We start from the raw sequence: 72,089 nt of genomic DNA, 5'->3' as shown, positions 1-72,089 counted from the left end.
ATAGAGTTGATTAGGCTGTTGATTGTGGCCTGTGGAATGCTGTCCCACTCCTCTTTAATGGCTGTGCGAAGTTGCTGGATTTTGGCGGGTCCTGGAACATGCTGTCGCATCGATCCAGAGCATCCCAAACATGCTCAATGGGTGACATGTCTGGTGAGCATGCTGGCCAATCCATTTTCAGCTTCCAGGAATTGTGTACAGATCCTTGCGACATGGGGCATTATCATGCGGCGAATGAATGGCACGACAATGGGCCTCATGATCTCCTCACGGTATCTCTGTGCATTCAAATTGCCATTGATAAAATGCATTTCAGTTTGTTGTCCGTAACTTATGCCTGTCCATACCATAACCCCACCACCATCATGGGGCACTCTGTTCACAATGTTGACATTAGCAAACCTCTCACCCACATGATGCCATCTGCCCGGTACAGTTTAAACTCTTCATCCATGAAGAGTACACTTCTCCAGCATGCCAGTGGCCATCCAAGGTGAGCATTTGCCCACTGAATTTGGTTACTGCAGTCAGGTCAAGACCCTGGTGAGGATGACAAGCATGCAGGTGAGCTTCCCTGACATGGTTTGTGCAGTTTGTGCAGAAATCCTTCGGTTGTGAAAACCCACAGTTTCATCAGCTGTCCGGGTGGCTGGTCTCAGATGATCCTGCAAGTGAAGAAGCCGAGTGTGGAGGTCCTGGGCTGGCATGGTCACACGTGGTCTGCGGTTGTGAGGCCAGTTGAATATACTGCCAAATTCTCTAAAATCTACACAATATATTTGATGAAATATTAAGTTTGGCCTTTACTACTATACCCCATTAAAAACACAATAAATAACACATTCATAAATGGAAGAAAAAAAACTGTCAAATAATAAATAATAAGAAATAAGGTTTTGAAGTGTCTGTCATATATCTTCGAGATATAAGAAAGCTCAGGACATTTTTTTGGACACATATTTAACCTCTTATTTTTGTTGGCACAAAACTACTTCCATGCTTCTATTCGTTTGTATGGGTTACCTTCAGACAAGTCAAAACGGAGAACTCCTTCGTGTTCGTGAGAGTCTCCCCTTTCTGTAAATAATAGATTTTTTGGGATGTCTCATGGTCTGACAAACACCTCTGGAGCTTGGCCACCTTCCACCGTAGATGCGAAAGGCTGACATAGGCGGCTGCGGTGGATTGAGATCCAGTCCATGCAAAGTCCCTGATATCTCCAGCTTAAATTTACGGATATTGATTTGGATTTTTTTATATTGTGTTACTTCTATTAACGCACCCTTGAGTGTAATAAGTTATATTCTTCAAGAATCAAGGGGTACATATCATTCATTTATAGGTTGGAAAAATGGATGCATCAACAGCAGATTGCCCCTTTTTAATGTCATCCCTATCGTTATTTGATTGACTTCTAAGAGTTCAACTTGGCATGTCAAATGTTAATGTTCCCAGTTGCAAAAGTTTAAAAGGAATAATGTCAGGCACAAAATTAATAACGGAGGCTATCCTCTTATATTTATTGATAAGGTTAAAGGATTCATTTCAGTTTTGTTGGCTTTTTGTGTAAAATATGCAATTGCATGTTATTTACTGATTGTAATGCAATCTCATTGTCTGAAATTACATCAACAAATTAGAATTTTGTTATAGTTTCCACTCAGATAAGGCATTTGTGTTTTTTTCTCACAGAAAAAGAACCCCTCACAACTGCCAACGTCAGTAGTCCTTTAACTGCCTGACCCATTTTACATCTAAATAGGATCTGGGTACTTTTTTCTCTCCAAATCCTTTAAAACACAAATGTTGCACTTTGTAAACATGGCTAAGTTTAGGTCCTGATTCTGTTTAATGTAAAAAAAATATATATATATATTAAATCAAATTAGAGTGGTGCCCTGCTGCTTCCATTCTGCTTCCAAAGCTCATAATTACCCCAAACAGTCAGCAATAAGAGGGATTCTGCTTCTCTCTCCTCTCCTCTGTACTAATGAGAGATGGAGAGCTTCTCTAAAACTCTATTTATAATCCCAATGAGCTCTCCAATGATTCATGTGCTAACAGAGACATCATTCTACAGGAGTCAGGGGGGGTAGCCTTTGATCGCCGTGGGTGGGGTGCTGGTTGGGGAGGGGCTGAGGATTTCTGAGGGCTTTTCAAGTGGAATGACCCTCTCTTTAACTCCCCTTGCTAGGACACTAATTTAGAGAACAGTCTGAGTCTCTTGACCATGGCAGGTTAAGAGTCACACTCGACTCGTACCACCATACCTAGCCAGGAAAGCCGAACAGGACATTTTTCCGTCTTTGAAACCAAGCGATAGGTTGAGCTTGCTTACTGTCACGACTTCCGTCGAAGTCAGTTCCTCTCCTTGTTCAGCGGTCGACGTCACCGGTCGTCTAGCCATCGCCGATCCACCTTTCATTTTCCATTTGTTTTGTCTTGTTTTCCCACATACCTGGTTTACATTCCCTCATTACCTGACATGTGTATATAACCCTCTGTTCCCCCCATGTCTGTGTGTGGAATTGTTTGTTGTAAAGTGTATGTGAACTTCAGACTGCTTTGCGACGGGTTATTTCAACCCATATTTTGTTGTTCTGGGTGCCGTTGGTTTTGCCTCATTAAACCACTCCGGTTATTACCCAGTTCTGCTCTCCTGCGCCTGACTTCCCTGCAGACAGTTACACACCTCTTACAACTACATTTGGTCAAGGTGCATGTCTTGTACAAAGGTGTCGGAAAATATACTGCACAATGACTGTATGGTGATATAATCTTCATAAAAAGAAACTGTGGCTCACATAAAGGACCACTAAGGTCAAGGCCCTGAGAGCTTGACAGTTTTCTACTTCTTATTTAGTTCCAAGCAGAGCTCAAGTACAGCAGGGGTCAAGTAGAGGTCCAGTATACACGACTGTCTTGACCTCCTGACCTTCTTTAGATCTCTCAACGACAGCATTCCGTCTGAGCTACTGGCCGTTGCCCGGAAATGGTTGTCGAGGGTAACGTGTCTGTGGTCCAGCCTCTCTTTGAGCATCCTGAACATAATGTTCTCCACCGTGCGAACCCTTGGACCCCCCCACAGTGGTGCTGGGGGAACGCACTGGCCTGTTGTTCACCAAGGCATTCTGGGATTGGGAGTTCAGTCTGTTGGTGGCAGAAATGTAGTACATTTTGTGTTGGAACAAAAAACACTTCCTCTCTAACGCCTCTATTACTTAACTTTACCCTTTGTCTCTGTCTGATCACCTTTCTCTCCCTCTCTTTCTCTCCATCTGTCACTTTCTCCCTTCTATCTCTCTCTCTGCCTCTGTTCTCCGTAACTGTCAGAGCCCTTGTGGGGGTAGTGTATAGTTCCTGTCTGTGTCTCTCCTGTAGGCAGGCCCAGGGCCCTGAGGAACTGGCTGTACCTGACCCTGCATGACCCTGGGTCTAAACCGGCCTCACACAGCCAGGAGTACACAGGACACCAACACAACATATCACCTCTAGAGCCGCCTCTGAAAGAATAACAAGGTAATGAATTGTGTTAACATTTTAAAAGGATGTTTAGATTTTTAATATGTAATCTTCAAAATGTATGGAATTTCAGTTTTATATATATATATTTAAATAAACCGATAGAGTTGTCGATCCATCAGTTCAAATGGTAATTTTCAGTAGTTTTTATGTTTTTATCATTTTTGGAGGACGTAAAGTCCTGTTGAAGTGTGTGTGTGTGTGTGAGAGGGGCAGGCCATAAGATTGTATGATCCTTCTCAGGTCTCCATGGCGAACAGAGCCTGTCTGTCGAGGGTCACAGTCCCCTAAAACCTCCAGCATGGGACCTATCTGATCACTCAGCTTACCAGGCAGCAAGCCCTTCACCTGCAGACACACACCTCAATACACACCCCAATACACACCACAATAGACACCTCAATACACACAACACAACAGAGAGGAACTGTATATGTCTATGTTTCATTACTCAATATACTAAAATGGGAGAAAACAGAAGAAAAAACATTCTGTGCTATGTGTTTTGCAGTTTTCTTTTACAGTAGTCCATGTGTCTGCTGCCGTGGGTGCCTTTTCAATCCACTGTGGATACTGAGTCTCATTCAACTCCCTCTGCTCCTCCTCCTTAGTCAACAGACACACACAAGAACATGTGCCAACACATCAACAAACACACACACACTGAACGTCGTGTACCTGAGCCACATCCTCCATGATCTCCTCCTTCCATCCTCCAGTAGGGGTGTGTAGTGTCTCCCTCTCCGGGGCATAGTGCACCTTCCTGGGGTTGAGCAGCTTCAGGCTGGGCTGGGTGATGACCCCAGTGTGCTCTGGGTCCAGCAGGATCAGGAGCTCTCTGACCTGGGCTGGGCTCAGACGGGGCCTGGGGGTGTGGGGCTCCCTGCGGCTGGACCAGGAGTCCTGGGGACCCCTCAGGTTATACTGGGGTACTTCCAAAGCATGACGAAGGTCTGCCGTGGTGATCCTCCCTATCCTACACGGTAGAGACATGAGCCCTCTTTCAGCTCTCTTCCTCATTTAGGATATAGGTGTAGGAGTAGCCTTTACATTTGTGCTTGAAGCCACAGTTTTGAATAGTGAAGTGTTTTTGTGTAAAATAGTTAGGTAACATTAGATGCTATTCGTTGGTGTTGAAACGTGATCTTCATACATTAGCAGCCAGAGGCTTGTGTAAAACTGTTGTTTTACCATTAGCCAGCCGTCTGTTGCCCTTGTGTCGTTTTAAACAGTTAGCAGCTTTATATTGGTTGGTGAATCGCACAGACACACTGTGCATCAGCGTACGTCCTCCCAGCCTAACACAACTTCTCCCCAGAGTCTGTCTAAAACACATGCAGGCTGGCTTCGAACCTGCCTGTCTGGAAAAGCAAATTATTGGCGGGCGGTGTGTGTTTGATCTAGTACCCACAGAATTGATTATTAAAACAGTTGATGTGGGGGGGGGGATTTTGTTCTTTCTTTAGTGCCATAAAAGGAGGAGTTTCTGACGGATATGTTTTGATTTCATATCTGGGATAGGCTTCACACACGCTCAAACTTGGACACCAAGGATTGTTTCCTGTATAGCTGTAGCCCATCAACATCAAACATCGCTGTGAATTAATCTAAGATATATTCTCCACTAAAGTTTAGTGTCACTATCACGTTTCATACGGCTGATGTGGACTGATTTGAACATCTTGAGATGGAACTTGAGGCATGATGATGTTGATGTCGGACATGGTTGTCAAGGGAACATATGGTGACTGAGTGAGTAACTAGTGGCCATATGTAACTCCGTTTCTGGACATCAATAGCGGCTGCTAATGGTCTGCCTATCTGTAATCTGCTGAAGTAATGTGTTTATCCAAATATTTTACGCTGTGCTCCTGTCCCTTGTTTCCACTCCTTAGTGAGGACTTGTCTCTTACCCTGTCCGACTGTTTTGAAGGCTCTCTTCAGTATAGGGTAGAACTATACTGAAAGCAGTGAAGGATTGGAACAAAGGAAGTGGAAGTGCATCCCTGCTAGACTCAGGCACCTCTCCTGGGGGATGGGGAGTGGAGTGGGAATTTCAAATACTCTCTCGTGGACAGACCACGTAAACACAATCGAGCATCTGACCAAATAATGTTCTGGGTTAACCGAGATTCAAATGTGAAAGTCACCAGCAGGGAATTGGTAACAGGCTCTGGAAGGTGCTGAGGCTCATGGGAAACAGGAAGCTGCTGAGCATGGCTCTCGGGTCTTCCTGTGACACCAGTCCAGAGTGGGTGCAGTGCTCGTCACACTACGGTACAGCTCACACACAACTAACACACACACACACTTTACGTTGGGGAGTAAACACACAACACTAATGACAGGAAGTGACTCAACGCTGTGGTTGCCGTGGGGATCACCCCCATATGATGTGCAGTACTACACTGCTGCTGCCTTCCCACAAATTAGGCATGATTAACACACTAACTCAGGAGCAGATTTTTCTGGGCAAACATTTTAATGAGAAGTGTTCCCTCTGTAGCGACGCATACTAGCGCGCCACTTAGAGCCAATTTCCCCTCTCTGTCTCATCTAAGAGGATAACGCACGGAACAGGGCCAGATGGTGACATACAAACAGAATCAATAAAACACACACAACTGCGCACACATACACAAGCAGGAGCGTACAAAGACATGCATACATGCACGCACACAAACGCACACACTGTCTAAGCTTAAACCAATCAGGATAGATGGTATCCTCCCAAACATATCATGTGATGCTTTCACTTTTCAACAGTGACCTTGATAAGATCTTTTAGCAGTTGGCCAAATGTTTAGCTAATGGATAATCTCTGTTTGTTGGACAATTGTCTCCACTGAGTTGGCCACAATACATTATCATGGCGCCATCAAAGTTGACTATTCTACATTTTTTTTCAGGAAGAGCGTCTGCAGCTTGTCTTGGGTCAGGCCTTTGATCTCCTGTGTATCTCCTGTTGCATTCTGGGACGCTGCTCTGTTCCTTTGTTTTGTCATGTCTGGAGGACTCATTCCTTGCCAGCCCAACGCTGTAAAACACACAATGTTGTCAGTCATGTCCAAGACATATTGAAGTGTTCGGCTGTAGCTTAATGGTTGAAACTCTGTGTATATTTGTCTGTGTGTCTTAACGGCTATTTAAGTGCCTTATGAACTGATTGTAGTCATTTGAGTTATTATGCCCTCTTATCATACAATAAGACTCCTACATTACTCCTACAAGAGGCTCCGGGACAAACTTCCTGTACTTGATAGATTCCAGGCCCAGCTTCTCCAGGAACACTTTGTAGGACATTGTTGCCATGTCGTTAGGGCTTTAGTGGGTCCACAGTCTGCAGTGGAGAGGAGATGAAATCACAGTCCGTTTTATTGGGAAAGTAAACCGAAGATCAGAATAGGAAATGAGAGATAGAGGGGCAACACTCACGTGAGATAAAGAGCTGAAAAACCTGGACCCGTACAAATCAGCTGGGCTTGACAATCTGGACCCTCTATTTCTGAAACTATCCGCCGCCATTGTCGCAACCCCTATTACCAGCCTGTTCAACCTCTCTTTCATATCGTCTGAGATCCCCAAGGATTGGAAAGCTGCCGCAGTCATCCCCCTCTTCAAAGGGGGAGACACCCTGGACCCAAACTGTTACAGACCTATATCCATCCTGCCCTGCCTATCTAAGGTCTTCGAAAGCCAAGCCAACAAACAGGTCACTGACCATCTCGAATCCCACCGTGCCTTCTCTGCTGTGCAGTCTGGTTTCCAAGCCGGTCACGGGTGCACCTCAGCTACACTCAAGGTACTAAACGATATCATAACCGCCATCGATAAAAGACAGTAACTGTGCAGCCGTCTTCATCAACCTTGCCAAGGCTTTCGACTCTGTCAATCACCGTATTCTCATCGGCAGACTCAGTAGCCTCGGTTTTTCGGATGACTGCCTTGCCTGGTTCACCAATTACTTTGCAGACAGAGTTGTGTGTCAAATCGGAGGGCATGCTGTCCGGTCCTCTGGCAGTCTCTATGGGGGTGCCACAGGGCTCAATTCTCGGGCCGACTCTTTTCTCTGTATATATCAATGATGTTGCTCTTGCTGTGGGCGATTCCCTGATCCACCTCTACGCAGACGACACCATTCTATATACTTTCGGCCCGTCATTGGACACTGTGCTATATAACCTCCAAACGAGCTTCAATGCCATACAACACTCCTTCCGTGGCCTCCAACTGCTCTTAAACGCTAGTAAAACCAAATGCATGCTTTTCAACCGATCGCTGCCTGCACCCGCATGCCCGACTAGCATCACCACCCTGGATGGTTCCGACCTTGAATATGTGGACATCTATAAGTACCTAGGTGTCTGGCTAGACTGCAAACTCTCCTTCCATACTCATATCAAACATCTCCAATCGAAAATCAAATCAAGAGTCGGCTTTCTATTCCGCAACAAAGCCTCCTTCACTCACGCCGCCAAGCTTACCCTAGTAAAACTGACTATCCTACCGATACTCGACTTCGGCGATGTCATCTACAAAATGGCTTCCAACACTATACTCAGCAAACTGGATGTAGTTTATCACAGTGCAATCCGTTTTGTCACTAAAGCACCTTATACCGCCCACCACTGCGACTTGTATGCTCTAGTCAGCTGGCCCTCACTACATATTCGTCGCCAGACCCACTGGCTCCAGGTCATCTACAACTCCATGCTAGGTAAAGCTCCGCCTTATCTCAGTTCACTGGTCACGATGGCAACACCCATCCATAGCACGCGCTCCAGCAGGTGTATCTCACTGATCATCCCTAAAGCCAACACCTCATTTTGCCGCCTTTCGTTCCAGTACTCTGCTGCCTGTGACTGGAACGAATTGCAAAAATCGCTGAAGTTGGAGACTTTTATCTCCCTCATCAACTTCAAACATCAGCTATCTGAGCAGCTAACAGATCGCTGCAGCTGTACATAGTCTATTGGTAAATAGCCCACCCATTTTCACCTACCTCGTCCCCATACTGTTTTTATTTATTTACTTTTCTGCTCTTTTGCACACCAATATCTCTACCTGTACATGACCATCTGAACATTTATCACTCCAGTGTTAATCTGCAAAATTGTAATTATTCGCCTACCTCCTCATGCCTTTTGCACACATTGTATATAGACTCCCCTTTTTTCTACTGTGTTATTGACTTGTTAATTGTTTACTCCATGTGTAACTCTGTGTTGTCTGTTCACACTGCTATGCTTTATCTTGGCCAGGTCGCAGTTGCAAATGAGAACTTGTTCTCAACTAGCCTACCTGGTTAAATAAAGGTGAAATTAAAAAAATGTAGAGAGAGAGAGAGAGAGAGAGAGAGAGAGAGAGAGAGAGAGATTTTATTTTTTTAAAGGAGAGAGGGTGAGACAAAGTGAGAGAGAGCTTCCCGAGTACTGAAACCAATTAAAGCCATGTTAAATGAACCTGTCACACAGAATCCTCTAGAGCCACATCACTAAAAGCTGGGTGACGTTTCTGGAGTGGATTTGACTGCAGGGCCCAAAGTTTTAAAAGTCAATTAGCTCTCTCTCAATGAGAAGACAAAGGACTGACCACAAAGTTAGCATTAGTTATCATGTCCTATCCAAAAGATTACTTCTGACCGTAGGGAGTACAGGAAATAGTTGGATCCATCATCCATGATGGGTGTGTGTGCATGCTTGTATGTACTGGACCCTCTCTCCCACCTCTGGTAGTCTCTCTGTGATAAGGGGAAGCAGGAGTTCTCAAGTATCCTGCACAGCTCGTGTTGTAGTCGAACAGACGAAAGGACCGGATTACATTCTTCAGGTTGCTCCCAATCTGTAGAGTTTCAAAACCATAAAAACAACTCAGAAGTGTCTGTGTGAACTCCTAAACTCTGTCAGCGGCTCTCTGACTTTCATCAGCACAAGCAGTGGTATTGACCCCTCTTATTCGGAAGCCTTGATCTGCTGATGCAGAGCGGAGCAGAGTGTGCTCTGTTCCCCAAAGCACTGTGTTGGGGTGAGAGGGGAGGGTGTAAACACAAGTACTGCAGACTTCTGAGAGACAGTGAGGGAGCAGAGGGGAAGGGGAGGGATGTTAGAGGGATGAGGGCTGAGTCAGAGAGATTACAGAAGGTTTGGGTTTGGAGGCTAGATACAAACTGATTTAAGTCTGACTTATTTTGTGAGGGGGTAGTTGGAGTGCTATTTTTGGGTAAATGGTTTCATGAGGGGTTATGGCAGATAGCTGGGTTTGACGTACTTCTAGAGGGGTTGAGGGGGTACACATCTGTTTGTAGGTAGCTGTTACAGGTGGTAAGTGGTAACATTTGTGGGTTGTTATGCAGGTGATATATATATACATTTTTTTTCTTCTTTAAATTTAACCTTAACTAGGCAAGACAGTTGGGAACAAATTATTATTTACAATAACGGCCTAGGAACAGTCGGTTAACTGCCTTGGTCAGGGGCAGAACGACAGATTTTTAATAAGTACAGTATGCTGTACATACATATATAGGATGACTAGCCATAAAGTATATGGTGTCGGGTTAGCTATGGGGGGTGTTCTTTAGAGCCATTCCTTCCTCGTTCTCCTCCACACCTCAGCTCGTAGCTCGGGGGCACCACGGCAACCATGAAGGAACAGGAACAGATAGATCCTAAATATACCCCCTTGACTCTTGGGTAATCAGAGTTTTTTTCTGTCGCCCAAAGAGTTCTCTGTCTAATTGCACTCTGATTAGCAGCACTGCCAAACGTGTCCCTGAAAGACAAGCAGGGGAGCCTCCCTCTCCCCACTGGGCTATCACACTGACATTGTCTATACGGCAGTGTGTCGCACATAATACTGTCCCTCCAAATGGAGAAGGTTAGACTGACAGAACAAGCTGATAGGACAACCTCAGGGGTCGTATTCATTAGGCACCAAATGGAAGAAAATGGACTGAAATAAGGAGGGACTATGTGAGCTTGTCCAATAAAAAACACTTATTCGGTTTTCGTTACGAAACATTTTTAAATGTTTTCTGTTGGATTCCCTAACAAACCCCAACCACCTTAACTGACCTATAATGATAGAATCATACAGTACTTTAGTGTCTCATCATTTTGTGGATCATAATGAACAATACTGATTCAAGACTCGATTCCAAAGTCGTTTGAGTCCGCCTTTTGATTCTCTATCCTCTGGTGTTAACTTCCGAAACAATCTCCCACTGTTTGTAGAATCGAATCACTTCGACAACTATGAAAGCTTTCAGACAAGCATACCAATTACCCCTTGCATTAGGACCAGCTTTCATTCTCTTCTGCTGGAGTCAGGGGAAAGGAAACGCTAGCTATACCGTCGTGTTTAAAAAAAGATCAAATGAAACTGAATTTAATAAAGACAGATATATATATATGATTCCCCCCTCCATCTATCCATCCCTTCCCCCAAACAAAGTGGATTCTGTGCTAATTAGAAATGTGTTAAAATCACAAAGGAGAAAGAGAGAGGAGAGCTCACACTATTAATGAGCAGGGACACGGGGATATCATCATCCAATCTCCAGCGCTATCTCTCTATCGCTATCTCTCTATCTCCTCTCTCTGCACACATGGGCTACGGCTACTCCCCCTCTCCTCTCTCCTTTTATCTGTCTTTGTTTCTTCCGTTTCTATTCCCTCTCTCGCTTGCCCGCTCTCGCTAACTTTTTGCTTTCTCTTTCTCTGCTCTTCTCGGTCTCTCCTTCTCTTGCTCCGCCTCTGTGTCCCTTCCTCTCTCTTGTCTTTCTCGCCTCCCTCGCTTCCAATCCTTTTTCTTGCCCTCTCTCTCCCATCCCTCTACCTCCATATCTCTCCTCTGTCTAACTCTCCCTCCATCCCTTCACCCTCTTCCATCCAAACCTCTCCCTCTCTCCCATCCCTTCCTCCCTCTCTTCCTTGTCTCCCATCCCTGTCCCAGCCAGTGCCAGTTCTCCATTAGGCAGCTGTGTTCAGGTTGGCATGGCTCGGGGCCTGGCATGGTGCCACAACGAGAGTGTCTTAGCGCCCCTCGCCACCCGCCCGCCCGGCCGGCCCTGAGCTCGTTAATTAATGAAAGCTCTGTTGTTTTTGTTTACCAGCCTGTTATATGTTAATCCACCAGGATATCTGTGTGTGTGTCCTTGTGAGCTGGTTAGAATGAGGTGGATAACACAGCCACAGATCTAGTCACTGAAAGGGGCGTTTGGGGTTGGGCTACTGACTGTGACTGGCTACATATCATCTCTGTCTGTCGGTCTCTCTCTCTCTTTCCTTGTCTCTGTTTCTCCCTCTCTTTCTCATTTTCTCACTCTTTTTTTCTCAATTCCCCGTTTCTTACTTTGTCTCACCTCTGGTTATAGTCTATATTTTATACATAAAGAGTGTGAACAAATATTCACACACTACTATTGTGAGTCACTCTGGACAAGAGCATCTGCTAAATGACTAAAGTAGATGTATATTTCTCTATCTCAAACTGACAAAGCCAGTGGAGCCACTGTAACTTGTCAATATTTACAGTGTCATAGGGTCAATTGTGTGGAGATGTGTGAGTCGAGGTCGGACTCTGAAGATGTCTTGTAAACAGTGTGTAGTGACAGGCCTAAATAGTGTTCCCTCTCCTCTTTCTGTCAACCAGAACTCCTCCACACGCAATCTAACCTTTCCTGTCACTATGAATTATGGGTAGGAGACAAGCAGAGGGATGCGGGTGGCTCTCTGAAGAGAGGGATGAAAGAGGAGACGGAGGGAGAGAGTCAGAAAGAAATGAAGGGAGATGGATCACAAATAGAAGTTAAGAGGAGAAATCACAGTGACACAGAGGGAGAGAGAGAGAGAGGGAGAGAAAGGGGGGGATAAATAGAAGAAAAGAGAGAGAGTAGATCAGAGAGAAGAGTGCTGCTACCTTTATGTGTGTCTGTCAGTTAAGGGGGTAATTCTTCTCTGGTTAGAGCATGTCAGTAGAGGTGGGGGATAGAGGGGGATTTGGGAAGGTAGAGAAACTAAGACTCAAAGCATACACCTCTGCTCAAGGTGACATAGCTAAACCTCTTTTCGATGCATTTGAAGTTAAGCACTAGGAAAGTTGGACATACAAAATATTATTGATTGAATTAGAGGAAGGGAATGTGTGAGAAGTTCTGGAACAGCGAAGGACAGAGAGAGCCCACTCAGATCGACAGTGAGAGAACCCGATGACGCCCGAAATAGAGAGAGTGTTCCTCATTCAAAGGTCCTTGGATGGTTACTCCAGAGGTGAGCTAATGATTTCCCTCTGCACTTCTCCAAGGAGGTGGAGGTGGGAGATATCAGAGGAGGGAGGTAAGAGGGGGACTGCGGTCTACATGGAATATTGATAAGTTAGGCGCGTGTGCAGGGTAAACAGCTGTGAATGGTACTTCATCATATGTGTGTGTGTATCACTCATTACCAGCCACAGCTGTTCCTCTGAGACTCACCACGCTCTGCAGAGACAACTCATCAGAGAGTGACCAGAGACACACACACACACACACACACACACACACACACACACACACACACACACACACACACACACACACACACACACACACACACACACACACACACACACACACACACACACACACACACACACACACACACACACGTGTGACTGACCTGAGCTGTGATGCACACTCTTAAAAACCTAAAAGGGTTCTTCGGCTGTCCCTTGACAAACCCTTGTTGGTTCCAGGTAGAACCCTTTTGATTCAGGTCTCTCCAGAAATCTTCGATCGGGTTCAAGTCCGGGCTCTGGCTGGGCCACTCAAGGACATTCAGAGACTTGTCCCGAAGCCACTCCTGCGTTGTCTTGGCTGTTTGCTTAGGGTCATTGTCCTGTTGGAAAGTGAACCTTCGCCCTAGTCTGAGGTCCTGAGTGCTCTAGAGCAGGTTTTCATCAAGAATCTGTCTGTACTTTGCTCCGTTCATCTTTACCTCGATCCTGACTAGTCTCCCTGTCCCTGCCGCTGAAAAACATCCACACCACCATGATTCACCAAAGTGATAGTGCCAGGTTTACTCCAGAAGTGACGCCTGGCAATCAGGCCAAAGAGTTCAATCTTGGTTTTCCGTCTGGAAGGTCCTACCATCTCCACAGAGGAACTTTAGAGCTCTGTCAGAGTGACCATCGGGTTCTTGGTCACCTCCCTGACCAAGGCCCTTCTGCCCCGATTGCTCGGTTTGGTTGGGCGGCCAGCTCTAGGAAGAGTCTTGGTGGTTCCAAACTTCTGTCATTTAATTGTGATGGAGGCCACTGTGTTCTTGGGGATCTTCAATGCTGCAGAAATGTTCTGGTACCCTTCCCCAGATCTGTGAATGGCACGACAATGGGCCTCAGGATCTCATCACGGTGCATTAAAATTGCCATCGATAAAATGTGTTTGTTCTTTGAAGCTTACGCCTGCTCATACCATAACCCCACCGCCATCATGGGACACTCTGTTCACAACATTGACATCAGCATGACACGATGCCATACACGTGGTCTGCGGTTGTGAGGCCAGTTGGACGTACTGTCAAAATTGCTAAAACGACGTCACCCTGACATTCAATTTTCTGGCAACAGCTCTGATGGACATTCCTGCAGTCAGCATGCCAATTGCATGCTCACTCAACAGTTGTTGCATTGTGTTGTGTGACAAGACTGCACGTTTTAGAGTGGCCTTTTATTGTCCCCAGCACAAGGTTCCCGTACAGATATGGGAACGTGTCCCCTCTCCATGAGCCATAAAACCCCTTTTTTAACAGTACATGATTAGTCAATAAGATTCTTGCTACGTAAGCTTAACTTTCTGAACATTCGAGATGTGTAGTCCACTTGTCATTCCAATCTCCTTTGCATTAGCGTAGCCTCTTCTGTAGCCTGTCAACTATGTGTCTGTCTATCCCTGTTCTCTCCTCTCTGCACAGACCATACATACGCTCCACACCGCGTGGCCACGGCCACCCTAATCTGGTGGTCCCAGCGCGCACGACCCACGTGGAGTTCCAGGTCTCCGGTAGCCTCTGGAACTGCCGATCTGCGGCCAACAAGGCAGAGTTCATCTCAGCCTATGCCTCCCTCCAGTCCCTCGACTTCTTGGCACTGACGGAAACATGGATCACCACAGATAACACTGCTACTCCCACTGCTCTCTCTTCGTCCGCCCACGTGTTCTCGCACACCCCGAGAGCTTCTGGTCAGCGGGGTGGTGGCACCGGGATCCTCATCTCTCCCAAGTGGTCATTCTCTCTTTCTCCCCTTACCCATCTGTCTATCGCCTCCTTTGAATTCCATGCTGTCACAGTTACCAGCCCTTTCAAGCTTAACATCCTTATCATTTATCGCCCTCCAGGTTCCCTCGGAGAGTTCATCAATGAGCTTGATGCCTTGATAAGCTCCTTTCCTGAGGACGGCTCACCTCTCACAGTTCTGGGCGACTTTAACCTCCCCACGTCTACCTTTGACTCATTCCTCTCTGCCTCCTTCTTTCCACTCCTCTCCTATTTTGACCTCACCCTCTCAACTTCCCCCCCTACTCACAAGGCAGGCAATACGCTCGACCTCATCTTTACTAGATGCTGTTCTTCCACTAACCTCATTGCAACTCCCCTCCAAGTCTCCGACCACTACCTTGTATCCTTTTCCCTCTCGCTCTCATCCAACACTTCCCACACTGCCCCTACTCGGATGGTATCGCGCCGTCCCAACCTTCGCTCTCTCTCCCCCGCTACTCTCTCCTCTTCCATCCTATCATCTCTTCCCTCTGCTCAAACCTTCTCCAACCTATCTCCTGATTCTGCCTCCTCAACCCTCCTCTCCTCCCTTTCTGCACCCTTTGACTCTCTATGCCCCCTATCCTCCAGGCCGGCTCGGTCCTCCCCTCCCGCTCCGTGGCTCGACGACTCATTGCGAGCTCACAGAACAGGGCTCCGGGCAGCCGAGCGGAAATGGAGGAAAACTCGCCTCCCTGCGGACCTGGCATCCTTTCGCTCCCTCCTCTCTACATTTTCTTCTTCTGTCTCTGCTGCTAAAGCCACTTTCTACCACTCTAAATTCCAAGCTTCTGCCTCTAACCCTAGGAAGCTCTTTGCCACCTTCTCCTCCCTCCTGAATCCTCCTCCCTCTCTGCAGATGACTTCGTCAACCATTTTGAAAAGAAGGTCGACGACATCCGATCCTCGTTTTCTAAGTCAAACGACACCGCTGGTTCTGCTCACACTGCCCTACCCTGTGCTCTGACCTCTTTCTCCCCTCTCTCTCCAGATGAAATCTCGCGTCTTGTGACGGCCGGCCGCCCAACAACCTGCCCGCTTGACCCTATCCCCTCCTCTCTTCTCCAGACCATTTCCCGAGACCTTCTCCCTTACCTCACCTCGCTCATCAACTCATCCCTGACCGCTGGCTACGTCCCTTCCGTCTTCAAGAGAGCGAGAGTTGCACCCCTTCTGAAAAAACCTACACTCGATCCCTCCGATGTCAACAACTACAGACCAGTATCCCTTCTTTCCTTTCTCTCCAAAACTCTTGAACGTGCCGTCCTTGGCCAGCTCTCCCGCTATCTCTCTCAGAATGACCTTCTTGATCCAAATCAGTCAGGTTTCAAGACTAGTCATTCAACTGAGACTGCTCTTCTCTGTATCACGGAGGCGCTCCGCACCGCTAAAGCTAACTCTCTCTCCTCTGCTCTCATCCTTCTAGACCTATCGGCTGCCTTCGATACTGTGAACCATCAGATCCTCCTCTCCACCCTCTCCGTTCCATGATCTCGCCATCACGGTTGACAACTCCATTGTGTCCTCCTCCCAGAGCGCTAAGAACCTTGGCGTGATCCTGGACAACACCCTGTCGTTCTCAACTAACATCAAGGCGGTGGCCCGTTCCTGTAGGTTCATGCTCTACAACATCCGCAGAGTACGACCCTGCCTCACACAGGAAGCGGCGCAGGTCCTAATCCAGGCACTTGTCTTCTCCCGTCTGGATTACTGCAACTCGCTGTTGGCTGGGCTCCCTGCCTGTGCCATTAAACCCCTACAACTCATCCAGAACGCCGCAGCCCGTCTGGTGTTCAACCTTCCCAAGTTCTCTCACGTCACCCCGCTCCTCCGCTCTCTCCACTGGCTTCCAGTTGAAGCTCGCATCCGCTACAAGACCATGGTGCTTGCCTACGGAGCTGTGAGGGGAACGGCACCTCAGTACCTCCAGGCTCTGTTCAGGCCCTACACCCAAACAAGGGCACTGCGTTCATCCACCTCTGGCCTGCTCGCCTCCCTACCACTGAGGAAGTACAGTTCCCGCTCAGCCCAGTCAAAACTGTTCGCTGCTCTGGCCCCCCAATGGTGGAACAAACTCCCTCACGACGCCAGGACAGCGGAGTCAATCACCACCTTCCGGAGACACCTGAAACCCCACCTCTTTAAGGAATACCTAGGATAGGATAAAGTAATCCTTCTCACCCCCCTTTAAGATTTAGATGCACTATTGTAAAGTGACTGTTCCACTGGATGTCATAAGGTGAATGCACCAATTTGTAAGTCGCTCTGGATAAGAGCGTCTGCTAAATGACTTAAATGTAAATTTGGTCACCTCCCTTTTATATGGAACAGACAGACAGACAGACAGACAGACAGACAGACAGACAGACAGACAGACAGACAGACAGACAGACAGACAGACAGACAGACAGACAGACAGACAGACAGACAGACAGACAGACAGACAGACAGACAGACAGACAGACAGACAGACAGACAGACAGACAGACAGACAGACAGACAGACAGACAGACAGACAGACAGACAGACAGACAGACAGACAGACAGACAGACAGACAGACAGACAGACAGACAGACAGACAGACAGACAGACAGACAGTGATCACATTCATCACATTCATCATAATCATGATAATAATGCTGACATTTTAAATACAAACAGAAAGAAAAAAGTATATATTTTTCTCTAAAACTTCGGAGCAATTCCAGACTTTAGCCCACAACAACCCAAGTGAAGAGTAATCAAGTCTCCATGGCATCAGACGGTAAGAGCAGGGTTCTGCCTGTGTAGCGTCAGGTGGGTTGAGCTGTAATTCTGGGGCTGGGTGGTCGGGGAATAGGTGGTGTTCAGAACGGGTCACACCTGGGGAATCAGCACACTGCGTTTCTCCTGACCCCAACAGTGGAACAGTATCTCTCTTAAGTAAGCCATAAAGCAGCACACACACACACACATACACACCCACACACACACACACATACACATAGATAGAAAGGGAGATACGCACGCAAGCACACACACTCACACACACATGGATAGGTAGAGATACACACACACACACACACACACACCTATTTTGGTGGCTCATAATCAAAGTCTAGTCTCTGACGCCCTGCCCTACATCCTACCACAGTGTAATCCAGTGCTTCTACTCCCTACAGAGCTCTATGGCATTGAGTCTTATTATAGATGCCACACTGTCTAATTATCACTGCTATCAGCAGGCACCGAGCGGAACGCCTAGCTAGAACCACAGGAGTACCGCTCTGCATGCTCTATATACCTGGGAATGGGGCTGGAAAGACTGCTGTGTGGGTAAAGTGTTCCAGTGTGAAGGTCAGACCCAGGTCGTTACGTGGTAGTGAATGTGCGGAGGAGTAGAGATCGGGCGTATAGAGTACTGGGTGGCACTTTCACCTTTCAGACATGACAGACTCACTCTGTTTCTTTCTTTTCTCTCTCTGTCCACCATCCGCCTCTTATCTTCCCCTCCACTCCCCCTCTGTCAATCTCTTGTTTGTCTTTCTGCCAGTCTGTCTTATTTCTCTTTCTCTCCCTCTCTAAATTCTCTCTAGGACTTCCCTGTAGTTATTGGAGTAAGTGTTCTCTAACATGTGAGGCAACCACCGCCTCCTAAATAATTGATCATGATAAAAAAAAAATATAAAAAAAAGAGAGAAGGAAAACGCACCAAGCTCTCAATCTCTTCTCTGAAAGTGTTTGGGAAACAGATGAATGAGACAAAAAGGAAAGGAAAGGGAAAGAGGAGGGAGAAAAAAAGGCCGCTTGTGGCATCTCCCTCCCTCAAGCACAAAGCGACTTCCACATCAAAATGTCACCAGCACAACAGCTGCTGCTGCTGCAATATAGTCCTTTAAAGTAAACTTTCAACAACTCCCCTCGAAAAACAACATCTTTTTAATGAATAAGGAACGGAAAGACTGAGAGAAGGGGGGGGGGACACAAAGTGCTGATATTATGGGTGGAAATCTGTGTGGGAAAGACAGGCAGTCAAACTGTCAGGCGTGAGCGCTGAGACGGAACAGTGGAGACAATTACATTGGCACTGTGGAGTGACGAGAGGCATCGCACAGCAACACACCACGGATGGAGGGAGAAGGGATACACCGTATACATGATAAACAACTCTGCTGTAGGTGTATATCACTTCCCATAACACCACCCTGGTACTGATCAATGATAAACAGGTGTGAATGAAGAACAAACAGTGGGAGGTATATGAACACAAAAGGTAAACGCGCGAACAGCTACACTACGTCACTAAATATTGATCAATGTCCCCACTGCTTTCATAAACAATGCAAGGGAATGATCAATTAGATCAATGAGTAATGTGACCATTGCCATTACTACTATCAGTGATGCATCAAGAGAGTCACATTTTCCTAAGTGGTCCTCATGTACTGGACAAAAATATAAACGCAACATGCAACAATTTCATTGATTTTACTGAGTTACAGTTTATATGAGGAAATCAGTCAATTCAAATGAATTCATTATGGATTTCACATGACTGGGAATACAGATATGCATCTGCTGGTCACAGATACCTTTAAAAAATGGGCCTCACAATAAAATGCAGTTGTGTCCATACCATAACCCCACCGTCACCATGGGGCGATCTGTTCACAACGTTGACATTATCAAACTGCTCGCCCACACAATCTCATACATGTCTGCGGTTCTGAGGCCGGTTGGACGTACTGCCAAATTCTCTAAAATTACGTTGAAGGCGGCTTATGGTAGAGAAATATACTTTACATTCTCTGGAAACAGCTCTGGTGGACATTCCTGCATTGTGTTGTGTGACAAAACTGCACATTTTAGAGTAGCCTTTTATTGTCCCCAGCACAAGGTTCCCGTACAGATATGGGAACGTGTCCCCTCTCCATGAGCCATAAAACCCCTTTTTTAACAGTACATGATAAGGGAGCACATCACCTGTCTTTATCAAGAGTAACCTCATGTCTTATACTGCTATCTAGTGGCCAATATAGTCAATGACAAGGCAGCGGTGGCGGTGTGGAGCCCGGAGCTAGACAATCAGCATTACTTTGGCAGACTATGCAAGAGCAGAACATAGGACACCTGTTGGGTGTACTACAAAGCAGGTTCAATGAGTTAGACTGCTAACTTTGATAAACAACCAGAAATCATTATGGATTTTCTGGTTCTTTAAAAAAGCTAAACTTAGATATGTTTTTTAGGTTGTTGAGTCAATTAGACCATGCCAATTTCAAGCATATTTATATTTTTTAATTACAAGTGTCTATTCTACCTTTATCCAGGGTCCTGACTCTATAGTCTACTAATCTACCTTTTCCCAGAATATTTAGGTAAGTTAGCTGGCTAACTCATTGAACCTGCTTTGTAGTATACCCCACAGGTCACAGATCTGTTTGTGCTGTCTTGCCAAATCCTATTGTCATTGGTGCGGGGCGATGACCAGTCCTCGGGGCATGAGGGTCAGGTCCCCCAGACTGAGGTCGAGGGGCACCACAGGGGCTGTCTGTCTCATACCTTCTGCCTCGGGTGGAGCTGTGGGGACATGGGGGAGAGAGAAGGGTGGTAAATCAAATCATTCATGAGAGCAGGGTGTTCTGTTCCTGCATCACATGAGGATTGTTTACAGTGTCTTGCTCTTCCCAAAGCAAACACATCATAAATCAACTCTAGGCTACTATTCTATTTGAATTGTGTGTTTAGATATCAGACACGCACCATGTAGAGGAGATGGTTGGCAACTTGTCTCAGTCAATCAAAGCAACAGCAATCGGAAACATTTTTCGTTGGGATGAGAGCAGAATTTAAACATAAAAGGCTATTATTATTTTACTTCAAATTAACCTTTTCATAATTAGCATAAACTTTGAAGACGCCCCAAGGTTAATCACAACATTTACATATTTGCCTCCTGCTTAGATTATTAAAAGGGTAAATGTTTACTCAAATGTTTGTGTTGTTTTATGCAAATTATGTCACAAATGAATTTATGAATTTTCACTTGAATGGAAAGTACCGTTTGTAATTTAGAAATATCTAAATTAGTTTCTGTGATCTCTCCAATTGAAATGGTTGTTTCTTCTAAATGTTTTATTTGACTTTGCTTGATTCATTTAAAGCTGCAATTAAAAAAGCACAGATGAAAAGAGGCAGGAAGAAATGTAGCCTGCTACAATTAAATTAAAACTATTCCTCTGAAGCTAGATTATTCTGAATTGTTGCAATATTATTTGTCCTTTTCATTCTATCATGTAGCATTAGGACAACTAATGTGGTTGCTGATTGAATGTTATAGTTACCCTCTTTCTTTATGTAATATAGCTCTGGATCGATTGAAATTGTTGCTCTCTGAGTCTGACCTGAGATTTCCCTCGGTTTCTTTGGAGAGCTTCGTAGAAGCGCAGAGAACGCGTTGTGGTTGTCATAGAGATATATCGGCAACGTTCTATAGTTCCAGACTCCTCCCGCTATTGTTTATGATTGGATAGAATTATGTCAGGAATTCACATCATGCCTTTGCCTCTACTTCAAGCTAAATATTCTTCATCCAGATTAGTAGACCCTCACTCAACAGTAAACACCCCCCATCGAGTGGTTAGTGATAAGGACTATGGTGATACTGTCGATGTCTAGGGTTGTTAGACCTAGTGTTAACTTATAGCTTACTGAAGTAATAACACAAATAATAATAATATATTCCACTTCTATAGCGCTTTTCATTCAAAAAATAATCTCAAATAATCAAATATAACAGCTACGGCATATGATAATAGTAGGTGTGGACTACGAGCTTCAACCAGAGGTGAGCGTTTTGAGTGTGCAACAGTTGAGAGGGAACCACGTGGCTTGAGCAGAGAGAGGTTGTCAACGGAAGTACCAACATTTATACCTTGACTCAAAATTGCTAGCTAGTAATGCAAGTGCATTGAAGACATCACACACAACACAATTGTCCTGAAGACAACTTTATTCATAAACCAGCAAGCAAGCATGTAAAGTACGATGCATTATGCCCAGGTTAGGACAACCCTACAGGCATATAAAAACAAAACAAACAGTACACCACATTACCCTTGTAGAGATGGGCTGCAGCAGGATTGCCAACGGTCGTAAACAGAGAGAATGAGAGAAAAAGCTGACGAGAGTTTATTTCCCTTTTGGTTTATTGTATATTCCACTTGCTTTGGCAATGTAAACACATGTATCTAAAGCCAATTGAATCGATAGAGAGATACAGACAGAGTGAGAGAAACAGAGAGAGAGAGAGATACAGAGTGAGAGAAACAGAGAGAGAGAGAGATACAGAGTGAGAGAAACAGAAAGAGAAAGAGAGATACAGAGTGAGAGAAACAGAGAGAGAGAGAGAGATACAGAGTGAGAGAAACAGAGAGAGAGAGAGAGATACAGAGTGAGAGAAACAGAGAGAGAGAGAGAGAATAAAAGAGGGATGTCCTAAGCACAGAACTGAGCCTGTGGGAGGGGTTGAGGTTGTTACATCCACATCAATGAAGACATTCACAAGTGTCCAGCAGAGGGGCTACATGTACATGGGGGAGAGCATACAGAGAATGCTGGTAACATGGAGGGATACTCTGTTGTTTCAGTGTGGTACAGTAACTCTATAGGTGGCTATGGGTCTGAGGACAGAGAAAGGCATCACTTTAGCAGCATAAACAAACAGAACTGATATAAAAGGCAGTTGTGATGTGTCATTTTTGTGATTTTGCTTACACACACACACACACACACACACACACACACACACACACAACACACACACACACACACACACACACACACACACACATTCCCCATTCATCTCGGCAAGAAAGGTTGATACAAAAAGTCTAGTGCTGATTAAGCTAATGCCCATTGAAAGCCTTTTTGTAACAAACAAGCTATGTAATGTAATGTACTGAAAGTGAAAAACGTGTGCTAAAATGAAGGACAAGGTCAAATAGGAACTGACCTGGATACAGCTAAAACGGAACACTTGCTCTGTATCAAAGGGCAGTCTCGGGGGTCTCTATACTTGACTCTGGGCTGGACTTATGATTCCCCACCATAGCATTCATACAGCGTTATACAGTATATCTAAAACGTGATTGTTTGATTGATTCATTGATTGATTGATTTATTGAGTGATGAAGAGAGGCAGAGGAGTGTATGGTGTTTAGGCAGCAGGAGGAGGAGTGTAAGTCCGTGTTCGTGTCGTTGTGGTCAGTCGGTCCGGTCCTCACAGGCCAAAGTCAAAGGTCAGGTCAGACTTGCCCATCTTCTGTCTATACACCGCGTCAAACTTGTCGTTCATAGACACGGTGAAGATGTCCTGCCACAGTCCCACGCGACCTGACAGAAGAAAGAGTCACATGATCATACATCACTTCGGTTTGAGCTATGAATGAGATGAATGACCAAGAGGAGTGGTCAGTAGTCGATATGAATGTTGTCATTTTGAAACCTTCTTTATTGCGTATTGATCAGCTCGTAGGCCATCTATGCTTCCTTATGACTCCCAACCGTGTACAGTGAGGTCCATAAATCACCCTCAATAGAGATGAGCAAAAAAGGCCGTATGAAATAAATCATGCAGATACGGAACTATATTGTACGCATATTTTTGTGTGGGAAATGATATTATTTTACACTAATACAATTGCTCAGAGAAAGAGATTTTGTTCAACAAGTTATATTGAGCAAAATAGCCCCATAACGTCAAAGATACAACAGCATATTTTACTGCAATCAAATCAAAAAAATAAAATGTCATTTGTCACACGCTTTCATGAACAACAGGTGTAGAATTGAAGTGAAATGCTTGCGGCCCTTCTCAACAATGCAGAGTGAAAATAGAAACAATAGTAGAAGATAATAACACATGGAATAGATAGACAATGAGTCACAATAACTTTGCTATATACACAGGGTACCAGTACCGGGTCGTTGTGCAGGGGTTCGAGGTAATGGAGGTAGATATGTACATACAGTGTATTCAGGAAGTATTCAGACCCCTTCACTTTTACCACATTTTGTTACGTTACAGCCTTATTCTAAAAAATAAATTGTCCTCATCAATCCTCACACAATACCCCATAATGACAAAACAAAAACATGTTTTTAGAAATTGAGCTCAGCTGCATCCTGTTTCCATTGATCATCCTTGAGATGTTTCTACAACTTGATTGGTGTCCGCCTGTGGTAAATTCAATTGATTGCACATGATTTGTAAAGGCACACACCCGTCTATATAAGGTCCCACAGTTGACAGTAGATGTCAGAGCAGAAACCAAGCCATGATGTCCGCAGAGCTCAGAGACAGGATTGTGTCGAGGCACAGATCTGGGGCATTGAAGGTCCCCAAGAACACATTGGCCTTCATCATTCTTAAATGGAAGAAGTTTGAAACCACCAACTCTATCTAGAGCAGGCCGTCCAGCCAAACTGAGCAATCAGGGGAGACGGGCCTTGGTCAGGGAGGTGAAACAAGAACCCGATGGTCACTCTGACAGAGCTCTAGAGTTCCTCTGTAGAGATGGGAGATCCTTCAACCTTCTCTGCAGCCCTCCACCAATCAGGCCTTTATGGTAGAGTGGCCAGACGGAAGCCACTCCTCAGTAAAAGGCACAAGACAACACAGGAGTGGCTTCGGGACAAGTCTCTGAATGTCCTCGAGTGGCCCAGCCAGAGCCCGGACTTGAACCCGATTGACCATCTCTGGAGAGACCTGAAAATAGCTGTGCGGCGACGCTCCCCATCCAACCTGACAGAGCTTGAGATGATCTGCAGAGGAGAATGGGAGAAACTCCCCAAATACAGGTGTGCCAGGCTTGTAACATCAAACCCCAAGAAGACTAGAGGCTGTAATCGCTGCCAAAGGAGCTTCAACATAGTACTGAGCAAAGGGTCTGAATACGTATGTAATTGTGATATTTCAGTTTTTGCTTTGTCATTATGGGGTATTGTGTGTAGACTGATGAGGGGGAAAAAACCATTTAATACAGTAAATACATTTTAGAATAAGGCTGTAACGTAAGAACGTACAACATTTTGGGAAATGTGAGAAAAGTCAAGGGGTCTGAATACTTTCTGAATGCTCTGTACGTAAGGGTCACTGAAGGGGGGGCGACGTCATCAATGTACTTATTAATGAAGCCACTGATGTGATAAACTCCTCAATGTTATCGGATGAGTCCTGAAACATATTCCAGTCTGTGCTAGCGAAACAGTCCTGTAACTTAGCACCAGACCACTTCCGTATTGAGCATGTCACTGGTACTTCCTGTTGGGAGTTTCTGTTTGTAAGCAGGAATCAGGAAGACAAGAGATTTGGTCAGATTTGCCAAAGGGAGGGCCTTGTATCTATTTCTGCGTGCGGAGTAAAGGTGATCATGGGTTTTGTCGCCTCTAGTTGCACAGGTGACATGCTGGTAATAATGAGGTAAAACGGATTTCAGTTTCCCTGCATTCAACTCACAGGCCAAGAGAAGTGCGTCCCTCTGGAAGTTGTCATAGAGCATCGGTTTGTGGTGGTATACAGACAGCGTCGGAAAAATATAGATGAAAACTCTCTTGGTAAATAGCACAGTCTGCGGCTTATGAGGTCTTCCAACTCAGGCGAGCGAAAACTCGAGACTAACATTAGAGAGCGCGCACCAGCAGCTGTTTAACTAAGAGACACACCCCCTTCCCCCCTACTCTTAACCTAGGGTGCAGAATATCTAGAGCTGCCAACTCGCTGAAGTAGAAACCTTCATCCAAATCGAGGTCAGTGATCGCTGTTCTGAACACGTTTTCGGCCATAGGAAATGATGGCGGAGACATTATGCACAATAAAAGTTACGATCAGCATAAGAAAACACAAAAATAGCAGAATTTGTCAGCACGTAGAGCGGGCGCTATCTAACGCGGCGTCATCTCGTACATCCAAGTATGGGGTTCTTTTCTGCTTTGGATCCTTATTTAGGCGCCAAACCCACCACTGGTGTGCGTAGTAGTCAAAGAGCTCTATTTTCAAGTTATCCAACGAATGTCAATTCCGGGAGTTAGCTAAAATGGCATTGGTAGTTGGATTGGAGCCGGTGCTATGGTCAGATTACATGAAAATAGAGCTCTTTGGCCACGCATACCAGTTTGGGGTCGAAATAAGGGTGTATAAGCAGAAAAGAACCCCATCCCTACTGTAAAATATGGTGGTGGATCTTCGACGTTATGGGGATATTTTGCTTTCACTGCTCCGAGGTCCTTTGTTAAGATCAACGGCATCATGAACATTGCCAAGTACCAGGACATTTTAGCCCAAAACCTGGCTGCCTCTGCCAGGAGGCTGAAACTTGGACGCGAGTGGATCTTCTAGCAAAACAATAACACCAACGACACATCAAAATCCAAAAAGAAATGGTTCATTGACAGCAAAATCAACATTTTTCAATGGCCATCTCAGTCTCTGGACTTGAAAACCTGTGGTTTGAATTGAAGAGGGCCGTCCATAAGCACAGATGAAGGATATCAAGGATCTGGAAAGATTCTGTATGGAGGAATGGTCTAAGATCACTCCAAATGTGTCCTCCAATCTCATAAAACATTTGAGAAAAAGGCTCAGGGCCGATAACCGCACAAGGTGAGGTATTGAAAGGTGTTGAAATCAGGGGCCAATCATTTTGACCCCTATTGTTTTGACCCCTATCATTTTGACCCCTATTGTTTTGACCCCTATCATTTTGACCCCTATTGTTTTGACCCCTATCATTTTGACCCCTATCGTTTTGAGAGAAAAAAATATTACTTGTAAAACAAAATATCTTTCTATGAAAAATGTTATTACGATAAAATAATTTCCCCAATTTTTGGAGTACACCATGTAAGTATTTGTATTATTTATTTGATACAGTCTTTTTTGCTCATCTGTCAAGAGTGCCAATCATTTTGGGCCTATGTACGTATGCTTATGTCTACAGACATGGACTCACCTGTCCTCCAGTAGTGTGTATAGGAATGTGTGTTTATGGCCCTATTAGCTCAGAGCTGTGTGTTAGACCAGCACCAGGTCAGAGGCTAGGGTCCATGCACTACAAGAAACAGAATATGGAGAAAACAAGACAAATCTGACAACAAATCATAAGAAAAAACAACATAACAAAAATCTACAATAATCAACATGAAAAATGGAATCATAATTATATTAAAATGACATTCACAAATCATAATGCAAGAAAAAGTACAACAAATGTGAATGGATTTCCAAACTGATCAGTAAGGTTCAACTCCTTGTACCAGAAATCACTGAGCTGTAATTACTATGTTTAACCACAGGGTGGCGTTGCAGAGCAAAAATAGGAGTGAATGGAAATGCCCTTAATGAATGGTCCAGCGTACGATATTCCCTATTCCTTTGAAAGTGTATGTTACTGCTGGGGTATGTACATCTGATTCATGATCTGTGGTTTGCTAAAATAAAGCTCTAGTTACTCTCTGCCCCTAACAGACCCGGGATCAGCCTTCCGCAAACCAGTGCTAACCTTCACCATTATGAGCCAAACAACTAAACTAGCCCTGGATCATTGCTTAAAGATATAGACTACACACAAACGCATATTATGTAACTGTTCTTCATAGCCTACATACAAATCTGGTATAGGTTGACTCATCCTCAGCCAGCCGAGACATACACTCCCCCAGGGTTAGCACAGCTATAAAGCCATATGAACAAATTCGATATGCTTTGAAGAGTGTGCATCCGTATGCATACAGCAGTGGACACATAGCAGGTTTCTGTATTTTGATGTACGGCTGAGGCTCACACACTCCGTTCTGATATCCTCTTTCTTTGTCTCTCTCTCTCTGTCATTCCCTCTCTCCCTCTCTGTTCCCCCTCTTCTATCTGAGTACACCATGTCATGCACTTCAAGCATGCTTGTGTCTAGGCTTGTGAGTGTCTAATAGTAGCCTAAACAATGTATATGATACGAGCAGCAAAGCCATGAACGGGGCTAGAGGGAGTCTGGTCACATCAGTTTAGCAAATACAGTACACAAAGTACAGTGTGTGTGTGTGTGTGTGTGTGTGTGTGTGTGTGTGTGTGTGTGTGTGTGTGTGTGTGTGTGTGTGTGTGTGTGTGTGTGTGTGTGTGTGTGTGTGTGTGTGTGTGTGTGTGTGTGTGTGTGTGTGTGTGTGTGTGTGTGTGTGTGTGTGTGTGTGTGTAAAGGTTGGAGTTGACATACAGTACACATGTTAGGTTACTGTCCCTCTTGGCACACAGCCTTCACCCCTTCCATTCACTTTACGGCACAAAGCACGCAATGCTTCAGTAACCTTACAGATCTCTTTACTTATTCAACTCTGTTGTCGGGAGATAATCGGAAATCTCTTCTTTAGTGACTGACTACCCCTCGCTTCCGTTTTCTTTCCTCCTTATCTTCCTTCCCTCTATCCCTCTCTTTCTCTTCCTCGCTCTCTACCTCTGTCCTTCCCTATCTCTCTCCCACTCCCCCATATCTCTTGCTCCCTCTTTCTCCCTCTCTCCCTTCCTTCTCTCCCTACCCCCTCTATTTCTCTACCTCCCTCTCTCCCCCATCCCTCCCCCCTCGCTCCCTCCTGCAGATGGAGAGGGTCTCACCCCTGCAGATGGAGAGGGCCTCTGAGTTGCAGCACTGCTCTATGAGCTGGTTGCAGCTCTCTACCATTGTCTCCAGCTGGGCCTTGTCACACGAGACACCCAGGAACCTCGCCAGCTTCCCCACCAATGTCCCCAGGTCCTGGAGAGAGAGAGGGGAGAGAGCAGAAGAGGAGACGAGAGAGAGATAGAGAGAGCGAGAGAGAGAAATTCAAATAAAACAGTAACTATATTTAGTCTCCTCCAAAATTATTGGCATTTTACATGCATGTTACCTAATTTTTACACCCCAGTGAAACAGGAAGGCCACAATACAGTTCCTTAAAGGGGTAATCAGCAGTTGCTACATCCATTCTTGGACTTCTGAATTCATTATACAGTGGGGCAAAAAAGTATTTAGTCAGCCACCAATTGTGCAAGTTCTCCCACTTAAAAAGATAAGAGAGGCCTGTAATTTTCATCATAGGTACCCTTCAACTATGACAGACAAAATTAAAGAAAATCCAGAAAATCACATTGTAGGATTTTTTATGAATTTATTTGCAATTATGGTGGAAAATAAGTATTTGGTCAATAACAAAAGTTTATCTCAATACTTTGTTATATACCCTTTGTTGGAAATGACAGAGGTCAAACGTTTTCTGAAAGTCTGTTGCTGGTATTTTGGCCCATTCCTCCATGCAGATCTCCTCTAGATCAGTGATGTTTTGGGGCTGTTGCTGGCCAACACGGACTTTCAACTCCCTCCAAAGATTTTCTATGGGGTTGAGCTCTGGAGACTGGCTAGGCCACTCCAGGACCTTGAAATGCTTCTTACGAAGCCACTCCTTCATTGCCCGGGCGGTGTGTTCGGGATCATTGTCATGCTGAAAGACCCAGCCATGTTTCATCTTCAATGCCCTTGCTGATAGAAGGATGTTTTCACTCAAAATCTCACGATACATGGCCCCATTCATTCTTTCCTTTACACGGATCAGTCGTTCTGGTCCCTTTGCAGAAAAACAGCCCCAAAGCATGATGTTTCCACCCCCATGCTTCACAGTAGGTATGGTGTTCTTTGGATGCAACTCAGCATTCTTTGTCCTCCAAACACGGCAAGTTTAGTTTTTACCAAAAAGTTATATTTTGGTTTCATCTGACCATATGACATTCTCCCAATCTTCTTCTGGATCATCCAAATGCTCTCTGGCAAACTTCAGACGGGCCTGGACATGTACTGGCTTAAGCAGGGAGACACGTCTGGCACTGCAGGATTTGAGTCCCTGGCGGCGTAGTGTGTTACTGATGGTAGGCTTTGTTACTTTGGTCCCAGCTCTCTGCAGGTCATTCACTAGGTCCCCCCGTGTGGTTCTGGGATTTTTGCTCACCGTTCTTGTGATCATTTTGACCTCACGGGGTGAGATCTTGCGTGGAGCCCCAGATCGAGGGAGATTATCAGTGGTCTTGTATGTCTTCTATCTCCTAATAATTGCTCCCACAGTTGATTTCTTCAAACCAAGCTGCTTACCTATTGTATATTCAATCTTCCCAGCCTGGTGCAGGTCTCCAATTTTGTTTCTGGTGTCCTTTGACAGCTCTTTGTTCTTGGCCATAGTGGAGTTTGGAGTGTGACTGTTTGAGGTTGTGGACAGGTGTCTTTTATACTGATAACAAGTTCCAACAGGTGCCATTAATACAGGTAACGAGTGGAGGACAGAGGAGCCTCTTAAAGAAGAAGTTACAGGTCTGTGAGAGCCAGAAATCTTGCTTGTTTGTAGGTGACCAAATACTTATTTTCCACCATAATTTGCAGATAAATTCATAAAAAATCCTACAATGTGATTTTCTGGATTTCTTTTCTCATTTTGTTTGTCATAGATGAAGTGTAACTATGATGACAATTACAGGCCCCTATTTTTTTTAAGTGGGAGAACTTGCACAATTGGTGGCTGACTAAATACTTTTTTTGCCCCACTGTATGTACCCATTGATTATTGAAGAATATAACTTAGAAATGCCTCATGGGCTTAGTTCAACTGCCATATTCCATCAGAAACCAATATATAAACTTGTTTTACTTTTTTTGTAAACAAATACATCTTTAACAAACACTATATTGCTCCAAAACACGATTAAAAATATAATTTTGATAGCATGAAACTGTCAGTCCTTGCATCCATAGCTTTGTCTATGAATTTGAGAGCGGTGACATTTCTCCAGCCCCATCCCTCAGCTTTTTACCCAAACCAGGGGTGGGGAGACGGCTTTGTTATCGTTGCTACTGCTGATTGCGCTTCCAGCTGAGACTAAATTTTAAAAGTTGAATGTTAATGCAGATTAATAAAAAATATATATATATTTAGGGGTGCCAAAAATTTTGACAATTACGTATTTATTTGAGAAATGACTTGTTAAACAAAATCTATTTCTCTGAGCAATATAAAATACATTTTTTTGAGTACACCATATAGCTCAGTATTTGTATTATTTATTTTATACAGTATTTTTTGCTCATCTTTATCAAGAGTGCCAATCATTTATGAGGTGACTGTACCAAATGATCTCTTCTTATCACTCCGAAATGACCTATGAGCTATGTCTTCTTAATAGGCGGGTTGCAGTGCATTCTATTCCACACACAACACAGTCACACCACTGTCACACCACTGTGACAAGGGCTGTATTTATAGGGGGAGTGGGGTAAGTTGAGCCAAAGGGGTATGGTTTTCTTGTTTCTAGGAAACCATACGCAAAATGTGTCATTTGACAAAATATACTGAACAAAAATACAAGGCATTATCGCTGGGATATGAGTTAACAGTGGTAAGAAGTACAACATGTTTGTTAGGTGTTAAGTCTGTGTTAAAATATGCTTCAAATTATTAAAAGACAAAAAGTGATTATGTTGAATTTTGTTTGGAAAATAAATATAGACATGGTTATAAAACAGTAGTGGTAATACTTAATTCAGTACAGACATTTGTAGGCGTCTTAACATACCCTGTTCCGCTTGTCCAAAATAAGAGGTCTCTGTTGGCACAACTTACCCGGGGGTATGAGGTCAATTGAGCCAAGAGACCCCTTTTTTTGGACAAGCTATGTTTTTTACAAGTATTCTGATTATTTCCAGGGATACACAACATCCTGAAATCTATGTAAAAAATCTTTGTTAGAAAGAATACTATATTTCTCCCTTGACGGAGTGATGCTGAATGTAAAAAGCGTCTCAACTCACTCCACTCTCCCCTACATCTCAGACAGAGCGGGGGTTGAACTCTGACTCCGAACATCTGATTATGTCATCTAGACACCGTGTACAGATCCTTCTATGCGTTATCAAGCGGTTGTACATTGGAGTTTCATTGCCTTGCTATAAGGAGGCTGAATTTCTGTCTGCCTATGTGGACGGTTATAAACTTTGACCGCAGTTCCCTTTTTTCTTTCTATAGAAACAGAAGTTTTCTTATCCTTATATAACTTGCTCAGCAAATACCCTTGATACACATGTTACTGTTCATCGCAGTTGCGCACGAGCCATGTTTGGATCTGTGTTGAAACGTGCCTACAGCAGAACAGCAATGGTCAAACGCTCAAATACCTTTACAGAACGTCTGATCATGTTCTTGCCTTAGTTACTGACTTGCATTTCTGAGACCAACTTTTGCCATCAGTGAACACAAAAGCCACTGTTAAGTTTCGTTCCTGGAATATAACGCATTGTTTTCGTCAGAAGAGAAACGTGTGCAATTGTTTTTCACTGTTTCTGGCCATCAGTAAATACTACTGCACAAAACACTTCCGGCCGGTGTACCCCGGGTTTTGTTGTGTACCTGTGCTTTGTGGCAGCCGGTACTTTGTACTTGGTTGTGTGTACTTTGTGCTGCCCTCACTTGTTCTTTGGGCATTTGTTTTTGTGACGCGGTTACATCCTGTTTTAATAATTGCCTGAGTAAAGTCATCTCTGCTCTCCTGCGCCTGACTTCCATGCACCGGCTGCACCCACCCCGTGACAAAATCAGCCCATCAGTGTCATACCATGTACAATATAATAACAGTGTATGGAAAGATCGAGGAAATGGGGACTGTCTAATTGTTACAATATTGTTGACATGCAGGGATGCAGAGCATGAAGTTGGGTTAACCATAAGTCATCATCTTCCACATTGTGAACTTTGAAAGAGCTTTTCTCTGGTGATGATTGAGGCCTGTACATAGTTGTGTTCCTCCATTGTATTCACCTTTTTTACTTGCATTTATTCATCTATTTTTTTTACCCAATTTTGTGATATCCAATTGGTAGTTACAGTCTTGTCTCATCTCTGCAACTCTCCTACGGACTCGGGCGAGGCGAAGGTCGAGAGCCGCGCGTCCTCCGAAACACGACCCTGCCAAGCTGCACTACTCGCTTAACCCGGAAGCCAGCCGCACCAATGTGTCGGAGGAAACTTGCGGATAGTGTTTCTGCGCACCAATGGAAAGTCAATATAGCAACGAGCAAACTAGCCTTTGTATTGAATACATGGAACTGCATTGTGATGATACCAATGAATGTGCTTATTTCTTCTATTTTTTTTAATCAGGAATAATATTTGTGTATGAAATAGTTTGGTGTAATATGCATAAAAGGAGAGTAATAGCCCATAATTCTGCAACTTTGGATAGTTGTACTTCCTTTTTAGTGACTGCAAAGAAAATGTATTGCTCTACTTGGATTTTTATTAGACAGACTAACTTTCTGTTTTGTCTGCTGGGACTCAATAGATAAGTATGGTAGCGTTTATCTTTTTGCAGGCAGTCGTGTTCTTTTTCAATCAATCTGGAATGTTGACGGTAATATGGTCATTTTGATGGGTATATTTATGTTTTGAGGAAGCAACTACATTTGCTAAAGCGCATTCACTCTTTTGCAAAAGGCCACAGAGTTCTCTCTCTTTTGAACTCTATTTGGGAAGTAGACAACAATGTTAAAAATAAAATGCTTGTATGCGATTGAGAGAAACTGTAACCTGTTTGCTTTCTAAGAAAGGTAGGCTACATGAGCTACGTTCCCCCAACAGTGTCAATGCCGTAACTATGTTGTAACACTGATAGTCACGTTGAGTGATAGTGAATAAGATCACGTCTTGGAAGGCTTACTAGTGTAAATACTGTATAAATGTTTGTGTTTGCAAATGATTCCTAATAAGAACATGCTGTGTTTCTGGGCAGGTGTTGTGTGTGTGTGTGTGTGTGTGTGTGTGTGTGTGTGTGCGTGCGTGCGTGCGTGCGCGTGTGTGTGTGTCTGTGCAATGCAGCCCCACAGGGACCTTTGGAACAGCAAACACTATTGATTTGGCCCCCTTCTGCCCCAGTGAGGGTACAGTTACAGTTATGTTCCACAGACCGGAACTCTGGTTACCACGTAGCTCTGAGGGTGGTACGATTATCATAGGGGTTAGGTGGTATGGGTAAAGTGACAGTGACATTGGTTTGGGATAGGATAGAGCAGGATCACCCAAAGCAGGGCCAAACTTGGCTTGTTAGATGCTTACAGAATGATCTTGTGGTGGGTTTTAGCGGCTGACTATTCACTGTACCTCTAGGATAGAGGCTGGGGGTTCTGGTAAGGTGTGGTGTTAGTTAGATATATGGTAGACAGTAGATATAGATGAGTGATGGAGGGAGAGAGCGAGGAGGAAAGCGTTTGTTTTTTACCTTGTACATGTCTTCATATTTCAGGAAGAGGACGTTTGAGTCCATGCGATGCTCCCAGAACTCCTGCACGTGCTCAAACCAGGAACCATATCCCACTATGAAACAGAGAGAAAAAAGAAGGGGAGAGAGAGAGATATATAGGTGGAGAGAGTTTAGTGAGTTTCCCCAGGTGACTAGGCTTTCTCTTCCCTCGTCACACAACCTGGCCTGATCAGTTACTCATTGCCTAAATAATCATTAAGAAAAGTAGTCCAGTGTCGACACCCCCTGCACACCTGGGGGGGGGGGGGGGGGGGTGAACCCTGAACTCTGACACTCACGCTTGTCGTTCATGAAGCGTCTGCAGAACTCCTGAAAGGTTCCGCGGTAGCTCATGGTTCTGAGGGAGCGGTGGAACTGGTAGTAAGACACCACAAGATCTTTAGGGTTCCTCGCCATGTAGATCACCTACAGGAGAACCACATAGACAATTAGGATTGAATACATGGAAACATTATACAAACCAATTGAAGTGTACTCTAACCTTGGACTCTCCATTGTGCATGGCTGTAGGCAGGAAGCGGTAGGGCAGGTGGCTTTTGATCAGACGAGGAGACGTCAACTCCTGGGAAAACATAGAGGAAACGTCATCATAACATTGGGAACAGAGACGGTATAAAACAAGGAGCAGAAAAACACCTAATCCATTTCTTGCTTTGCATCACCACATGGTGCTACATGTGGTGGGCTGAGTGGTATGGTTAACTGTACCTGTCTGTTTTACAAGGAAGTGATTCAGGATCAGGAAGTAGTAATACTCAGTGCTGTAGGTCTACCTGTATAATGTCTAGGCCAGGCTGAGGGTACTCTGGGACAGTAGTAATACTCAGTGCTGTAGGCCTACCTGTATAATGTCTAGGCTGAGGGTACTACAGAACAGTAGTAATACTCAGTGCTGTAGGCCTACCTGTATGATGTCTAGGCCAGGCTGAGGGTACTACAGAACAGTAGTAATACTCAGTGCTGTAGGCCTACCTGTATGATGTCTAGGCCAGGCTGAGGGTACTACAGAACAGTAGTAATACTCAGTGCTGTAGGCCTACCTGTATGATGTCTAGGCCAGGCTGAGGGTACTCCAGAACAGTAGTAATACTCAGTACTGTAGGTCTACCTGTATAATGTCTAGGCTCGGCTGAGGGTACTCTGGTGACAGTAGTAATACTCAGTGCTGTAGGCCTACCTGTATAATGTCTAGGCTGAGGGTACTCCAGAACAGTAGTAATACTCAGTGCTGTAGGTCTACCTGTATAATGTCTAGGCCAGGCTGAGGGTACTCTGGGACAGTAGTAATACTCAGTGCTGTAGGCCTACCTGTATAATGTCTAGGCTCGGCTGAGGGTACTCCAGAACAGTAGTAATACTCAGTGCTGTAGGTCTACCTGTATAATGTCTAGGCTCGGCTGAGGGTACTCCAGAACAGTAGTAATACTCAGTGCTGTAGGTCTACCTGTATAATGTCTAGGCCCGGCTGAGGGTACTACAGAACAGTAGTAATACTCAGTGCTGTAGGTCTACCTGTATAATGTCTAGGCCAGGCTGAGGGTACTCCAGAACAGTAGTAATACTCAGTGCTGTAGGCCTACCTGTATAATGTCTAGGCCAGGCTGAGGGTACTCCAGAACAGTAGTAATACTCAGTGCTGTAGGCCTACCTGTATAATGTCTAGGCCAGGCTGAGGGTACTCCAGAACAGTAGTAATACTCAGTGCTGTAGGCCTACCTGTATAATGTCTAGGCCAGGCTGAGGGTACTCCAGAACAGTAGTAATACTCAGTGCTGTAGGCCTACCAGTATAATGTCTAGGCCAGGCTGAGGGTACTCCAGAACAGTAGTAATACTCAGTGCTGTAGGCCTACCTGTATAATGTCTAGGCTGAGGGTACTCCAGAACAGTAGTAATACTCAGTGCTGTAGGCCTACCTGTATGTCTAGGCTAGGCTGAGGGTACTCCAGAACAGTAGTAATACTCAGTGCTGTAGGCCTACCAGTATAATGTCTAGGCCAGGCTGAGGGTACTCCAGAAGAGTAGTAATACTCAGTGCTGTAGGCCTACCTGTATAATGTCTAGGCTAGGCTGAGGGTACTCCAGAACAGTAGTAATACTCAGTGCTGTAGGCCTACCAGTATAATGTCTAGGCCAGGCTGAGGGTACTCCAGAAGAGTAGTAATACTCAGTGCTGTAGGCCTACCTGTATAATGTCTAGGCTAGGCTGAGGGTACTCCAGAACAGTAGTAATATGCAGTGATGTAGGCCTACCTGTATGATGTCTAGGCCAGGCTGAGGGTACTCCAGAACAGGAAGCTGCTCATCGATGTTCATCAGACCAATCTCATCTGGTTCCGCTCCCTGACTCACCAGATACACAACTTCCTGAAGGAGACTGGTACCTGAGAGAGTGAGAGAGAGAGAGAGAGAAAGAGAGAGGGGGGGAGAGAGAGAGAGAGAGAGAGAGAGAGAGAGAGAGAGAGAGAGAGAGAGAGAGAGAGAGAGAGAGAGAGAGAGAGAGAGAGAGAGAGAGAGAGAGAGAGAGAGAGAGAGAGAGAGAGAGAGAGAGGGAGAGAGGGAGGGAGAGAGGAGGGGGGGTTAGGAGAGAATAAGAGAATCAAGAGGAATAAGTAAATGGGTAGTCAGTTGTCTAAACGTAAAATTACACCAATGAGGGGAAAATTCACAGCCCAAAATACACCATTATAGTGCTTGTTACCAACCTCACACCCCAAAGGATCTTCACGGAGCAATGTGACCATTGCCATTAGTGATGCATCAAGAGAGCCACATTTCCCTAAGTGGTCCTCATGTACTGGACAAATATATAAATGCAACATGCAACAATTTCAACGATTTTACTGAGCTATAGTTCTCATAAGGAAATGTGTTAATTGAAATAAATGCCATCATCTATCTATTTCACATGACTGGGAATACAGATATGCATCTGTTGGTCACAGATACCTTATAAAAAGGTAGGGGCGTGGATCAGAAAACCAGTCGGTATCTGGTGTGACCACCATTTTCCTCATGCAGCGCAACACATCTCCATCCCATATAGTTGATCAGGCTGTGGATTGTGGTCTGCGGAATGTTGTCCCACTCCTCTTCAATGGCTGTGTGAAGTTGCTGGATATTGGTGGGAACTGGAACACGCTGTCATACACGTCGATCTAGAGCATCCCAAACATGCTCAATGGGTAACATGTCTCGTCAGTAGGCAGGCCATTGACGAACTGGGACATTTACAGCTTCCAGGAATTGTGTATATATCCTTGCAACATGGGCCATGCATTATCATGCTGAAACATGAGGTGATGGGGACGGATGAATGGCACAACCCCACCGACGCCATGGGGCACTCAGCAAACCTCTTGCCCACACGATGCTATACGTGGTCTGCTGTTGTGCGGCCGGTTTGACGTACTGCCAAATTCTCTAAAACTATGTTGTAGGCAGCTTATTGTAGAGAAATTAACATTAAATTCAGTGTCAACAGCTCTGGTGGACATTCCTGCAGTCAGCATGCCAATTACACGCTCCCTCAAAACTTGAGACATCTGTTGCATTGTGCTGTGTGACAAAACTGCACATTTTTGAGTGGCCCTTTAGTGTCCCCAGGACAAGGTGCTCCTGTATAATGATCATGCTGTTTAATCAGCTTATTGACATGCCACACCTGTCAGGCGGATGGATTATCTTGGCAAAGGAGAAATGCTCAATATAGGGATGTAAACAAATTGCTCCACAAAATTTGAGAGAAATGTGCTTTTTGTGTGTATGGAACATTTCGGGGATATTTTATTTCAGCTCATGAAACATGGGACCAACACTAAACATGTTGTGTTTATATTTTTGCGCAGTATAGTTTTATACCGAATTCTGCAATGCTAGTTTGGCTATTTTAGCTAGCTAACCTTAGCTAGGTAGGTAGCTAATCTAGCACCAAAGCTAGCACAGTATCTGGATCTTCCCCTTTTCTTTTTCCACTGCAGTTTCAGGTGAGTAGCACTCAGTGAGTCCGTGTTAAACCTTGTGAAAAAGTAGCTGGTGGAAGTACCAATGCCAAAGACAAGAAAAGGACATACCATTTTTTTGCAGAGAATTGTAAAAGAAGGAATGGCTACATATCTAGCTAGCTCACTACACTACAATTCATAATGGACTGGTAATATGTAGTCCGTTAGCTAGCTACACATATTTTGCCAGACAGTAAATTAATTATTTAGCTAATAAATCAGAATCTAATTCATGTTAATAGGTTATCCCCATCATTGTTCAGGTCAGCCATTTATGTCATATAATGGTATTTGGTCAAATTATTGGCACGGTTCAAAGACAGGCAATAGAGAGTGAGAGAGAGAGCACCACCCATGTTGTGGCAGGGAGAGGACGAACGGGTCATCAGCTGAGTACTTGGAATTTGTGTTATAAGGCAGTCTGGTAAGGCACTTTGACCAGCAATTTACATTGCACACAGATTGGAACTATCAGTTCAACTCCTCATCTTTTCTGTCTAAGTCCAAGTGCTAAAACAAAACAGTTGTTGCCTAGATTCTGATTTCATATTGTTGTCATGGCAGGGGACAAAGACAGCCAGTGGAGAGAGAGCGAGAGAGAGAGAGCATTGCCCATGTTGAGGCAGGGAGAGGACGAATAGGTCGTCAGGTGAGAATTTGGAGTGTAGTGGTGAAGAAACAATGGTGAACACACAAATTAAATATTTTAATGTAGTCCTATAAGACATGCTTTGTAGATGTATTATTGTTTAAGTTTATTCATATTTCGGCAATAGAAAGTCCCATCTATTTTGGCAATAGAAAGTAAGACACTGTTTGTCATGTTTGTTGAAGGGGACTGAGCCACAATTCAGGGACCAGTTGAGCACAGATGACAGGAGCAGAGCCACCGTACAAATAGAAGTTATCAACATCAGCACTAGCACAAAGTCAAACCAACCACATCCCAAGTTTATTGTAATCCAGACGTGAGCTGACATAGTTTTGTCATTACAGTGCCTCTTTAAAGTTTTTTTTTTAATAAGAGGTCATGCTTTGGCAAAAACTCAGACCCTGCCTTTTATTGTCCCCAGCACAAGGTGCACCTGTGTAATGATCATGCTGTTTAATCAGATTCTTGATATGCCACACATGTCAGGTGGATGGATTACCTTGGCAAAGAAGAAATGCTCGCTAACAGGGATGTAAACAAATTGGAGCAAGAAATTTAATAGAAATATGCTTTTTGTGTGTATGGAACTTTTCTGGGATATTTTATTTCACCTCATGAAACCAACACTTAACATGTGTTTATATTTTTGTGCAGTATAGTTTTACACTGAATGCAGCAGTGCTAGTTTGGCAATTTTAGCTAACCTTAGCTAGCACCAGGCTTTAGAATTGGAAGAAGACTATTGAGAAGTTTTCAGCTCATGCTAAAAGAGTTCACAAAAATCAAACCCTGTGGACTCACAGTTATCTACTGCTTTAGCCAGACAAGAAGAGGAAGCTACTGAAAATTGTAGGTTCAGTGACATTCTTCGCAAGACAGGGTGAGGCCTTAAGAGGACATGAGGAAGAACATGAAAATCTTTAGGAACTTTTAAAAGGCAGAAGACGACAAAGTCCTTCAGAGGTGGTTAGAGGCACAACCATGATTACACTAGCCCTAAGATACAGAAGGATATTCTTAACTTAATGAGAAATTACATCATTTGAATAGCCAAAATCATCTGATCTCTCCCCTTCCCCCCAACAACACAAAGTTAAGCCCTTGGCTGTTGGACAGGCGAACAGTGAGTATTGACTGTCCACTTGGGTAGTGCAATAAGCATTTTTCTACGGCTGGCCATGCTTTCCACCTGGCTACCCCTACCCCGGTCAACTGCCCGGCACCCCCCATAGCAACTCGCCCAAGCATCCCCCATTTCTCCTTCACCCAAATTCAGATAACTGATGTTCTGAAAGAGCTGCAAAATCTGGACCTATACAAATCAGCCGGGCTAGACAATCATTTTTTTTAAACATTTAAGTCATTTAGCAGACGCTCTTATCCAGAGCGACTTACAATTTGGTGCATTCACCTTATGACATCCAGTGGAACAGTCACTTTACAATAGTGCATCTAAATCTTAAAGGGGGGGTGAGAGGGAATACTTATCCTATCCTAGGTATTCCTTAAAGAGGTGGGGTTTCAGGTGTCTCCGGAAGGTGGTGATTGACTCCGCTGTCCTGGCGTCGTGAGGGAGTTTGTTCCACCATTGGGGGGCCAGAGCAGCGAACAGTTTTGACTGGGCTGAGCGGGAGCTGTACTTCCTCAGTGGTAGGGAGGCGAGCAGGCCAGAGGTGGATGAACGCAGTGCCCTTGTTTGGGTGTAGGGCCTGATCAGAGCCTGGAGGTACTGAGGTGCCGTTCCCCTCACAGCTCCGTAGGCAAGCACCATGGTCTTGTAGCGGATGCGAGCTTCAACTGGAAGCCAGTGGAGAGAACGGAGGAGCGGGGTGACGTGAGAGAACTTGGGAAGGTTGAACACCAGACGGGCTGCGGCGTTCTGGATGAGTTGAAGGGGTTTAATGGCACAGGCAGGGAGCCCAGCCAACAGCGAGTTGCAGTAATCCAGACGGGAGATGACAAGTGCCTGGATTAGGACCTGCGCCGCTTCCTGTGTGAGGCAGGGTCGTACTCTGCGGATGTTGTAGAGCATGAACCTACAGGAATGGGCCACCGCCTTGATGTTGGTTGAGAACGACAGGGTGTTGTCCAGGATCACGCCAAGGTTCTTAGCGCTTTGGGAGGAGGACACAATGGAGTTGTCAACCGTGATGGCGAGATCATGGAACGGGCAGTCCTTCCCCGGGAGGAAGAGCAGCTCCGTCTTGCCGAGGTTCAGCTTGAGGTGGTGATCCGTCATCCACACTGATATGTCTGCCAGACATGCAGAGATGCGATTCGCCACCTGGTCATCAGAAGGGGGAAAGGAGAAGGCTAATTGTGTGTCGTCTGCATAGCAATGATAGGAGAGACCATGTGAGGTTATGACAGAGCCAAGTGACTTGGTGTATAGCGAGAATAGGAGAGGGCCTAGAACAGAGCCCTGGGGGACACCAGTGGTGAGAGCGCGTGGTGAGGAGACAGATTCTCGCCACGCCACCTGGTAGGAGCGACCTGTCAGGTAGGACGCAATCCAAGCGTGGGCCGCGCCGGAGATGCCCAACTCGGAGAGGGTGGAGAGGAGGATCTGATGGTTCACAGTATCGAAGGCAGCCGATAGATCTAGAAGGATGAGAGCAGAGGAGAGAGAGTTAGCTTTAGCAGTGCGGAGCGCCTCCGTGATACAGAGGAGAGCAGTCTCAGTTGAATGACTAGTCTTGAAACCTGACTGATTTGGATCAAGAAAGTCATTCAGAGAGAGATAGCGGGAGAGCTGGCCAAGGACGGCACGTTCAAGAGTTTTGGAGAGAAAAGAAAGAAGGGATACTGGTCTGTAATTGTTGACATCGGAGGGATCGAGTGTAGGTTTTTTCTTTCCAAAGATATCTGCCGAAATCGTTGCAACACCTATTACTATCCTGTTCAACCTCTCTTTCGTATCGTCTGAGATTCCCAAAGATTGGAAAGCTGTCACGATCATCCCCCTCTTCAAAGGGGGAGACAGTCTAGACTCAAACTGCTACAGACCTATATCTATCCTACCCTGCCTTTCTAAGGTCTTCGAAAGCCAAGTTAACAAACAGATTACTGACCATTTCGAATCCCACTGCACCTTCTCCGCTAAGCAATCTGGTTTCAGAGCTGGTCATGGGAGCACCTCAGCCACACTCAAGGTCCTAAACAATATCATAACTGCCATCGATAAGAGACATTACTGTGCAGCCGTATTCATCGACTTACTACTTATCTGATAGAGTTCAGTGTGTCAAATCGGAGGGCCTGTTGTCTGGACCCCTGGCATTCTCTATTGGGGATGCCACAGGGTTCAATTCTTGGGCCGACTCTCTTCTCTGTATACATCAATGATGTTGCTCTTGATGCTGGTGATTCTCTGATCCACCTCTACGCAGACGACACCATTCTGTATACTTTTGGCCCTTCTTTGGACACTGTGTTAACTAACCTCCAGACGAGCTTCAATGCCATTACAACTCTCCTTCCGTTGCCTCCAACTGCTATTAAATTCAAGCAAAACTAAATACATGCTCTTCAATCGATCGCTGCCCGCACCTGCCTGCCCGTCCAGCATCACTACTCTGGACAGTTCTGACTTACAATATTTGGACAACTACAAATACCTAGGTGTCTGGTTAGACTGTAAACTCTCCTTTCAGACTCACATTAAGCATCTCCAATCAAAATTAAATCTAGAATCTGCTTCCTATTTTGCACAAAGCCTCCTTCACTCATGCTGCCAAACATACCCTCGTAAAACTGACTATCCTACTGATCCTCGACTTCGGCAATGTCATTTACAAAATAGCCTCCAACACTACTCAACAAATGGATGCAGTCTATCACAGTGCCATCCGTTTTGTCACCAAAGCCTCATATACTACCCACCATTGCGACCTGTACGCTCTCGTTGGCTGGCCCTCGCTTGGCCCTCGCACTGGTCACCATAGCAGCACCCACCCGTATACCCAGCAGGTATATTTCACTGGTCACCCCCAAAGCCAATTCCTCCTTTGGTTGCCTTTCCTTCCAGTTCTCTGCTGCCAATGACTGGAACGAACTGCAAAAATCACTGAAGCTGGATACTCATATCTCCCTCACTAGCTTTAAGCACCAGCTGTCAGAGCAGCTCACAGATCACTGCACCTGTACATAGCCCACCTGTAAATAGCCCATCCAACTACCTCATCCACATACTGTATTTATTTATTTATCTTTCTCCTTTGCACCCCAGTATCTTGACTTGCGCATTCATCTTCTGCACATCATTCACTCCAATGTTTATTTGGTATATTGTAATTACTTCGCCACTATGGCCTATACCTGCCTTATCTTACCTTATTTGCATACATGGTATATAGACTTTTTTCTACTGTATTGACTTTATGTTTGTTTATTCCATGTGTAACTCTGTGTTGTTGTATGTGTCGAACTGCTTTGCTTTATTCTTGGCCAGGTCGCAGTTGTAAATGAGAACTTGTTCTCAACTATCCTACCTGGTTAAAAAAAGGTTAAATAAATAAATAAATAAACAAAGTGCGGTTCCCAGATTTTTCATATCTTCAAACCGTCCTTCTCTCATTTCATGATTTACGGTATAACCGGTTAGTACACAAGGGGGGCGGCAAAAACGTAAAAACATACCATTGGGCATCTGCTACCAGAATTCTAAGAATTTGCGAATTTCCATGTCAGGCAATGTCAGGCAATCCAGCTCATAAAGTTATACAGTTGAAGTCGGAAGTGTACATACACTTAGGTTGGAGTCATTAAAAATAGTTTTTCAACCACTCCACAAATTTCTTGTTAACAAACTCTCGTTTTAGGAAGTCGGTTAGGACATCTACTTTGTGCATGACACAAGTCATTTTTCCAACAATTGCTTACAGACAGATGATTTCACTTATAATTCACTGTATAGCAATTCCAGTGGGTCAGAAGTTTACATACACTAGGTTGACTGTGCCTTTTAACAGCTTGGAAAATTCCAGAAAATGATGTCATGGCTTTAGAAGATTCTGATAGGCTAATTGACATCATTTGAGTCAATTGGAGGTGTTCCTGTAGATGTATTTCTAGGCCTACCTTCAAACTCGGTGCCTCTTTGCTTGACATCATGGGAAAATCAAAAGAAATCAGTCAAGACTTCAGAAAAACATTGTAGACCTCCACAAGTCTGGTTCATTCTTGGGAGCAATTTCCAAACGCTTGAAGGTATCATGTTCATCTGTAAAAACAATAGTACGCAAGTATAAACACCATAGGACCACGTAGCCGTCATACTGCTCAGGAAGGAGACGTGTTCTGTCTCCTAGAGATGAATGTACTTTGGTGCGAAAAGTACAAATCAATCCCAGAACAAAAGCAAAGGACCTTGTGAAGATGCTGGAGGAAACAGGTACAAAAGTATCTATATCCACAGTAAAACGAGTCCTATACTGACATATTCTGAAAGGCCACTCAGCAAGGAAGAAGCCACTGCTCCAAAACCGCCATAAAAAAGAGCCATGTCAATTTACAGAAATACTATAATAAACATTGATAAAAGATACAATTGTTATGCACGGAATTACAGATACACTTCTACTTAATGCAACCACTGTGTCAGATTTCAAAAAAACTTTACGGAAAAATCACACCATACTATAATCTGAGTACGACGCTCAGAGACCAAAACAACCCAAACAATGTCCGCCATGTTGTGTAGTCAACAGAAGTCAGAAATAGCATTATAAATATTCACTTACCTTTGATGATCTTCATCAGAATGCACTCCCAGGAATCCCAGTTCCACAATAAATGTTTGTTAGACCCAAGTTAAACAATTTAAAGGCAATGCTACCAAATACTAATTGAATGTATGTAAACTTCTGACCCACTGATAATGTGATGAAAGAAATGAAAGCTGAAATAAATAATTCTCTCTACTATTATTCTGACATTTCACATTCTTAAAATAAAGTGGTGATCCTAAATGACCTACAACAGGGATTTTTACTAGGATTATAAGTCAGGAATTGTGAAAAACTGAGTTTAAATGTATTTGGCTAAGGTGTATGTAAACTTCCAACTTCAACTGTATCGGTATACTCAATGTTATTTTTGGTGCGTTTGAACATTTACAAGCGAATGTGAACGAGAGACATTGTACAAATGAACAAAGTTTTGATGCATGTTTGTCTGATCTGAAGAAGCATGTATACAGTCGCTCTGGATAAGAGCGTCTGCTAAATGACTTAAATGTAAATGTAAATGTGTCTGTCTGGGGTTGCCTGCACTACTCAGAGAAGAAGGGGGGGGGGAGCAGACAGCAAAAGTCAGCAGTGGCAGCTGTCCAGATAACTCACCCAAAGGGCTTTAACTTCTCAAATATGGCAGAAGGCTTACACAGTATGATGCCCCATCACCTTATTAATTCATTAACTTAATTAGATAACTAGCCAGGTAAACTTAAGAGGTCGCTATAACACAGAATTCTTAATTTTTCACAGCAGGAAGAAAAGATAAAACACGTAAGATATCTCCTGCTGTGTTTTATATATTCACAAATCTAAAATGCTTCTCTTTGTAATTTCTGCTCGGAGTCAGACAAATGTTGTGCTTCAGTTACACTTCTCCGCGAGGATGAGAATTCATAAATGGGCATTCTATCACTTGACAGCGCTCTGACTGAAATGTAGCTTTTTTTCTCAGGTGCTTTTCTCTGCACCTTTCTCAGGTAAAACTCAAGATGAACTTTAATCAAAACATTAGGAAGTGTAGATGGCTACATTATATCTATGATAAACATTAGAAATGCTGGCCATGCATCGTTTTTGCAAACAATATCTTGCTTTTTCATTGTAAACTAATTTACTTGTGTGGCTGCCAGCCAAATAGTGGTGCACTTCTGCAGTCATCCGATGAATATTAAGCTATTTTGTAAGTCGCTCTGGATAAGAGCGTCTGCTAAATGACTTAAATGTAAATGTATTTTCTGTTGAATGTACTGCGCTAATGTATTTTCTGTGAAGGAAAACTATAGTTGCACGTCCCTGGTCCCTGATCACTCTGTTGAAGCAAAAAAAACACTGTTGACTTTGAATATAAAACGCGACCCCTGTCAATTCACAGCTGGACTCACCTGCTCCTGCTTTCTCCCATTGTGCTATTTACAAACACACACGTGACTGGCTCAACCATTTTGGGGAACTATGAGAAGCTTCATAATGTAAAATAATGTGACAGATGAAATGAAGAACGTGATCTGCTTTATCTCCTAATGCATTGAAGAAGTTAGGTAGCAGGTATTTACTTAAAAAGTTGCGACAAATGGTATTGACTATATTGAAAAGCAAACCAGTTTCTATTTCCAAATACCCCGTTATACAGTATATACGGTATACTGCCTCAAGCCTACTGTCCACCTGTGTACAATGTCTTTACCAACTACATATTTTACCAGGACTTGAAAAATGATCATTTATTTTCACCAAAAGCATTGTGGACATTGGGGAATTGTGCATCTCCCGCCCTTCTCTTTGATGGGCCTGAGCCTATTGCAACATGGACATGATTGAGGAAGATTCGTGGCTAGGTGCGCTTGCACGTGGAAGGACTGTGCTCTCCCTCAATAGCTCCTGTCTGCTGCCTCTATCTAGTCTTAACGTTCCGATAGTTCACGTTCCACTCTCCAAACCCTATAAATGGCATGTTTTTTATTTATATATATTTTTATTGAACCTTTATTTAACTAGGAAAGTCAGATAAGAACAAATTCCTATTTACAATGATGGCCTACCCAGGACAAACCAGGACAACTCTGGGCCAGTTGTGCGCCGCCCTATGGGACTCCCAATCATGGACGGAAATGATACAGCCTGGAATTGAACCAGGGACTGTAGTGACGCCTCTTGCACTGAGATGCAGTGCCTTAGACTAATGCGTCACTCGAGATCAAAATTTACAGAATGGTTACCTGGAGGAAAATGGGGTAGGGTCATGTTTTTTAAATTTCAGTCAAAGGGAGGGTTTAGTATTTTTTTTAAATCTAGTCCAGGGGTTGGTCATGTAATTTGTAACTGATGAAATTTCAATATTTCTGTGTTTTAGAATGAGTTGCATGTTGGGCTATGTATCGATGTGTGCCCAATGCTTCCCTTCATCTCTGATTCTCCACTGGGCAGGCAACATCATAGGCTATTTAGTGTGGTCTCAATAAAATGATCCATAGCCTATAAAGTGCATGCTCTGAGAAGCACAGAGCATAGTTATATTCCTAAGATACACTATATATTCAAAAGTATGTGGACACCCCTTCAAATGAGTGGATTCGGCTATTTCAGCCACAAGCGTTGATGACAGGTGTATAAAACTGAGCAAACAGCCATGCAATCTCCATAGACAAACATTGGCAGTAGAATGGCCTTACTGAAGAGCTCAGGGACTTTCAAAGTGGCACCATAGGATGCCACCTTTCCAACAAGTCAGTTCATCAAATTTCTGCCCTGCCAGACCTGCCCTGGTCAACTGTGAGTGCTGCTATTGTGAAGTAGAAAAGTAGAAAGGGACAACAACGGCTCAGCCGTGAAGTGGTAGGCCACACAAGTTCACAGAACAGGACCGCTGAGTGCTGAAGCGTGTAAAACTTGTCTGTCCTCGGTTGCTACACTCACTATCGAGTTCCAAACCGCCTCCTTCCCAGAAGAATGGAGACTGTTGTAGCAGCAAAGGGGGGACCAACTCCATATTAATGCCCGTGATTTTGGAATGAGATGGTCGATAAGCAGGTGTTCACATACTTTCGGGCCTGCAGTATATGTACAAGGGCGTAGAATTGCATTAAATGTTTATAAAAGGTTATTTTTATGCGATGAAAGATTCATGCAATGCTTTTACTAGGAAGGAGATCTTTCCGTCCCTACTCTTGTCCGCGGTGGTCTGCGAACCCAAAACCTTCTGGCCTGCAGCCCTGTGCGCTATCAAAATTCCTGTGTTGCCATGTTATGCTTACAAGACGAAGGACAATTTCTAAAACTGCATATCTAAGACCCTGGTCTGTCCAAGAAGTGAGGGTAAACGGTAGACATGTTCTCTGCTATCCACTTGGTTTTGATTCTTATTTTGGGTACAGTGGAGGGTACATTTTTCCCCCAAGTATTCAGGGAGGGTTTAGGTCATATATTTAGCTGGAGGGAGGGCCAGACATTTGCGTTTCAGAGGATTGATTATATCCATGTAACCCTTATTATAAATAACATTCACTGCCTTACAGTGCTACTATTGTAGTGAACAACATCACTGATCACTGACTGACAGCCTGCATCTGTTTCTAGGCCTAGGGAGCATAGCAACCCAGACTGCTCCCACCTCTCTTCTTCTCTCCTTCTCTCTCCTGCAATTATAATTTACTCCTGAGGATGCAGATATAGGCACTGCTGGAATCCTGTGTGGACAGATTAGAGATATTAAAGGAACAATTGCTCTATAAGTCTCTGAAATATTTTACTCCCACAATGAACTCGAGGGAATACGGATATTTACGTCCACCTAGTCACGTGACCTGGAGTACCCACCCGCACCGCGAGTTCTGCTCCAGCACAGGTTGTCAACACACAAGTGCGTCACACTCAAGCACCGCGTAGCCCGGTCCGCACCAACACAGCAATGCGCAAAGCAAGCTGGTTGAGACAGGAAGAGACCGATGTAAACAGTAACCCGAGGCCTAAAAATTCAATACATTGTCTGTGTATCCTCGGATAACAGACAACAGCGAATTGATGCGAAGTGCGCAGGCGTTAAACGTAACTCGAAGGTACCCATGATAAGTTATTTAGCCTGCTGCAGGCTATGTTTGGAGAGAGGTAAACATTTACGACCTTCCCTAATAGGCCAGTGAAACTCAGCACACAATGCAATAATAAACTCACAAGGACTCAACTGGAGACATTTGCGTTTATTACACACGACACAATAAGACGAAAGAAATGTTAAGCAGCTATAGACCTACACCTAAGACCCTGCATTTTCAAGCCTACAGCATGCTGCATCCGGTGAGGGTACTGCACTAACGTATTGCATAGCATCAACACATGCCAATATTGTTTACCTGACTTGGGATACGTGACAATCCATATGTCGCTACTTCTGAGGGAGAAGTTGGCGATCTCCTCCATCTTTCCTCTGCAGAAGGGTGGAAGTCGCACTCCATCAAACTCGAAGTATTTGCTCTCAAACTCAATCGGGGTGCTTGGCGTGTCTGCCTCGCTCTCGGCCATCCTCAAAACGGGCACTAAACGAAAATATATTTGCATTCAATTTTGAGAGCTATAATATCTCGAGTGCGAGTCGAGATATATGGTTGTGGTAGTCCGCGAGCGAAGTACGCATTGACCTTCAGCCAATCACGTCGTAGCAAAGTGATGTAATGCGATGCGCTCATGTGAGGCGCGCGCCTCCTCTTCAGCATCAGCACCAGTTCACTCTTGCGGAGCACGCGCGTGCTCACTAGTCTCTGTAGCCGGAAGAGGAATGCTTTCAAGCATAGGCTACATGAAGCATTGAAGATGATGCCAATAGGCCTGCTGTTGTTCTTGGAATTAAAAATCAACAGATTAGGTTTTCCAATTATAGGTGAATTGCATTCTTTATTCGCCTATGGAATGGTCCATGTTTAATCCGAGTAGACTGCTGTCAAGTGAGCCGACGCCCGCAAAACGCTGCCAAGCAATCCGCGCATCAGTCTCCTGAATTTTTCTGCGTGAATACATAACACTTTACGGTATCGCGAGTTTTCGGGTAGAAAAGCTGAGTGGGATGCACAGATAGAGACAATAGCTACAAATCATACCAAGCAAACAGTTTGAAGCACACTTATTCAAACATGACATGATATCACGAGTAGATTGAGGCTGCAGTAGCCTACCGGGGATGCTGTTTACCAAATGGTAAATTGTGAAAGCAAGATGGCTTTAAAGTCAACGTTCGGCCATATTGGAACTCCTCAAAAGGAGCAGTCCTCGTAGGAATTAATGGAATTCTACAGTTATTTCAATGAAATGTTTCAAGGACGACATTGCATGTATTTAAGTAATTTGTTGTTGAGTGGGGACAGTAAAATATTAATTTTCTAAACATTATACTTATTATATACAGTACCAGTCAAAAGTTTGGACACACCTACTCATGCAAGGGTTTTTATTTATTTGTACTATTTTCTACATTGTAGAATAATAGTGAAGATATCAAAACTATTAAATTACACATATGGAATCATGTAGTAACCAAAAAAGTGTTTAACAAATCAAAATATATTTTATATTTGAGATTCTTCAAAGTAGCCACCCTTTGCCTTGATGACAGCTTTGCACACTCGCTGCTGCTACTCTGTTTATTATCTATCCCGACTGCCTGGTCACTTTTACCCCTGCTTACATTTACATTTACATTACATTTAAGTCATTTAGCAGACGCTCTTATCCAGAGCGACTTACAAATTGCTTACATGTACACATTACCTCTTACCTAAACTACCTCAACTACCTCGTAACCCTGCACATTGGCTCGCTAACAGTTGGTACTCCTTGTATATTGCCTCATTATTGTTATTTTATTGTGTACACTATTTCCCTTTTTTTTATTTAGGAAATTTGTCTTACTTTTGAACTCTTGCTGGGAAAGGGCTCGTGAATTAGCATTTCATGGCAAAGTCTTTCTACACGTTGTGTTCAGTATGTGTGACAAATAACATTTGATTTGATAACTAGGTCAATGAGAGCGTTACATTTGGTCAACAACCAAAAATTACAGATCATTTTCTATGTGAGGCTTATTTGTAGTGATGGAAAACAGAGGCTTTCATACGCTTCGAACAAACCGACAGAGTTTTTGCGCAAGATTGTACGCAACATCATCTGGATATGTGTGCAACAAAAGTTCAACATTCTCCTTCTGCTACCTTTTCTGTCAAACCGTCTACGCATACACACCAAACGCACTGCAACTGCCTCTGCAACGATATGCACACATATCTAGATATCCATATGATGCTGTGTACCATTTCGTATTTTGCACAAGGACGCTGTAGGTGTTTTGTGAAGCGTGAAAGTCACTGAGCTCTTCAGTAAGGCCAATCTACTTCCAATGTCTGTCTATTGCATGGATGTGTGCTCAATTTTATACACCTGTCAGCCACAGGTGTGGCTGAAATAGCCAAAACCACACATTTGAAAGTGTGTCCACATACAGATACAGTGGGGAGAACAAGTATTTGATACACTGCCGATTTTGCAGGTTTTCCCTACTTACCAAGCATGTAGAGGTCTGTAATTTTCTATCATAGGTACACTTCAACTGTGAGAGACGGAATCTAAAAAAAAAATGCAAATGCACATTGTATGATTTTTAAGTAATTCATTTGCATTTTAATGCATGATATAAGTATTTGATCACCTACCAACCAGTAAGAATTCTGGCTCTCACAGACCTGTTAGTTTTTCTTTAAGAAGCCCTCCTGTTCTCCACTCATTACCTGTATTAACTGCACCTATTTGAACTCATTCAACCCGCTCAAGATCATCAGGTCGGGCCTGGAGCGCGACCTGCCCGCCAACGCTCACACACTTGCCTCCGGGAGGCTTTGTGTGTCACTCACTCGCGTGTCTGATGGACAAAACGTCATCGTGTCCGAGTTCAAGTCCAAGGAGGAGCTCATCCAGGTCAGTGTCCTCACTCAACCCACCTGGGCTGCTATTCACAAAACATATCCGAGTAGGAGTACTGATCTAGGATCGGTTTTGCCACTTAAATCATAATGGATTGGAGTTGGGACCTGATCGTAGATCAGCACTCCTACTATGAAATGTTGTGAATATGGGCCCTGAACACCCCTGAGCATTTGAGAGTTTTTCCATATCCCATACATATCCCAGAAATATTTGTCCTTTCAGCTACTGGCTTTGCCATTGACTGTTTACATGTGTTGTATGGGTTGGACTGTGTAACATCTCTCTCTGGTGTGTCTACAGGCGCTGCTGTGTAGCTGTTTCATTCCCATATACTGTGGCCTGATCCCCCCCATCCTTCCAAGGAGTGGTAAGTGCCCAAGGCCCTAATGCCTCAACTGCTTTCTTATGTTTCCTTGAACACGGTTTCCTTATTTTCGAAGAAAAATCAGCAAATGTTGGACTGAGTTTATTATGGTCCCGTCTTTAAGATGCCTTTATTGCTCAGGTCATAGTCATAAGGAGGCTATAGGTTCAAGTGTTGCACAATGTTTCTGTTCGTGTGTATTTCTGTCTGTCTGTCGGTCTGTGTATACACTCTGGTACTTGTCCATTTGTTAAAATACCTTAACCTAGTAGCTAATCAGCCCATGGACCATTTTCCTTGGCAGGTCAGTGGTGTGTTTTATATATATATATATATATATATATATATATATATATATATATATATATATATATATATATATATATATATATATATATATATATATATATATATATATTATTATATATTATATATAACTATATAACTCTTCACAGAAAAGTGGAGGCTGTTATAGCAGCAGGGGAGGCAACTCCAAATTAAAGCCCATGACGAGCAGGTGTCCACGTACTGTAGTGTGTATATATACCGTACCAAAAGTACGTGGACACCTGCTCGTCATGGGCTTTAATTTGGAGTTGCCCCCCCCCCCCTGCTGCTATAACAGCCTACACTTTTCTGGAAGGCTTTCAACCGATGTTGGAACATTGCAGAGGGGACTTGCTTCCGCTGATGTTGGGCGGCCTGGCTTGCAGTCGGCGTTCCAATTCATCCCAAAGGTGTTTGATAGAGTTGAGGTCAGGGATCTGTGCAGGCAAGTCAAGTTCTTCCACACCGATCTCGACAAACCATTTCCCTATGGACCTCACTTTGTAAATGGGGGCATTGTCATGCTGAAACAGGAATTAAGATTTCCCTTCACTGGAACTAAGGTGCCTAGCCCAGCCCATAAAAACAGCCTCAGACCATTATTCATCCTCCACCAAACTTTACAGTTGGCACTATACATTGAGGCAGGTAGTGTTCTCCTGGCATCTGCCAAAGACAGATTCGTCCTTCGGACTGCCAAATGGTGAAGCGTGATTAATCACTCCATAGAAAGTGTTTCCACTGCTCCAGAATCCAATGGCGGTGAGCTTTACAACACTCCAGCCAACGCTTGGCGTTGCGCATGGTGAATTTAGGCTTGTGTGCGGATGCTTGGCCATGCATTGTGTATAGGCTTGTCTCCCATATGAATATTCTCTTTGTGCCAGACTGGGTTGAAATTAATTCTGTTTATTTTTTCCTTTTTTTTCTGTATTTATTTATCTGTATATGTATGTATGTATGTATGTATGTATGTATGTATGTATGTATGTATGTATGTATGTATGTATGTATGTATGTATGTATGTATGTATGTATGTATGTATGTATGTATGTATGTATGTGTGTGTGTGTGTGTGTGTGTGTGTGTGTGTGTGTGTGTGTGTGTGTGTGTGTGTGTGTGTGTGTGTGTGTGTGTGTGTGTGTGTGTGTGTGTGTGTGTGTGTGTGTGTGTGTATGTGTGTATGTATGTATGTATGTATGTATGTATGTATGTATGTATGTATGTATGTATGTATGTATGTTATTTTACTGCTCTAGGGATGTAATTATTGCTTGGATAACCATATTTACTATTATGTTTTGATTTTACCGTACTTTTCTTTTTCACTCTTTATGCGATACCCAATGCAGAGAACACAGGAAGAAGAGTTATCATTTAATTACCATAGTGAATTTTTGTAATGTTTGTTTATGTGTCAATTAATCCCATAAGGGATGGGTTGCCAATTAGCCATTTGACACAAAAATACAATTTCAGTAATTCATTCATACAGTTGACCGGTCAGATCTAGCAGGGCAGATATTTGATGAACTCTCTTGTTGGAAAGGTGGCGTCCTATGACGGGGCCATATTGAAAGTCACTGAGCTCTTCAGTAAGGCCATTCTAATTCCAATGTTTGTCTATGGAGATTACATGGCGGTGTGCTCGATTTTATACACTTGTCACCAAATCCAAATAGCCAAAATAGCCAAATCCACAAATTCTAATGGGTGTCCACATACTTTTGTATATATAGTGTACTTCCAGACTGGCTTCTAGCTTCAGTAGATTGGGACCAGGAAGTTCAGGGTGGTTCCATTCTAAACTGAGTCACTAGGACATAGGAGCGCAGTCCTCCAAAACATCAACTACCATATAGCACTGACCTATTTAGGTATTCTCTCTCTCGTACCATTCTGGCTCAGGGCCAAGTCTACACTGTGACTGAACACATTAACACACAAACCTGTCTCATATGCTGACCACACTGCCCGCGTTACATGGGCTGCAAAATAAATGTACACATGCATGTTATTCAATCATTTCATCTAAACTGCTCGCACAATGAGCGTCTGCGTAGCCAGGTTGGTTACCAACCGCCATGTAAAGCCCACAGAAGAAGACTGAAGGAGGAGAGATTACTAGAAACTAACTAGGCCTTCCCTTTTATCTGTGGATTAATGGTGGGAGTAGAGAACACACGATTATGTGGGACTCAAAATGGGTCCAAATTCTACAATGATCCAGAAAAATAGATCTAGGTGCATTTCAGGTAAACTAACAACGCAAAGTTTTTGCCAACCTCACTGCCAAATTGAGTCTTACTCTGGCTTTGGAACTGGCACTCATATCCTTTTTCCCCTCAGATGTCCTAAGCGTTTTACACTAGAAAAGGGTCAATTAACTCACAAATCTTGTACTTGAAATGGAGCTGCATCGTGCAATTACATAAGACTGGCAAAATGGATTCATTCTCCAAATAGTACTGTCGGTCTGTTTGGTCCTGATTTGGCAGTGTGGAGAAGCTGGTTTAGGGGAAATCTTCTGGTGACACGCCACACCTAAAATGCCCTCAAGGAAAATGTTTCCTTGAATATGTCGTATCGTATACATTCGATTTCAGTGACAACCGAGTTGGGTTAAGTGACATGTTTTTTTAGCGGGAGATAGGCGGAGGCAGTCAACCAATATTTATTATATATTTTCCAAATACTATTATTTACTTCCTCTCTCCTCAAAATACCTAGGGGTATCTGTCAGTGCTTTAATGGCCTATGAGCGTGATCCATTTCTGTATCGAGCACAGGGCAATTGAAAGAGAGTGACCCGGCTCTACGTATTTTACTGGTTTGTGACTTACTAACACACCGCCCCCGGTTAGAGGGAATAAAACAGCCCAGAGTTAACACACACAGGAACTTTAATCATACACAGGGGAAGATGTACATGTATATGGTTCTGTAATGGCCAGAAATCGAGGGGTAGTAAATATGCTATACAGGAGAAATATACTGTCCTGAATATATATTTTCAGAGTACGATATAATGGGGTATGGGATTAAACAACAAGGACTGTACCTAACAATGACCTAATAACCATGTATTACATAGTAACACCAGATGAATCACTAGCGTGGCAATAGCACAGTAAAACTAATGACAAGGACTGTATATTATACAAATACTTTGTAATGCACAGCAACACACAAGAGCAAGGACTCATCATTGCATACAATATCAGTAGTAACATAATAACAGGAATGAGAACTACATGGAATACTGCTACTCTAGCACACACTACAATGATAACAGCGACATCAACTTACTTTGTAGTCACAAATCGTATGCACATATGTTCACCCACACTCACAGACTGGAATAACACAGTTTAGGTACGGGCGATATTTACTCCCTTGGAGAGCGTGCGTAAGGCTGGCTAGCCAATCAGGGCCTGGAGAGACTGCAGGGCTAGAGCGTGCAAAGATTTCAGACACATGGCTATTGTCTGATTGGCAGAAGCCATGAACTGGAGGAGATATTGATATCTCAGGTGAGGTGGACGAAGGGTGAGGATGGGTGAAATTCAGACAGCGCGGCTCCAGAAAGCAAATAAACAAATGCTTACACAAAACAGTGATATAGCGCCCTTGGTAGGGGGATTCTTTAACAGCTATATTGATGTGTCTTGCCTCTTAGAGAAGATTTATCTGACATTCATTCTAAGTTGGTAGCCTTTATACTGTACAAGAGATGTAGAACAATCATCTCTGTCAGCCCTGAGACATCTTGACCACAGTATGCCCGGGGTCTTGTTCTGTGGAGAGTGCTGTGTGCTGTGGTCCTGAGGTAAGTTGTGCATGGTTCCAAAAACACCCAAGTATTCTCACTTTCGCGCTCGCTCCTCCCTCTCTCCCCCCTCTTCTCTCTCCAGCGTTATGTGGATAGGGGGGGGATCAGTGACAACCTTCCCCAGTCGGAGCTGAAGAACACCATCACCATCTCTCCGTTCTCAGGCGAAAGCGACATCTGTCCCCGGGAAACCTCCTTCAACTTCCACGAGCTTCGTTTCACCAACACCTCCATCCGGTTGAACCTGAGCAACATGTACCGCCTCAGCAAAGCCCTGTTCCCCCCCAGAACCCAAGGTACACACTTAGCACCTTTTCTTTTATCTAGAACCTAAACGTGTTCTTCGGCTATCCATATAGGACTCTTTGAAGAAACCTTTTTAGTTCCATGTAGAACCCTTTCCACAGAGGGTTCGACCTGGAACCAAAAAGGGTTCTCCTATGAGGACAGCCGAAAAACTCTTTTGCAACCCATTTTTCTAAGAGTGTAGGACCCCCGCTATGACTGCTTACCAATGTGTTATTTATGTGTTATGAATGTGTTATGAAGTCCTTATGTAGGCCCTGTTGCCAAAGGTAGGATGGAGGATCAGGATGCTCCTTAGTCCCATTCATTAGATGGGTTGTTTATGACTGCTTGTAAATGCCTTATGTATGGGTTATGAATGTGTTATGAAATGTTTGGGTTACGGTGTGTAACTGAAGGAGTCGAGGGAGGCATCTCACTATGGGACACGCCCTCTTCTGTGGGTCATTGGTTGAAGTCTTATTCAATCACGCCTAACAGGCCAATCAGAGCTTTGTGGGTGTATGCATTGCATGTCTATATAACACCCTGCACTGCTCTGGTTTCCTCATTCTCAGAACTACCTCTTAGACAAGTGCAATCTGGTGAGATGTCTCCCTCATCTCCTACACTGAACTGGGGTTACATACTGTAATCCAACATTTTCTTTCACTTGACCACGTTCGACATCTCACTATGGGATACTTGCAAAACGCACTGATTGCCAATAGTCAGTATCCTGAGAAGCCCATTTTGGTACATGGTAATACCTGATATATCCTACTGAGCTCCAGCACCAAGGATTGTGTGCACCAGGGAAGGTGCAGTAATGTCCAGGTGATAGAACCTCACCAAGTTGTGAGGGGATGTCACGCCCTGGTCGAAGTATTTTGTGTTTATCTCCATGTATTGGGTCAGGCCAGGGTGTGGCATGGGTTTTTGTATGTGGTGTGTATATATTGGGATTGTAGCTAGTGGGGTGATCTAGCAAAGTCTATGGCTGTCTGAAGTGGTTCTCAATCAGAGGCAGGTGTTTATCGTTGTCTCTGATTGGGAACCATATTTAGGCAGCCATATTCTTTGAGTTTGTCGTGGGTGATTGTCCTTAGTGTCCTTGTTCCTGTCTATGTGTTAGTGTACACAAGTATAGGCTGTTTCGGTTTTCGTTACGTTTATTGTTTTTTGTAGTGTTTGTATTTAGATTCGTGTTACGCTTGTTTATTAAATTATGGATCGCAATCTACACGCTGCATTTTGGTCCGACTCTCCTTCACCACAAGAGAACCGTTTCAGGGGGAAGCTCAACTATCCGCCACACAAATCACCAAGACGGAGATGCCTCTGAACAGTGGCAATTCCTATAGTGGAATGTGCCCGAACACCCAGGGGGAGACTGCAATCCCTGACAACTGTATGCCTTGGTGATAGCCTCCACTACCCACTGGGAGAGGCGTTGTTTGGGCAAAGCCCTTCCCAGAGCAGGGTTGCTGAAGCAAACAAACAGTTAGTCACAACTCAGGAATGGCCTAGTATTGTCTATGTAGATGTGCAGTGTGCGCACCGGACTCAACTTATTAAGGCACTGCTGCTCTGGAAAAGAGAACAGCGGAGGGTGGAGGGGACAGAGGCAAGCCCGCCGAGTCTAAGTTGGACCTCTCACAAGTCAGGTTCAGAGATCCATCAGCTCGGGATGAGGGTGGAATATTTCGCCTTGCTCTTTGGATAGCAGATCCCTGAGCTGTGGGAGGCGCCATGGTTGCGCGTACAGGAGAGGTACAATCTCCGTCAGCCATGGCTTCCGGGCAATGCGGAGCTATCAGGATGAGGGATAGACTGTTTGCTCTCACTCTGTTCAGAGTAGGGGGGGGTCAGGCCCACTGGAGGGAAGGCGTACAGAAGCACGTCTGGCCACTTGTGGGCCAGCGCGTTCACGCCTAGAAGAGCATTGTGTGATCTCTCATCACGAAGAACATGCGACAGGGCACATTGTCCAATGTGAACACATCGATGGCAACCCTGCCTTAACGCCCCGACACCTCCTTGATGACTTCAGGATGATGTCACCACTCCCCTGGTAGGGGGTTCCCCCACGACAGTAAGTCTGCACTTCAGTTTAGTCTACCTGGCATGTGTTGCAGCCCCGCGTCACATGCCAGGTAGGGCAAACCCGCGTCAAGAGTGATGGATCTTTCCAGTATTGAAGTGCCGATATACACTTTGCAGAGGGAAGCACGCACCTGTGCTGGTGGAGAGACGGGTCCAAGTGGAGTGAGGTCACCCATTGCTTGAAGTCTCATGAGGAGGAGACCAAGCGGAACTGCCACAATCATGGAGGCCATGAGCCCAAGTAGCTTCAGACACATCCATTACGTGACTGATGTTGCTGGGCAAAACACAGTGGCGAAAAGCCGTCGCTGTCTCCACGGTGAGGGCTGCTCAACAGGCTACAGAGTCCAGAGACAATCCCAAAAATATTTTCTGCTGGGTCGATAAGGCGTAAGCTTTTGGCACGATTTATCCTGAAGCCTAGAGCGAGCAGGTGTGACAACAGCTGGACTATGTGCTCCGTTGCCTGCACCCGAGTCCACGCAGATCAACACGTCAGATCAACCAGTCTGTAGACTTTCAGATACTTGTTGAGGTGCTGCAAATCCAGGATCCCCTTTTTTTGGGGGGGGGGGGGGGTCAATAAATAATGTCTGAATAAGCCCTGGTGAACTTCCTCCCTCAGCACCACGCATGTGGCTCCCTTGGCCAACAGAGACTGTTTCTCATCTCTAAGGATTCGGGCCGCTGTACTATTCCCATGAAAAGCGGGGGGGGCCCCTGCGAATTGTAGTCTGTACCCCTGGTCTACAGTGCATGGGACCCAAGGGTAGACTGCACTCGTGCCCCACTGCTCTCTGTAAGATGTAAAGGAACCGCCTGTCCCTTGGTGGGGATGAGGAGCCCTGTGGCAGTCACCCCACTTGGGGCAACTCCACATGTGGGCAACCTGTCTTGTGGAAGAGACAGGGGCCCTGCCAGGCCTGATGGCCGGACAATGACACCCTCAAGAAGTTGATTGTTTTGCATGGGAACATGCTGAACCATCAGCCTCAGCCCGTGGGCCTGGATGTGATGGGAGCTCTTTATTTGAGAACTACAGTGCCTTGCGAAAGTATTCGGCCCCCTTGAACTTTGCGACCTTTTGCCACATTTCAGGCTTCAAACATAAAGATATAAAACTGTATTTTTTTTGTGAAGAATCAACAACAAGTGCGACACAATCATGAAGTAGAACGACATTTATTGGATATTTCAAACTTTTTTAACAAATCAAAAACTGAAAAATTGGGAGTGCAAAATTATTCAGCCCCCTTAAGTTAATACTTTGTAGCGCCACCTTTTGCTGTGATTACAGCTGTAAGTCGCTTGGGGTATGTCTCTATCAGTTTTGCACATTGAGTGAGAGGTTCTTTTCCTGACACCACACTCCGAGTGCCCTCACCTCCTCCCTCTAGGCTGTCTTGTCGTTATTGGTAAATCAAGCCCACTATTGTTGTGTCGTCTGCAAACTTGATGATTGAGTTGGAGGTGTGAATGGCCATGCAGTCATGGGTGAAAAGGGAGTACAGGAGGGGGCTGAGCAGGCACCCTTGTGGGGCCCCAGTGTGAGGGTCAGTGAAGTGGAGATGTTATTTCCTACCTTCACAACCTGGCATCGTCTGTGTTTTTTTTTTTACTCAGGCGTCTTTACATTTGACATGACCTTTACATGACATGTACACACATTCACACAAACTAAACCCTTCATTTTCCCTCACATGTACTAGTGTTTAACCAACTCTGACTAACTTCACACATACACAGGCAGTGTACGAATGCCCATACTTTAATAAAATCAAATGTAATTTGTCACATACACATGGTTAGTAGATGTTAATGCGAGTGTAGCGAAGTGCTTGTGCTTCTAGTTCCGACAGTGCAGTAACATCGAACAAGTAATCTAACAATTCCCCAACAACTACCTAATATACAGGGATCTAAAGGGATGGAATAAGAATATGTATATATAAATATATGGATGAGCGATGGCCGAGCGTCATAGTCAAGATGCAATAGATGGTATAAGATACATTATATACATATGAGATGAGTAATGTAAGATATGTAAACATTACTGACGTGGCATTGTTTAAAGTGACTAGTGATCCCATTTATTAAAGTGGTCAATGATTTGAGTCTCTATGCAGGCAGCAGCCTCTCTGAGTTAGTGATTCCTGTTTAACAGTCTGATGACCTTGAGATAGAAGCTGGTTTTCAGTCTCTCAGGCCCCAGTTATGATGCACATGTACTGACCTCACCTTCTGGATTGTAGCGGGGTGAACAGGCAGTGGCTCGGGTGGTTGATGTCCTTGATGATCTTTTTGGCCTTCCTGTGACATCGGGTGCTGTAGATGTCTTGGAGGGCCGGCGGTTTGTCCCCGGTGATGCGCTGTGCAGACCGCACCACCCTCTGGAGAGCCTTGCAGTTGAGGGCGGTGCAATTGCCTTTCCGGGCAGTGATACAGCCTGACAGGATGTTCTCAATTATGCATCTGTACAAGTTTGTCCGGGTTTTAGGTGACAAGCCAAATTTCTTCAACCTCCTGAGGGGTGGACCATTTCAGTTTGTCTGTGAGGTGTAAGCTGAGGAACTTAAAACTTTTCAGCTTCTCTACTACTGTCCCTTTGATGTGGATAGGAGGGTGCTCCCTCTGCTGTTTCCTGAAGTCCATGATCATCTCCTTTGTGTTGTTGATGTTGAGTGAGAGGTTGTTTTCCTGACACCACACTCCGAGTGCCCTCACCTCCTCCCTCTAGGCTGTCTTGTCGTTATTGGTAATCAAGCCCACTATTGTTGTGTCATCTGCAAACTTGATGATTGAGTTGGAGGTGTGAATGGCCATGCAGTCATGGGTGAAAAGGGAGTACAGGAGGGGGCTGAGCAGGCACCCTTGTGGGGCCCCAGTGTGAGGGTCAGTGAAGTGGAGATGTTGTTTCCTACCTTCACCACCTGGCATCGTCTGTGGACCTGCTGGGGCGGTATGCAAACTGAAGTGGGTCTAGGGTGGCAGGTAAGGTGGAGGTGATATGATCCTTGACTAGTCTCTCAAAGTACTGCATGATGACAGAAGTGAGTGCTACGGGGTGGTAGTCATTTAGTTCAGTTATCTTTGATATCTTGGGTACAGGAACAATCGTGGTCATCTTGAAGCATGTGGGAACTGCAGACTGAGATAGGGAGCAATTGAATATGTCCGTAAACACACCAGCCAGCTGGTCTGCGCATGCTCTGAGTAAGCGGCTAGGGATGCCGTGCTGGCCAGGAGCCTTGCGAGGGTTAACATGAATTTTGGCCCATTCCTCCTGACAGAGCTGGTGTAATTGAGTAAGGTTTGTAGGCCTCCTTGCTCACACACGCCTTTTCAGTTCTGCCCACAAATTGTCTATAGGATTGAGGTCAGGGCTTTGTGATGGCCACTCCAATACATTGACTTTGTTGTCCTTAAGCCATTTTGCCACAACTTTGGAAGTATGCTTGGGGTCATTGTCCATTTGGAAGACCCATTTGCGACAAAACTTGAACTTCCTGATTGATGTCTTGAGATGTTGCTTCAATATATCCACAGAATTTTCCTACCTCATGATGCCATCTATTTTGTGAATTACACCAGTCCCTTCTGCAGCAAAGCACCCCCACAACATGATGCTGCCACCCTCGTGCTTCACGGTTGGGATAGTGTTCTTCGGCTTGCAAGCCTCCCCCTTTTTCCTCCAAACATAACAATGGTCATTATGGTCAAACAGTTCTATTTTTGTTTCATCAGACCAGAGGACATTTCTCCAAAAAGTTTCAGCATTAACATGATTGCTAATCAGTAAGTGAAATTGTAATAGTTATAACACATGACATGATGAATGTGTCTGAGCCGTTGCCCTGTATTTTGTGTGGTTATATATTGGTTGTTATATGATTAACAAAATCTCGGCATCCTCGGCATGATTAACAAAATATGGGTATCCTCTGTCTCTTTTATATGAGCAGTATATTTATTAAATTTACCTCTTGCATATGATCCCCTACCTCAATAGGTTTGATCTATGTGTTTTCTTTGACAGGTCATGGCAGAGATATGTCAGAGTGGCTACAAGGACGCCCTTCGCTTTCTTGAGGAGAACCGTGAGTATTACCATGTTGCCTTTGACAGTAGTAGTGGGCTGTGCTAAGATCATAAGCTACTGTGATATACAGTACATGCAGTGGGCATCAATGATGTACAGGGTTCAACATGAAGTATGGAGTAAACCTGCACTTATTTATGGGGTAATATTTTTTATGTTGTGTCGCAAAGATGATGAATTATATTGTTTATGATGTCAGATCTGCTGAAGCTGGAGTGTCCGACTGCCGGCCCCAACCCATCAGAAGCCATACACACCTGCTGTTGCAAGCCCATCGCCATGGAAACCACTAAGGACTGGATGCTCCGGCGGCTCCGCCTCCTGAGGAAGCGGCACTGGTGGCTGGACGAGCAGATTGTTGACAACCTGCCTACCCAAATCAAAAAAGGTAGATAGGAAGTTAACCTAGACTCGGATCTTTTCTGCTCCAAGCTGTTAGAAACTGTTGTTATCTAGTTAACATTGTGTTGTCACTGCTCTGTTGTCAGTGACTAGTGGCTGTTGTGTGTCTCTGAAAGTCTTCTGAGGCTGTGCCCGTATCAGCGAAGTGTGACATATTGTGTCTCTATAACTGTAGTGTTCTGTGAGGCGTGCCAGCAGAAGCCTGGTCTGTATGCTCAGGTGTCTGAGATGCTGCCGGTCAGAGTGGCCTCCTACATGCTCCTGCCCTGCACACTACCTGTGGTATCAGCCTACTCAGTGGGCAAGAGGTAGGATGACATCCAACACCACCAGTGCCACCTAACACAAACTAACAAGCCCTCAATGAACTCAACGCGGTCACAGTAGCTCAAACAGCAACCAAGGATGACAACACTAATGCAAACAAATCAGCTACGAAGTGGTCCAATGAAGCGGATGCTACGCTGCAGCACTGTTTCGCTTCGCACAGACTGGAATATGTTCCAGGACTGTGGAGCAGGTCGAGAGCTTCAAGTGCCTCAGTGTCCACATCACTAAGGAATTATCATGGTCCACATCACACCAACAGAGTCGCGAAGAGGACACGACAATGCCTCTTCCCCCTCAGGAGGCTGAAAAGATTTGTCATGGGCACTCAGATCCTCTAAAAATGATAAAGCTGCACCTTTGAGAGCATCTTGACTGGTTGCATCACTGCTTGGTGTGGCAACTGCTTATGCTTGGCCTCAGTACACCACTGGGGCCAAGCATCCTGCCATCCAGGACCTCTATACCAGGCAGTGTCAGAGGAAGGCCCTAGAAATTGTGCTACCAATGCACCATGTCTGGAACCAACAGGACCCTGGACAGCTTCCACCCCTAAGCTATAAGACTGCTAAATAGTTAGTTTAATAATTAATCAATAGCTACCTGGAATACCTTCCTTGACCCTTTTCATACTAATCCCTTTTGATTTATCACATATGCTGCTGTTACCGTTTATTATCTATCCCGTTGTCTAGTAATTTTATCCCTACCTATATGTACATATCTACCTCAATTACCTCATACCCCTGCACATCAACTTGGTACTGGTTCCCTGTGTATATAGTGTATATAGCCAAGTTGTCATTACTCATTGTGTATTTGAAATCGATTTTCTGAGGGGGGTCACATACACATGGTTTGCAGATGTTAATGCGATTGTAGTGAAATGTTGTTGTTATTTTTATATTATTTGTCTTTTTTTATCTCTGCATTGTTGGAAGCATGTGACAAATACAATTTAATAGGTTGAGGTTTCTTACGAAACACAATCAATTTGAACGCACTGCACAGGGCCGCCACCTAGTGGACATTATCACAAAATAGGCAAGTCAATCCACCACGGGAATTGTTGAGAACTGCACCCCCTACTGCTACATGACAGTACTTTGACTCTCTGTTGACCCTCTCCTGTACTCCAGGATTGTGGAGTGGATCCCAGAGGTGCCTGCAGACATGCGTTGGCTAGCTGGGTTGGCTGGGGATGTTGCTGGGAGCGTGTACAGACAGGCCTGGAGAGGAGCGCCAGCAGACATAACCAGGTGAGAGACATGGAGTTACTACTACTGGGTTATATGATGTATGGATGGATGGAGTATACTTGTAGATTTGCAAGTCTGTCATAAAGTATGAATAAAGTCTAATGGCCTTGTGTGTTTTTATTTTTTGCAGCGATGGTTCCCTGAGGAATTGCATGAGCCTGCCCCCACCCATGGAAAGTGACGGACAAAGGGAGAGAGAATGCCACCTGTCCGGGTTCGCTCGCTCTGCTCTCAACTTCCAAAGCCAATACTGGAACATCCCCGCAGCCGCCTCTTCCCACTGTTCCACCAGCCCCCACACGCCAAACCCCTCCCCACGACAGATCTGCTTCAGTATTCATTTTGGCACACTTTTTTTAGATTCATTCTAGTCTGTCATTTTGACTAAAATATCATAAAATCTTAGTCACATTTTTGTGATTTGAATAATGATTTAGTCATTGTTAAAATGACGAAAAGAGAGACGTTTTTGTCAACTAAATGCCCTTTCATTTTAGTTATATTTTAGTCCACATCACATTTGTATTGCCTCATTAGCCACAAACCACGTTTCCATCCAGAGTTTTTATGGGAGTAGTCATATCAAAGATTTTTTATAACTAACCCAAGATGGACCATAACTACTGAGATCTTAGGCTATTCAATAAATACATGTTCAATCCGACACCTACAAGCAGGACTGCGTGATTCCAGATACAGTATTTTGATGTGCAACCGAATCCAGCGATTGTCATGAATTGTGAGTTGACGATAGGGTATTGTTGTTATATTTTACTGTTAAAATAGGGCTCCAGAATGTTCTGTTTTTTTTTGTTCAATAGGGATGAATTTGCCTAAATCTTTATGTGCACTAATATCATAGGCTAAATTATTTTGGGATTTATACACCACATGATACAGTGAAAACTCAAACACATTAGCTAGATCACTAACACTAAATATAATACCCACTGCTAGTAGTCATGTAATAATCTAAAAGTAAAGTTTTTTTTTTACAGTTGTAGCACTGCTAACCTAGACATACAATGCCTCAATGCGCAATTGCGCATTTCGTGGACTCTGAAAGCCATGTCTAATATTTTGATTGTATAATAGTTGCTATTGAGCCAATATTAAGAGATGACAAATATAAAGTATACCCACAGAAAGCTGAGAACAACATTTGCTTCTAAATCTATGAATTTCCCGCAATTGGATTTTCAGATGTTATAGTGGAATGTTATACAATCAATAAGCTTTTTTCACACTCCCGGAGTGCACATCGTGGCTTGCTCATCACAGCAGCAGGCTTCAGCAGAACAGGTCAAGTGGCTGGGCAGACACTTTAATTACAGGAATCATGAGGATAATGCACTTTACTGTTTGACCAAATCATGGTTTTAGCCAATCAAAAAATAGGACGTTTTAAAAAGTTTTGAGTGAGGTGACCATGTAATGAATGTTCAGCTCGCACGCCACCAATTACAGATTTAAGTCGCACAGCCAAGTCAAAGAGTTACAAAACGCCATTAAATGGTTGCAATCGAGAGCTTGAAATACTGTAGCTATATTGTAATCAAAGTTGTGTCATAAGTAGTGGTATGATACTGTAGGTTGCAAGAAAACTACAAGGTAGAATTATCAATCGGTTATTAGCCTATCTGAGCGTCAGAGGAGACTGGTGGCGGGAGGAGGAGCTATAGGAGGACGGGGCTTTTTGTCATGGCTGGAATGGAGTTAATGGAACATATCAACCATATGGAGACTACATGTGCCAGCTCAAGTTCCCTCCCAAGGGGCCTGTCTTTAGTGTATAGGAACTGAAAAGTGGTTTGAGATTGGCAAAATGGTCATGTGATCGAATAGCTTTGGAATCCAGAACTGTTGCTATAGACACACTAATGACTCAATCATGTCTTTTGATCACTCCACCATCCATATTTCATTCTATTGTACCACATTGGAAAACAATTTACCAGCTCACCACCAAAGTTCATTCTTTTTTTGGATTTACACATTTTATAAATCACTTTGTCTAGTTTTACCAGATAACGTGTTGTCACTACCCAAGTACAGTACCTACCTACCTGTGTTCAGTCAAATGTAGCATGCATTCCTCATTCCAGGCAGATTATTGATATGACTTGACGTTGACTTTTTGCCTGCACCACAGACTCCGCTAATACAGAAGCTGTGCTGTGTTATTTATTTTGTATTAGACAGGACCCTTGCACTAAACAGTGAACTACTGTGATGAGCTGTGATGTCAAGACATTTGAAATCACAATATTCTTGAAAGTTCCCTTCAGAACTTCTCATAATGTTGACATTTGCTTTTGCACAATAACTTTAGGTGCATAGGATTCACAATGTTAATGGCATAATCAAATGTCCTATTGTCATGTTTTGTCTTAGATTGTCTTGTCATTATGCTTTCCCTTCTGTTCGTTTCCCCCTGCTGGTCTTATTAGGTTCGTTCCCTTTTTCTATCCCTCTCTCTCCCCCTCCCTCTCTCTCCTCTCTCTATCGTTCCGTTCCTGCTCCCAGCTGTTCCTATTCCCCTAATCATCATTTAGTCTTCCCACACCTGTTCCTTATCTTTTCCCTTGATTAGAGTCCCTATTTCTTCCCTTGTTTTCCGTTCCTGTCCTGTCGGATCCTTGTCTATTGTTCACCGTGCTGTGTCTATGTATTGCCCTGTCGTGTCGTGTTTCCCTCAGATGCTGCGTGGTGAGCAGGTGTCTGAGTCTGCTACGTTCAAGTGCCTTCCCGAGGCAACCTGCAGTTCTTGATCAAGTCTCCAGTCTGTTCTCGTCATTACGAGTAGTATTATGCCTTTTGTTTGTAAAGTAACTTTACTGGATTAAATACTCTGTTTTCGCCAAGTCGCTTTTGGGTCCTCATTCACCTGCATAACAGAAGGATCCGACCAAGGAATGGACCCAGCGACTACAGATGCTCGTAACACTGCCGTCGAGATCCAAGGAGCCATGCTCGGCAGACACGAGCAGGAATTGTCTGCTGCTCGCCATGCCGTGGAGAACCTGGCCGCTCAGGTTTCCGACCTCTCTGGACAGTTCCAGAGTCTTCGTCTCGTGCCACCTGTTACTTCCTGGCCTGCCGAGCCTCCGGAACCTAGGGTTAATAACCCACCTTGTTACTCCGGGCAGCCCACGGAGTGCCGCTCCTTTCTCACCCAGTGTGATATTGTGTTCTCTCTTCAACCCAACACATACTCTAGAGAGAGAGCTCGGGTTGCTTACGTCATATCACTCCTTACTGGCCGGGCTCGAGAGTGGGGCACAGCTATCTGGGAGGCCAGGGCTGATTGTTCTAACAATTACCAGAACTTTAAAGAGGAGATGATTCGGGTTTTTGACCGTTCAGTTTTTGGTAGGGAGGCTTCTAGGGCCCTGGCTTCCCTATGCCAAGGTGATCGATCCATAACGGATTACTCTATAGAGTTTCGCACTCTTGCTGCCTCTAGTGACTGGAACGAGCCGGCGCTGCTCGCTCGTTTTCTGGAGGGACTCCACTCAGTGGTCAAAGATGACATTCTCTCTCGGGAGGTTCCTTCCAGTGTGGACTCTTTGATTGCTCTGGCCATCCGCATAGAACGACGGGTAGATCTTCGTCACCAAGCTCGTGGAAGAGAGCTCGCGTCAACGGTGTTTCCCTGCTCCGCATCGCAACCATCTCCCTCCTCTGGCTCAGAGACTGAGCCCATGCAGCTGGGAGGTATTCGCATCTCGACCAAGGAGAGGGAACGGAGGATCACCAACCGCCTGTGCCTCTATTGCGGATTTGATGGACATTTTGTCAATTCATGTCCAGTAAAAGGCCAGAGCTCATCAGTAAGCGGAGGGCTACTGGTGAGCGCTACAACTCAGGTCTCTTCATCTAGATCCTGTACTACTATGTCGGTCCATCTACGCTGGACCGGTTCGGGTGCTACATGCAGTGCCTTGATTGACTCTGGGGCTGAGGGTTGTTTCATGGACGAAGCATGGGCTCGGAAACATGACATTCCTTTCAGACAGTTAGACAAGCCTACGCCCATGTTTGCCTTAGATTGTAGTCATCTTCCCAGTATCAGATTTGAGACACTACCTTTAACTCTCACAGTATCTGGTAACCACAGTGAGACTATTTCTTTTTTGATTTTTCGTTCACCTTTTACACCTGTTGTTTTGGGTCATCCCTGGCTAGTATGTCATAATCCTTCTATTAATTGGTCTAGTAATTCTATCCTATCCTGGAACGTTTCTTGTCATGTGAAGTGTTTAATGTCTGCCATCCCTCCCATTTCTTCTGTCCCCACTTCTCAGGAGGAACCTGGCGATTTGACAGGAGTGCCGGAGGAATATCATGATCTGCGCACGGTCTTCAGTCGGTCCCGAGCCAACTCCCTTCCTCCTCACCGGTCGTATGATTGTAGTATTGATCTCCTTCCGGGGACCACTCCTCCTCGGGGTAGACTATACTCTCTGTCGGCTCCCGAACGTAAGGCTCTCGAGGATTATTTATCTGTGTCTCTTGACGCCGGTACCATAGTGCCTTCTTCCTCTCCGGCCGGGGCGGGGTTCTTTTTGTTAAGAAGAAGGACGGTACTCTGCGCCCCTGCGTGGATTATCGAGGGCTGAATGACATAACGGTTAAGAATCGTTATCCGCTTCCCCTTATGTCATCAGCCTTCGAGATTCTGCAGGGAGCCAGGTGCTTTACTAAGTTGGACCTTCGTAACGCTTACCATCTCGTGCGCATCAGAGAGGGGGACGAGTGGAAAACGGCGTTTAACACTCCATTAGGGCATTTTGAGTACCGGGTTCTGCCGTTTGGTCTCGCCAATGCGCCAGCTGTTTTTCAGGCATTAGTTAATGATGTTCTGAGAGACATGCTGAACATCTTTGTTTTTGTCTATCTTGACGATATCCTGATTTTTTCACCGTCACTCGAGATTCATGTTCAGCACGTTCGACGTGTTCTACAGCGCCTTTTAGAGAATTGTCTCTACGTGAAGGCTGAGAAGTGCTCTTTTCATGTCTCCTCCGTTACTTTTCTCGGTTCCGTTATTTCCGCTGAAGGCATTCAGATGGATTCCGCTAAGGTCCAAGCTGTCAGTGATTGGCCCGTTCCAAGGTCACGTGTCGAGTTGCAGCGCTTTTTAGGTTTCGCTAATTTCTATCGGCGTTTCATTCGTAATTTCGGTCAAGTTGCTGCCCCTCTCACAGCTCTTACTTCTGTCAAGACGTGTTTTAAGTGGTCCAGTTCCGCCCAGGGAGCTTTTGATCTTCTTAAAGAACGTTTTACGTCCGCTCCTATCCTCGTTACTCCTGACGTCACTAGACAATTCATTGTCGAGGTTGACGCTTCAGAGGTAGGCGTGGGAGCCATTCTATCCCAGCGCTTCCAGTCTGACGATAAGGTTCATCCTTGCGCTTATTTTCTCATCGCCTGTCGCCATCTGAGCGCAACTATGATGTGGGTAACCGTGAACTGCTCGCCATCCGCTTAGCCCTAGGCGAATGGCGACAGTGGTTGGAGGGGGCGACCGTTCCTTTTGTCGTTTGGACAGACCATAAGAACCTTGAGTACATCCGTTCTGCCAAACGACTTAATGCCCGTCAAGCTCGTTGGGCGTTGTTTTTCGCTCGTTTCGAGTTTGTGATTTCTTACCGTCCGGGTAGCAAAAACACCAAGCCTGATGCCTTATCCCGTCTGTTTAGTTCTTCTGTGGCTTCTACTGATCCCGAGGGGATTCTTCCTTATGGGCGTGTTGTCGGGTTGACAGTCTGGGGAATTGAAAGACAGGTTAAGCAAGCACTCACGCACACTGCGTCGCCGCGCGCTTGTCCTAGTAACCTCCTTTTCGTTCCTGTTTCCACTCGTCTGGCTGTTCTTCAGTGGGCTCACTCTGCCAAGTTAGCTGGTCATCCCGGTGTTCGAGGCACTCTTGCGTCTATTCGCCAGCGCTTTTGGTGGCCGACTCAGGAGCGTGACACGCGCCATTTCGTGGCTGCTTGTTCGGACTGCGCGCAGACTAAGTCGGGTAACTCTCCTCCTGCCGGTCGTCTCAGACCGCTCCCCATTCCTTCTCGACCATGGTCTCACATCGCCCTAGACTTCATTACCGGTCTGCCTTTGTCTGCGGGGAAGACTGTGATTCTTACGGTTGTCGATAGGTTCTCTAAGGCGGCACATTTCATTCCCCTTGCTAAACTTCCTTCCGCTAAGGAGACGGCACAAATCATTATCGAGAATGTGTTCAGAATTCATGGCCTCCCGTTAGACGCCGTTTCAGACAGAGGCCCGCAATTCACGTCACAGTTTTGGAGGGAGTTCTGTCGTTTGATTGGTGCGTCCGTCAGTCTCTCTTCCGGGTTTCATCCCCAGTCTAACGGTCAAGCAGAGAGGGCCAATCAGACGATTGGTCGCATACTACGCAGCCTTTCTTTCAGAAACCCTGCGTCTTGGGCAGAACAGCTCCCCTGGGCAGAATACGCTCACAACTCGCTTCCTTCGTCTGCTACCGGGTTATCTCCGTTTCAGAGTAGTCTGGGTTACCAGCCTCCTCTGTTCTCATCCCAGCTTGCCGAGTCCAGCGTTCCCTCCGCTCAAGCGTTTGTCCAACGTTGTGAGCGCACCTGGAGGAGGGTGAGGTCTGCACTTTGCCGTTACAGGGCACAGACTGTGAGAGCCGCCAATAAACGCAGGATTAAGAGTCCAAGGTATTGTTGCGGCCAGAGAGTGTGGCTTTCCACTCGCAACCTTCCTCTTACGACAGCTTCTCGTAAGTTGACTCCGCGGTTCATTGGTCCGTTCCGTGTCTCCCAGGTCGTCAATCCTGTCGCTGTGCGACTGCTTCTTCCGCGACATCTTCGTCGCGTCCATCCTGTCTTCCATGTCTCCTGTGTCAAGCCCTTTCTTCGCACCCCGTTCGTCTTCCCTCCCCCTCCTGTCCTTGTCGAGAGCGCACCTATTTACAAGGTACGTAAGATCATGGACATGCGTTCTCGGGGACGGGGTCACCAATACTTAGTGGATTGGGAGGGTTACGGTCCTGAGGAGAGGAGTTGGGTTCCGTCTCGGGACGTGCTGGACCGTTCACTTATTGATGATTTCCTCCGTTGCCGCCAGGATTCCTCCTCGAGTGCGCCAGGAGGCGCTCGGTGAGTGGGGGTACTGTCATGTTTTGTCTTAGATTGTCTTGTCATTATGCTTTCCCTTCTGTTCGTTTCCCCCTGCTGGTCTTATTAGGTTCGTTCCCTTTTTCTATCCCTCTCTCTCCCCCTCCCTCTCTCTCCTCTCTCTATCGTTCCGTTCCTGCTCCCAGCTGTTCCTATTCCCCTAATCATCATTTAGTCTTCCCACACCTGTTCCTTATCTTTTCCCCTGATTAGAGTCCCTATTTCTTCCCTTGTTTTCCGTTCCTGTCCTGTCGGATCCTTGTCTATTGTTCACCGTGCTGTGTCTATGTATTGCCCTGTCGTGTCGTGTTTCCCTCAGATGCTGCGTGGTGAGCAGGTGTCTGAGTCTGCTACGTTCAAGTGCCTTCCCGAGGCAACCTGCAGTTCTTGATCAAGTCTC

At 44.8% G+C, this 72,089-nt stretch overlaps 2 protein-coding genes and 1 pseudogene across 3 annotated transcripts in view; 1 reads left to right on the top strand and 2 right to left on the bottom strand.

Annotated features, from left to right (window-relative positions):
- The window catches only part of LOC124013571 (EF-hand calcium-binding domain-containing protein 6-like), a 13,856-nt gene extending 10,816 nt beyond the window's left edge, over nucleotides 1–3,040 (bottom strand). Inside the window, exon 1 of the mRNA XM_046327890.1 lies at nucleotides 2,928–3,040. Within this exon, the coding sequence (XP_046183846.1) occupies nucleotides 2,928–3,040 (113 nt within the window). The remainder of the gene's footprint in view (nucleotides 1–2,927) is intronic.
- An 18,750-nt stretch (nucleotides 3,041–21,790) lies between these two features.
- LOC124014571 (sulfotransferase 4A1-like) lies at nucleotides 21,791–49,529 on the bottom strand. 2 transcript variants are annotated; one of them, XR_006835040.1, is made up of 8 exons: nucleotides 48,902–49,529; nucleotides 36,418–36,548; nucleotides 34,647–34,727; nucleotides 34,444–34,570; nucleotides 34,124–34,218; nucleotides 28,454–28,592; nucleotides 26,808–26,906; nucleotides 21,791–23,190 (listed from the first exon to the last, which is right to left on the bottom strand). XR_006835040.1 is itself a non-coding variant. In XM_046329729.1 (7 exons), the coding sequence occupies exons 1-7, from the start codon at nucleotides 49,104–49,106 to the stop codon at nucleotides 23,078–23,080; spliced, it is 891 nt and encodes a 296-aa protein (XP_046185685.1). In that variant the 5' UTR covers nucleotides 49,107–49,528; the 3' UTR covers nucleotides 21,791–23,077. The 2 variants fall into 2 exon arrangements, 1 of the variants encoding a protein (XP_046185685.1); XM_046329729.1 differs by lacking the exon at nucleotides 26,808–26,906 and having other exon boundaries at nucleotides 48,902–49,528.
- LOC124013570 lies at nucleotides 49,220–66,990 on the top strand (annotated as a pseudogene).
- The last annotated feature ends 5,099 nt before the right edge of the window (nucleotides 66,991–72,089 follow it).

The sequence above is a fragment of the Oncorhynchus gorbuscha genome, linkage group LG25 (genome assembly GCF_021184085.1).
Source record: "Oncorhynchus gorbuscha isolate QuinsamMale2020 ecotype Even-year linkage group LG25, OgorEven_v1.0, whole genome shotgun sequence".
Classification (NCBI taxonomy): Eukaryota; Metazoa; Chordata; class Actinopteri; order Salmoniformes; family Salmonidae; genus Oncorhynchus; species Oncorhynchus gorbuscha.
Note: the sequence above shows the minus strand (reverse complement) of the source record. Positions and strands in the feature narration are given on the sequence as shown.

Bases quoted from the DNA above. Each gene is read 5' to 3' on its own strand.
- LOC124014571 (XM_046329729.1), bottom strand. From the start codon at position 49,106: ATGCAAATATATTTTCGTTTAGTGCCCGTTTTGAGGATGGCCGAGAGC. The intron at 34,728-36,417 runs GTAGGCCTACAT...ATGTTTTCCCAG, and splicing joins CTGGCCTAGACATCATACAG to GAGTTGACGTCTCCTCGTCT. The intron at 34,219-34,443 runs GTGAGTGTCAGA...TCTGTTTCATAG, and splicing joins ACGCTTCATGAACGACAAGC to TGGGATATGGTTCCTGGTTT.